Source organism: Hirundo rustica, chromosome 1 (genome assembly GCF_015227805.2).
Source record: "Hirundo rustica isolate bHirRus1 chromosome 1, bHirRus1.pri.v3, whole genome shotgun sequence".
Lineage (NCBI taxonomy): Eukaryota > Metazoa > Chordata > Aves > Passeriformes > Hirundinidae > Hirundo > Hirundo rustica.
In genome coordinates, this window is record NC_053450.1 from 132,391,285 (window position 1) to 132,459,788 (window position 68,504).

Consider the following 68,504-nt stretch of genomic DNA (forward strand, 5'->3'; position numbering starts at 1 on the left):
AGAGCTCAGCTCTGCCTGGATACAGACTTAAGTAACCTCTGCCTTGGCTATCGTCCAGTGCCTGGTGGCTCTTGCTCTGGTGTCATGGTAGAGGACATGTGTCTGGAATAGCTGGAGCTCTAAGCCCTTTTTATCAGGGACTGCCTCCCTCCATTGGGAGAAGGTGGCAGCAGATCCTGTCCAAATGAACAGCAAGTTGCACTATCTTGTGCTATTTTTTTTACACAGACCTGCCCTTGTTTTCTTTCCTTCTTCGCTGGCCTCTCTGCTCTCCTCCATCAGTCAGGCTCATATCTGCAATGGCTCCTGAAAAGCTGCCTCTCTCTGGCAACACACTCAGAAACCAAGCTGATAAAACCCCTTGGGAATGCTGTGGCTGTTTTGCTTCGCCTCACACCTTGTGTCATGCTTGCCACGGTGCATCGTGCAGGTGAGGAGCCAGTGGTCACTGCATGCTGAGATGGTGCCAGATGTGCTGTGAGAACCTCTGGCCCTGCAGAGATCAAAGCTGTGGTCCAGGGAGAACTTTTGCTACAGCAGCCAGGACCCAGGTATGTGCAGATGTAGCCTTACTAATTCCTGTCCAGAATGTGTAAGTCTGGGCTGGCTGCTTTGCTATAGCATCGACATGGACACATGTGCTGCTGTTAAGAATACCCCCTGTTGTTTAATTTCATATTTTGCTCTTGTAACATAAAACCGAGGAGCCCTCTGAGCAACTGTGTACATTCCATTCTGTAAACGGTTTAAAAGTATATCAAAACATTAATCTTCTTCCAAGCCCCCGTATGCCAGGTTTCTGACTGGAACAGGGTTTAATGGATGACTCATTGCAGATACATTGTATAATGGTGTGATATTCTGATAGCCAGTGATTTACAGCTACAATACTTAACACAGTCATGCTTTGGAAAATATTTTTATTGCTTATTTGTGAAACATATGGATACTTGGAATTTAAGAATATTTTCATAGAATAGTGTTCTAAGAGTCATAAAAAATCCACCATTTTTTAAGGCAGAGCAGTAATCAAACTTGAAGCTACTCCTTTAAAATGGTAAGATAAGAATGTTTGAGAATATATTGTATTGCCTTCAAACTGAATTTGAATAAATCATATCTGGCCTTCATGGCAAGCTGTAATCTCTTTGAGGAGGATCCTTTGCTGCCACGCACTGGAGAGGTTTCCCAGAGGTGAAGAGGAACTAGAATAGTAAGGTCAAATATGTTTATTTCTCTTTAAACAAAGCGTACAGCTGGAGTGATGGCTCATATAGCTGGTTAGGTTTAAAATCCGTAACCTGGGCTGACGTGTCCTCAGCAATTTATTTGAAATGTCAGTGGGGAGCATTTCAATGGATAGTGAGCATTGGAGAAGGGATATATCATTATGCATGATGAGGGGCTTTCCCACACTTGTTTTCCATAGGGCAGGCTCTCTGGAGTTGACAAGGACTGATGTAAAACACCTCCCAACCTGCCAACCTGAGTTCCCTTACCCAGGAAAGCACCCCAGGAATGGGCACACATGGAAATCTGTACAACTTTACTGTGCCAAAACACAGTCAAGCCTTTTGCTCTGACTGAATTACTAGGACAACCTCCTCAAACAATTAGCAGGTTTATTTCATATTAAATTTTGTTACTATAATTGAAAGTGGATTCTGTAGTTTATGTAGTTCAAGAGTTTTGTCTTGACTTGCCCTGATGAGTAGTGGTGGTAATTAACAGTGCAGTTTTCTGTCCATAAGCTGTTAACCAATAACCAAGGAGAGCCTTAACAGAGAAATGACAAGCAGATGTGATGAGAGGCTGCTGGATTAGCTGAGGAGAGCACTATGCCAATTACATTATTGTGCAATTGCCGGGTCCTGCATAGGCAGATGGAACTTTGGGATTCCTTTAGCAGAACTGGAACATTAACAGTGTTTATAAATTGCCATTTGTGCCCTGAAAAACTTCAGAGACACCTTTTCTATCTCTTTCTTGTAAAGGGAGAGTAAATTGTTTTATTTCTCCTCTGGGAAATGTTCCAGAATCCTTTTGAAGTGTTTTTGTTGCATACTGCAGCTGTGGTGATTACAAGAGTTCCATAACTCCCTGCAAGATTTGCAAGTGAGAAGAATATGACTGACTCTATACCTATTGACCACTTTTGCCCCTGAGTAATTAGGCCACAATCTGAAGTCACTGAAGGTTGCTTTTATGAGGAAGGAGAATTACCGATAATGGACATTTTCTTTCTTGGCTGCTGTTCTGCAGATCTGTAAAGAACTTTTCTCGGTTTCTGAGCCCATCAATGCAATGCAAACACATGGTCAGCGGCAGCCTCCTTACTCACAGATTGAGTTTCTAGCCATATTTCATTCTGCCAAAAGTGGTTCAGTCTTGGACATCCTTTCAGAAGCACAAAAGGAGCTGCTTTTTTTAAGTGGTTACCTGACTTTGAGGGCTGGTAAGTTTTCCTGATAATTTTTTTACACTTCTCCTTGCCGTAGCCATCAACAGAACAGTGCAGGACAGTGCAGAACAGTGCTGTCTGTTTCCAGGCTATCAAAAAGTAGAGCATTTGTTTGTTCTTTTGTTCAGGAGATAGGCACACCAACCTGAGCAACGGTTATGGGGCTGCAATGGAAAGGACCTGCTATTTTCTCTCAGCCTGTGCTGCTCATGAATTAAAACCCACTAGCTTCAGTCACCTGCACACCTGCAGACTGAAAAACTCATGACTTTTAACTCCCCTTCAGAGTGTCAAGGCGCTGCAATAATCTTTCCTGGATTTAACTGTGTTGCATATTGTACAAGACACGACAGGGACAGAGCTGCTGCCTCAAAGAACTTAAAACTTTTGTGTTTTCAGCAGAAAGTAAACTCCCTACACATGTTTTTTATCTCAAAGTCAACAGTCATAAAATCCTAGAATCATGGAGCTGTTTGGTTGGAAGGACCTTAAAGATCATCTAATTCCAGCAACCCTGCCATGGGCAGAGACGTCTTCCCTTAGACCAGGTTACTCAGAGCCCCACCCAATGTGGTCTTGAACACTTCCAGGTATAAGGAGTCTACAACCTCTCTGGGCAACCTGTTCCAGTGCCTCACCACCCTTATAGTAAAAATATCCATCTTTATAAATTATAGATATCAGTCTTTATAGATTATAGTAAAGATTCATAAATTATAGTAAAGAAAGCAATCAGTTATCAAGCATTGAACAGGTGGAAGATTTGTTTCTGTATCATCTTGCAGTTTTATTTTACTTGTTTCTGTAAGAATAAACACTGTATAAAAGTTATTATTTTTGCAGTTTTCTCAATTAAAATTAATATACACCAAGGTGTTGTTTTCATTTGTCATTTTTTTTATTTTTACCAATCCAACTCTTATCAGTAAAAGGTTCTCTGTTACCCAAAATTTTCTTTTACTTGCTCTGACCAAATAAAAAGTTTCTGTATCGTAGAAAAATATTTCCATTGCATCACATAGCCACAGCTGAAACGCACTGCATTTGTTACCTCATCCAAAGCACACTGATTTTTTTTCCCTTCAAATAATTTAACATCTTATCTCAATGCATTGTTGTGCTTAAACTCCTTATAATAACTTTTTCAGATAAATTCTCAAACTAATGTTACGTATGAAAGTACGAATCATAACAATCCTTAATGCTTTGCCAAGGGTTTTCTTACTCCTCTAACTTATTACATCAGAAGTGATTACATTCCTTAAGAGTCATGTGTTGTCTGCATGTCCGTTGTTCTAAACGGTAAGTAAAAATTTCATTTTTGAAGCCACAAGTCATGGTTCAAATGGACACTACATGAAATAAAGAAATGTTGGGAAATTAAGCAAATGGAGTTTAGCTCTGCAGCTGTCAGAGAATGTTTTTCTATGTGTGCATTTGTTTGAGCTACAGATACGAGTGTCAGCAAAGACTGACTTGGTTCTAGTGGAAGGTACATTCAGTCAGTCTCTGCTCAGAGGGCTGGTGAGCAGCACATACAGCTGGCAAAGGGGAGCTGGCAAAGCAAGGATCCTCCATAGTCACCTTCCTTTCAGGCTGGGCAGTATGAAACAGGGAAAGAATTAAGTCCAAATGACAGATTTGAGAAGTACCATTGATTTTACTGCAGAACTCGTCATCTGTGCTCCTCTCCACCTGCCAAGCTGAAGGCAAAGTTGTTTCTAGAGCCCAGGTGACTGGATGGGATGCTGGGACAACTTGGCCCCGGCAAGAGCAGGACCAGCCTGTGTGCAACATGCAGGCACCCCGACTCGTTCCCACTAAAGCCATGAGGAAAATGATGCCTTGAGCCCTCAGGTGACCCCTCTGACCGGCAGCTCCTCCTTGGAGACCTCTACAAGGGGACACAATGCTGGCCTAGTCCAAACCTCAGACTCAGAAGAGTGCTCTGGTGGCTCAGGAGGTTTGTTTACATTTTAGAGGGTTGGGTGGCTGGCTCATGCCGGGGATGGTGCCACCTGAATCTGTGTGCCAATTAAGGCATGCCTTGCAGGGATGAGTGATCCATAAGGAGAGAAGGGAGAAAGGTTAGCCACCAGCAGGGAGTCTGTGTTGAGTGTGGGCTAGGAAACAAGGCAATAAACTTATTGACCCAGACCTGTGAAAAACAACCCAGGAATGATATACGAGCTTTAATGAACACTTTTGCCCACAGAAAAATGAACAAATACATCTTCCCTTATGATTTGTTTTGGTGGTTGTAGCGGTGGTTGGTTGGGTCGGGTTGGATTCAGTATGCAACCCTTTTTGGACATACTTTTAAGAATTGTTCAACAGTCCGTTCTGTCCTGCATGGTGAGAAGAAAACATGAATTACTAGAAAATAAAAATCAGTTCTATCTTGTCAGAATCCTATATTCTAACCTACCAATAAACCTATATTTTCATGAACACCAACCTGCATTGCCAATATTAAAACAGAATTAAATACACGTTTGGGCAATTGGGAATGTTCTTTCAGCAACAGAAGGTGGTGGACTGGATGACCAAGATTTTCAGATCCAGAGGGGCAGTCCAGACAAATGCAAAATATTCTGTGCCCTACCTGCTGAACTGCAATAATGTCTGTTGAAAGAAACAAGTGAATCCTAATGACATCTTGTACAGCCCAGGTAGTCAGCTTGGAAAACATCTGCAGAAGTTAAGGGAAAGAAGTGTTCTCCTGCGGCCACAGATGGTGACTGTTACTTTGTTATCACGGCTATGTCCTTAGAGTTCCAGGTAGCATGTGGAGCTCCCCAGAAGCAGTGGGTCTCTGTCAGCACAGCAATGCCTGCCCACTCCTGCTGGCCCTCCTGTGTTACGGTGACAGTGACACCCAAGTGGAGGACCTCATTGCCCTCCCTAAGAAAGCAAATGGACATGAGGAAGAGGAGCAGCATTGTCCCTCACCAGCTGGCACTCCAGTAGTAGACATCCTCCACCATCTGCCCACTGCTTCCCAGAAATTTGTAGCTACAATCCCTTGTAAAGTTCTATGTCAGCAACCTCATCTGAATTATGCATGGGAACCACTTCACCAGCTCCATTTATCTCCAGGTGTCAATGTTTTTTTCATCAAAATAGAGCAAAGCCATTACCTCACAAAATGACAAAGTATCCCTGGTACTCTACAAAAGAGAATCCCTGCTGCCACTAAAAATTGCACTTTCCAAAAGAATTCGTTCATAGCTGGGGGCTGTTTAAAGCATAAATAACTCTGCCTTATAAGAGAGACCCGAATAAAAACTTAGAAAAGTTTGATCAAAAGGAAGCCACCCAAATTGGAGCTCAATGTTACTGTCTTTTTCACAACCATCCTTTGACCCCTAGAACAAGTTGTTTGTTTCAGTTCGGCATTACTGAGTTTTGAAGGAAAAATTTTATTTTGTCATACTTTTTGGACTGCTTTTATCATAATCCTGCTTTGTGAGGGCTTTAATTTAATTCATTTTATTCATTTAATTTAATTCATTTAGTTAATCTCATTTATAAAAGTTTAAAATCCCTCTCACTGATAGGTGCTGAAAAAAAAATCCAAAAAACCAGAAAGAGCTGGTGAATTTTTGTTCCTCTTTGCTTTATTATAGCCTTGCAGTAACATTTGTCTTTGCCTACTCAAATGCAAAATGCTGGTCAAGTGTGTGACTTTCTCTCATTTATCTAACAGGTAAGCTGCAAAGTGCTGCAATTCTTTCATCAGTACATGCTGGGCTGCAACTACTTCTGGATGCTTTGCGAAGGCATTTATCTTCACACGCTGATCGTGGTGGCAGTGTTTGCCGAAGAACAGCGTTTGCACTGGTATTACCTCTTGGGCTGGGGTATGTATGGTACCATTTGTAGAAAGATGGTCACTATGTCAAGATTTTTGAATTCTTCTAGCACTTATGTACCACTTATGATCTAGTTCATATCATTAGATCATAGCTTCAGACTGAGTTCTTGGACCCTAAATTTGAGTGCATATAATTACATGGGTTTAGAAACTTACAAAAAACAATGCAAAAAAGTATTTTTTATTTGCTGCATCTTGGGATTTGCAGAAGGAAATGTCTGAGCTCTGTTAAGAAAAGCTATTGGAGAAAATATATTTTTATTCAAGTATATCTCTTTTCCAGAAAAAAAAGTTGTTTAGTTTTTCACATATATGCAAAAACGTGAATGTGCGACAGTACTTATAAAGTATAATTTTCCTGGAATCAAGAGGAAAGATCAGTATCTGAGCCTCACAAAGTGAACAAACACAGCATACAAAAAGAGGAACCAGAATTTCTCTGGAAGTGAATCCAGTATCAGCTATATTTTAGCATATGTTGTTTTAAAGGAAAAAAAAAATGATTTTACCTACTAAATAGATAGTGGGTTTGCTGTCAGGACTGGTTTTGTCAAACAGCATGTGGTCACATGCATGTTCCCCAAAGAACCATGATTAGGTCTGGTTCTTCATCTCCAAATATGCAATCTCTTCTGGTTTTGCTTAGGGTCCCCGTTGCCTTTTTAAGGGGAAGCAGCAGATATTTTTTCTTTGGACTATCTGGTCCAATAAAAGATTGTATAAATACAATCAGTAAATTACAATGAAGTATCTTTTACATTTAAATCACTATTTTAAATCCAGTCCACATCAGTGTTGACAGAAAATCAATATCAAGAGCTTTTTTTCCAATTTGGCAACCGTGAACCTGTGGCCTCATTCCAATTTCTGGTAAGGCAGTTCCCCTGTCTTGAAACCACTGGTGCAGCAAAGCAGCAAACGATGGACCTTTGTCCATTGTCCCACTGCACACAGGGATGGTCCTGCAATCTCTGTCTGAAGCAGATACAAATTATTTTTGTATCTATATTTGCCATCCTCTTTGGTGAAGTTGGACTTTTTCAAGATTATTGCATTTACAGCAGAAAAATTGAAAAATAGCTCTATTGCTTAAACCAGTAAAATTAGGAATTTTTAGATGAAAATAATGGATAATTAGATAACTAGGTAATTAGATCCGAGAAAAATTACCTAGTTCTATATGTTCTGAAGAAATTTAAAGCATTCTCTTCAAACACAAGTTAGACATCCAATATTTGATCCCAAATAAGCAATAACAGCAAAGTTATCCCCTATATGGATTTTCATTTTAAAGTCTGGTCATTTACTTTCCTGTTATGATACAAATCTTAGTGCTCTCAGAATACCTACATGAGATACCAAGAAAATTCACATGATTTTCTAGTTCATATAGTTTGTAGTGCCAGATAGCAGTCTCCAGACAGGGAATAATTTGTCTTTGGTGGGTTTTGTTTGTTTGTTGGGCTTTTCTTAATGAGAACATCAGCATGCACACTTTTTTCTTATGAGAATGGCATCTTTTCTAAGATGAGAGGCACTTGTAATGCTTTTGGAATTAAAAGTATGTGAAACATTATCAGCTCTCAAATGAAGACTACCTTCCCCTGAAGAACCCTAAATCAAGTTAGAGTTTCTGGACTTTGCCAATCCAAATAGCTGAGTCCTCTTGGAGCAAGCAGCTGTGCTATCACAAAAATCTCATAGCTCAGAATATTTGAATATAAAAAGTCTCACAGGGCTGTGAAACAGCAACACATTGTGACAAGTCATTTTAAACATTTGCTTCCAGACAAAGCTTTTTCATGTCTTGCAGAACAAGGCTTCCCAAAATACTGTCATTCCATATCCAATTATGCAAGAGGAATATGATCATGGACATTTTTTTTTTTTCCCCCTGGTGACATTCAATTTAGGCAGTGCAATGTAATGCACCTGTGACATCCAGCCTGCAATGAAAGCCAGCTGTAGTAGAGCTGAGAATGATACCAGCAGCATGGTGAGGAATTCAGTGAAGTTACCTGATAAGATACACATCAGTATCTGCAGAGCTGCGCAAAAAATAAAGAGGGTAGTGGCTGTGGTAATAGGGCACTGATATCTTGAGAAGGAAAAAGTTATTAAAAATGAACATAAGTCTTGATAAGTCTTGACAATGTGTCTGCAGCTTTTTATTATGAAACTAGATTAATACTTCCACATTAAAAAAAATTAAAAAAAGTAATGATTAGTACCTCCTAACTAAAGTAGAATTATTATTCATAGCAAAATTGTCTGATTACGACAAACTGGTGACCTCTTAAGTTTCCATGAATCATTGTAATTCCACTGATTCTGGAAGGAGTAGTAACACAGCCTAACTTTAAATGTCCATCTATGTTAATCAATGGACAGAAATACGTTCCTCCAAAGGGCAATACAGAGGAACCAGAGCAGGCTGTGCTCTGAATTACAATTCAAGAGATCAAGGCAAATGTCTAAGAAGAAGTTACTCATTATTCATTGCTATTGTTAATCCCTATGCAAGGAGATCTGGCCTACTTTATTTGGAAAAACCACTAATGACATTTTTTAAATAACTTTTTAAGAAAAATAAAAATCTGAGCAAATATAAAAGCATCTACAAAAGGGTTTGAGGTGATTGAATGGAATCTGACATGGGCAGATGTATTTCAAGGCTGATGCCATCAGTTGACCCCTTCTCTGGAACCTGCTGCTGGGGATGTCACTTCTTATTTGTTATTGTTTCACTGGGTCAGGAAATCACCATTAGGCAGGACAGGAAAACGGTATTGACTCTGTGCAACAGTACAGTTCACTCTGGCTGCTTCAGACAGCTTCCCCCACATAAAAGTGAAAAGGGAATCTTTTATTTGTACAGTGCTGAAACTGAATGCCTTCCAAATTGTACTGGGAGTACTGACCTAATTGCCAGTTTGTGCTGTAAAGGACCTGGCATGATCTAAAGGGATATGTCCTATCTGTCCCTGGGATGGCTGGGGACCTTCTCTACATTATTCACTGCTTACCACGTGTCAGTGGGACTCTGTAGTGATACCTGTAACCACGACCCCACAGTCTTTGATGCTCCACTTCTCCATAACTCTCTGCTTTTTGGCACTTTACAAGAGCAACATTTAGCCCTAGAAGAGCCCATCCAGCCTGCAGCTGGAAATCTGAGCTTAAGAGAGTCATGAGCTTCTTAGCCTGTGGCCAGCTAATGTAGACTTTCCACTGCATTCTTTAGATTTGCTTTTGAGTTTGTTGAGCTAAATATCCTAGGCTAATGCATTTCGCAGAAGAAAAAAGCTCTTTTTACATCACGTGGCATGTTTTACTTGCAATACTCCAGGTCACAGTTTTCAGCTGAAGAAGTTTTGCTGTTATAGAAAAGCCCCTTAAAAACTGCATTTCAAACTGTCAACAAAACTGGCCCAGACTTGCTCCATTTCCCAATCAAAACTATTTTCTCAAGCTGTCAATCCCATGAGTTCACCCTGAGGTCATAAGCTCCTTTCTTTTTATTCTGAGATTTTTATTGTTTTGCTGTGCATCATCACCTAAAAAGGGAATCCTGCAGCCAGAGGCCAAGGCATCACTTTCTAAAAACATAAAGGAGAAGGCAATCCAGTTTGTTCTCCCACAGCTACGTTGTCCTCCCAAGGTAAATTGCAATAAGAACTCTCTCTTTTTTTGGCAATAGAGTAATTAACTATTGCTTAAAGATACCTGTAAACATAAGAGTGTCCTATATTTGGACAGGTATCTTTGGACCTTATTCTCACTCCATACAATATGGCTAAGGATCCTCCATATCTTCTAAATACTTTTATGAAACCACTAACGTGAAACAAACAGGGGCTGTGTTCTTTTAATCTCCCTTTGATTAATCACGGTATTGATAGGATATTTTCACACATTTTCATATATAATTAAAGAATATCCAAAGCTCGGAAGAAAGGTCTGTGTTTCACGTAGAACAGGCAGCAGCAGCACCAAAGGTGTGCACCAAGCTCTCTGCACAGGACAGACAAGGCAGCAGATCATGTCCAGCTGTCTCTATGTGTCTGTATGTACAAACTGGGGTCAGCACTGTGCTGCAGGCTCCCCAGTTCCAGCTTTCTAGCCCATCAGAGAGGGATATGACATTTAAGCAAGCTGAAGAGAAAGGAAAAGGAGTGGACCACACTGTTACTCTCAGCATCAGGCTGGAAATATGAACCTGAGCTTTCCGCTTTGTTAAGCGTGGCATGTTGCCAAGCCTAGTGCAAATCTGCTCCCATCAGCTCCCCGTCAAAGCTTCCTCTGAGGTGTCACAAATAAGTCAGGATATTTGGATTTATGGTATTCGCAGCTCTTCTCCCTGTTGAGATAAAGCTGCATGGAGTGGGCTTGGCTGCAGAGACGCTGAGAACCTACAGAAGATATCACAAATTCCCATCCCCCAAAAGCCTCCTGGCTCCAAACACTTTCTCATGTCATTGGCTCCAAAAGAGAAACTCTGCACTCTGTGTCTTATTGCTCCATAATCTGGCATGCAAGTCATTGTGCCTCTCTCTTGCTCAACAGTTATTTACATGATTTTAACAAGTGTCCCTGGTTTCCTAAGGGAGACTCCTCTGAGAACAGAATGATCCCTACATCCTTCCCACACTGCCTGCTCACACCCTTCCCTGCAAAAGCCGTGGCAGTGCAGGGGACCCTGGCAGCAGCTTTGAGACACCCCAGGAGAGCATAGTCTTCAGGTTTTGCATCTCCTTTTGGCCTGCCTTGAATGTAAATCCCTTTTGCATCTCATCATTGAGGTGTTGCCAGGATCTGGGTGTGATGGAATAAGTTCTTTCCTGAAAGATGTGATTTCACATCCACATGTTTTGTGAACAAGAGACTTACTAGTGTGGGACACACGTGAAATTCAATCTAAAAAATACCAAGACTGATCTATAACTTTAATCATTTCAGGTTTCCCTTTAGTGCCAGCATCCATTCATGCAGTTGCAAGGGCCAGATACTTCAATGACAAGTGAGTAGCATGTCTGTTTTTGAAGAAACTTTGCATTATTTAACTGCAGCAAATTTTATTCAAGTTAATAACAAATGTCAATGCTGTATTTCTCCTCCAGCTGTTGGATGAGTGTTGACACACACTTGCTTTATATTGTTCATGGACCTGTAATGGCAGCTTTATTGGTAAGAATATTGTTTGCTACCAACAATATATCAGTATAATAATAATTTTAGAAATGCTGTTAACCTAAACAAAATAGAAGCCTCTGTACTATAAATATTTTGGTTAAAATATTTAAGTAACTAGAGGTTTTCTCTACTCAGTGCAACAAAGAAAAGGCTCAAAACACTTCTTTTCCTGTGGGACAAATACACTGCATTTATGTGACATCAATTATTTAATTGTGCCTTAGCTGGGGTGAGCTGGTTGCTCAGCATGGGTTTTGCTGGTCACTGAGCTGGTATAGTCCAAATGTAGGGAGCTGAAAGAGTTCCAGGGGAAGAACTGGACTGGGCTGTCGGAGTAGGAGGACAAGATCCAAAGTGCAGCTTGGCAATGTGCATACATACAACATCTGGTATGCCAGTCGTGCAGTTGGGCATGGTAACCCTGACCTTCCTGACAGGTGCAGAAAGGGTTTCATTCAACCCAAGCCCCAAGCTCATCTCATTGTGCCACCCAAGATGCACTTTCATCTTTTTATCTGCCTCCTACAAGGTGCCTTGCAAACACCTTCGTGGACGTATCTGCAATAATTGCTTCAAACAATAGTGCAGTGAGTATTGGGAACACCTCTAAATAAACAACTTTTCATGTAAGAGCTGAAAAAAAACCCAAAAAAACCTTCTACTCTTTCTGGAGAAGCAGTCTTTAACATCAGCTGTGTGAAATAGCCCATCCTTCCCTGCCTTACAGGAAGCCTTCTTGTCCCAAAGAATCACATTTATTGTGAGTTTATTGGTTCAATCTTGACTTTATCTCCTATTGTAATACCAATTGCCATCTGAGAGAGGTCATTTAACCTTTATTTTTGTCATTGTGATCCCAGTCTGTGTATTTTGGCCACAAAGAAAAAAGAAACAACTATTATGAAAAAAGAGAAATCTTCCACTGTTTTCAAAATAAGACGTTATAATTTCTGTATTGTGCTTATGTCATTTCCAGTCTTATTTTTCTTATGAAGATGTCAATGTCTACAGTATGTTCTACTTGATTTGCGACAAAAAAAATCCCATAGTGGCAGAATAATTCAGAAGAGTTGAGGATTTTTAACTGTAAAGTCTTTCTTTGACTTTTCACAGTTTCTTTCAGAAAATCTAGGAGTGAAGGTTAAGCAGGGTGAGTGAAGTCAGAATAGGATGGAGTGGAGAATAAGGTTTAGATTTAATGTTGAATGGGACCTCAGAAGTAATTTATTATTCCTCTTTTCTAGTAAAGCACAAATGTAGAACAGTTGAAAGGTCTTCCAGTGTAGTTTAGAAGAGATGAAATGTTCTATCAGAGCTTGCTGATTCACTGTTCTTGGGGAAAAAAAAAAAAAAAAAAAAAAAAAAAAAAAAAAAAAAAAAAAAAAAAAAAAAACACCACAAACCAACCTGAAATTTCTGGTATATAGATGTGATTTGAGCTCCTGAAATATTTATGGAAATTATACAACTTACATACTAATTTCAAAAAATCATCAGGAAAAAGAAAGTTTATTAAAGTTCCAAAGTGTCAGTGCCTGATTTTACTGTAGCAGAGTACAAAAGAGTGATCTGGGTACCCTGGAGACCAAGACCCTGTGATGCCAGGGATGTCCACAGGGTAACCACTGAGCTCATTATCAGCCTGAGTCTGCCCTCCCTCCTCCTGCAGGCTCTCAGCACACCCCACAAGGAGCTCTCTGTGAAGCCAGAGTCAAGGGCAGGTCACTCTGTGCTGAAATCAGGTTTCCAGAAATAACTGAGGAGAGGAGATGCTGAACTACTTGGTATCATTGATCATAAGAGTCAGGGGCAAAATTTTCTGGTGTCTGGCATTTCTGCCTGAGACAGCAACTGTTACCTGTTCCCTGTGGGTAGGGTACCACAGGGTCCCTTGCAGTCTGGTGGAGGCAAGGGGTGGCCAAGGTTTTCCTCAAGAGCAGCCTTACACCCCTGCTCACAGTCAAGCCTGAAGCATTAGGCCATGGAGCATATTCCTTATGGAAATTGTGTGCTCCCATAGGTTCCATGTGCCCAGGGACATGCTGGAGTTTGTCTCACCTGGCAAGATAGCTTGGCAACTGTCAGACTCAGGACAGAGACATGGTTATTTCTAGGGGACAATTTTTCCATCCCATTTAAACTTCCGAAAAATAATATTTAGTGTTCCCTGGAAACCCTGAATTTGCTTACATCAGTGTCGAAACATCCAGTGTATCCTAGAACTGACTGCTGCCTGCCTGAAGCATGCATTCAGGCTCCGAAGTATACAGAGCTGCTTAACAGACCTTTCCTGAAAAAATTCAAGATACTTTCCAAGACCTGACTGGCAAGGAGCTGCCCATTATGAGATACAATAAAGCTAGAAAGCTACACTTTATTGCCATTTAAATGCTTTCTATTTTTATTTTGAATGTCTGTTTAAATTGAATGTTTTCACCTACAATAACTTTGTTTTTGCAGGTCAATTTTTTCTTTTTGCTTAACATTGTCCGAGTTTTGGTGACAAAGCTGAGAGATACCCACCGTGCTGAATCCAACATGTATATGAAAGCTGTCAGAGCCACTTTAATCCTGGTGCCCTTACTAGGAATTCAGTTTGTTATTATTCCCTGGAGACCAGAAAACCGACTTGCTGGCGAAATATATGATTACATCATGCATATACTAATGCATTACCAGGTATGTAGCACCTTCAGTGTAGTTGAATTTTTTGGAGTTAAACTAATTTACTCAAAGATACTGTTGCCAGGGGGTTTGCCCTGAAGCTGAAAATAACTGGGTTTTCAGTTCTTTTCCAACCATTTCATCAGTATTGGATTATCTGCATTTACACAAGCAGCCCCACTGTGTAAAGAACAGAGACAAGATAAGGGAAACAATGTAATAAGTCACCAAAATTAGCAGTTTACACTATTTCAAAACTATGGAGAGAAAACTAAGTTCACAGAGGGCTTTTATGTTGCAGCACAACTTCTGCTGAAGCGCTCAAATTGGCTGAAACTAGTGCTGTGACCGTAGTATTAAAATAAGCAGTGTTTGCAAAATGTTGTTCAGAGGGAATGCCAATACACAAAAGAAAAACCAGATACAACTAAGCTTCATTTGGGAGTTAGAATCGTATTATTAGGCAGTTTAAATTATCAGACTGACATTTTGATTTCAAAAATACTTTGAGAATTCAACATTGTTTAGTTTAGTAAGTCTAGTTTATTTTCTTTTGAAAACAAAACAAGCCAAACCAAAATGAATTTAAATGCTGGGTTATCTGTTGACTGGCAGGAATATAACCAGTCCTATATTGAATAGGAAATTCTGTTTTTCAATGCATTTTGTGAGTAGTGGTCAACATGAGTGAATATGGTGATCTACTTCTTGCTTCCATTCACGTGGAATGTAAACGAAGAAATTATTTTAATGTTTTAATAAGAAAACAGCTTAAAAATCAATAGTGCTTTTTCCTTGAATGATATGATAAATGAGACTACCAAAATCTATGCATCCTGTCAGATTATATATACTGCTTATCGTCCCTATCCCTTCAAAACTGTGCTCCTGCTGCTGCATGGATAGAATAACTGAAGTTATAGGTCTGCTTTTGAAGTGTTTGACAACTTATATTACAGTTCTGCTTAAAAGGAATGACAGCCTTGTTTCTTCTATTGTTGCCTGGATTGTTACTTTTTCATTTACAAGAGCTATAAAGGAATATCTCCAAGTTAGTTTTTTGGTGACAAATTAATTGATTACAATTCTAACAAGTTGGGATAAGACAGTGTTACAATAATCACTTTACTCTTAAAATATGTTTTAAATCCTGTGCAGTTGTTGGAGAATTGCAAAACCAATTATAATTGTCTTAATTAAAAATTCTAGTTGTGATCCTTATGCAATGGAAAGTCACCAAACTGAGGTTAAAATGGAGGTTGCACTGATGAAGGGGGTTGGGTGAGGGAGGGATCCAAGGCAGGAAAGTTTCATCCCTGATGGGTTCCTTCTGCTCACACAGAAGAACTCTTGCCACCACTGCTGTACAATTTCAATGTGCTTCCTGCTAGCATTTACCCTTTTGGAAGGACTGTGCTGTTGTCCTGCTGGCTGCAGCTGACTGCAATCTTCCCTTTTCCGTTTAGACTGGACTTTTAATTGTAACCTGAAATAAACATTCTTAATCCTTTCCCTAACATTTCTTGTATGCACATTTAAGATCGATCGCCAGCTGTATAATCACTCCTCTGGTGCTCATTTTCTTCTAGGGCTGGTTCTGTAACTAGCAGATACTCTATTAGTTTGTGTAATGGCTGTGTTTCCCTGCTAGCTATTGCCCTCCCATGACCCACAGCACAGCCAGCCTGTGCAGACACCAGCAAGGGTTTGTGGGGTTTTGCACCTCATGGCATGTCAGTCAAATACAAACGGGCATCCTGGGAAATATCACCAATCTTATTTTGGTGCAAAATGTTATGCATTCTTCATTTCTGCACCGATTAAATGAGAAAATTTTCAAGAACGAAAAGAGAGACAGATTTTCACAGTATATGACTTCCTAAGGTGAACATGATGGATTGATGTGTTAGCTATGTAATTCCTGTACATAGAAATGGTGCAAACAAGCACTGCAGTCTATTGTAAAACTCAGAGGACTGAAGATAAGAAATAATTTGTTCACAAAACCCCCATGTAATGCTATTTCTTTCAGAGAATGGTTTTCCTGGTTGAAAAACAATACACTAGTATTTTATTTTATTTTATTTTATTTTATTTTATTTTAATTTTATTTTATTTATCAACAAGGTAGGTTTCCTCTGCCGAAGTCACTTCTTAATAGCAGCAGAGGTCTGGTTTTGGTCTATCCCACTCATTTTGTGGTGGTATCATCAATGCTCACCATTTTAAGCAGAAGTGGTTTTTCAAATATGGCTCTATGAACAATTCACAAACACTGAATGTCTACTGCATGTGTCTTTCACACAATAGACCAGATTCTTCTTAACAGATCTGAAGAACAGACACACAAATGATAAAAAGATGGAAGGCTGGCTTTCATGTTGAAAATGGGAATGCACATACTTTTCCAGACCAGCTAGCCAACTACCCTTTAATCCTCTAAATGTAGAGGTTCATATCTCTTCTTGCCATCACCAATATGAGCTCTTTAGTCTCCAGAATGCTGAAATGAAAAGTACACCAGGCAAGAGAAAGATATTTCACCCGTTTTGTTGTGGTTTAACCCCAGACAGCGACTCAGCCCCACAGAGCCCCTCACTCGGTCCCTGCACTGCCATGGAGGAGAGAATTAGAAGGGTAGAAGTGAAAACAGGGAAAACTCACGGGTTGAAATAAAGATGGTTCAGTAGATAAAGCAAAAGCCACATATGCAAGCAAAGCAAAATACAAAATTGATTCTCACCTCACTGCCAGGGAGTTGTTGAGCCATCCTCAGGGAAATAGACCTCCATCACACATAAAAATTACCTGGAACAAAAAGAACCCAGCATTCCAAACATCCCCCTTTTTCTTTTTCTCCCACTTTATATGCTGATCATGATGCCATATGATCTGGAATATTCCTTGGATCAGCAGGGTTCAGCTGTGTCTGCTCCCAGCTCCTTGTGCACTCCCAGCCCACTCAAGGTGGTGTGAGATAAAAAGCAAAAAGGGCCTTGACTTTTGGAGGCCCTGCTCAGCCACAGCTAAAACTTTCCTGCATTATCAACACTGTATCCAGCCCACATCCACAGCAGAGCCCCACACTAGCTACTACGAAGAAAATTAACTCTATCCTACACAAAACCAGCACACCTCAATTGGAATGACGAGCATGGGTTGGGATGCTGTAGATGCATTGATGAACACACACAGCTATCTTATTTCACAGAGCTTCTAAATTAGGCACCACAAAGAAAACACTTGCACTCCACAAGAGCCAGTGAGTAGCAGATCTACCTTAAAGGACCTGATTTTCAAAACTTGGTAGCTGATGCTGAAAGCGCATGAAAGATGCAAACTTCCTCAGGCTGTAAAGCATTAGGGTACTGGATATGCCAGGGCCTTGCACACCTCTGGCATGAAAACACATCTGTCAAAAGCCTGGAAACCCCATCATGCTGCCCAGGGAAGACAAAATAGTACACCAGGGCAAAGGGAATGCCTCCTGTGAAGGAGTGGAGCAGCAACTGCCCTCGGTCCTGCATGTATTCTGTATCCTGCCTTCAGGTCTCATTCCGAGACAGAGTAAGAGAGATGTGCCTTGTGCCTGACGACCTGGCAGGGCCTCCTGCATCTCTGCTGGTGCTGGGGCTGAAGCTGATGCTTCCTTCATCTTTGGAACCACTGAAAATCTTTTGAGAATCCCAAGCTGTAAAGAGATTGGGGAGCTGTGCTTCTGTCAGTTCCTGCTACTGAGGATCACTACCCCAGCTTCTGATTTCTGACATTGCTCCATAGCAAATGCCTCACAAGAAAAAAGGAAGAGTAGAAAATTAACTGCATGATGCATCAGCTACTCCCACATTTAGACACAGTCCTCCCAGAGCTCCCAAACCAGCCCAGGGATGAACAAGCCTCAGCTTTCAAGTTCCCTACACCAATGGTCCTATTCTATCTCTAGCACGTTCAAGCCAGGTTTTAGAGGCTGTCAGGTTACATAAAATGGCACTGTCACTGGGCCAAAGAAGAGAGAGCTGTGGAGGTCTGTGAGGGAGGGGTGGAGGAAGAGCCTCTGAATCAACAGCAACACACAAGCAGCTAAAGCTCCACTTCTCAATACCTTGGTGACTGAGGCTCTAATTGTGTAAGTCTGGCCCTAGTGAGAAATTAAAATGCTATTCAGCATAAGGGCCTTGGTTTTTATTGGCAAATGAAAAAGATTTTTTCTGCTGAACAGAGAATAATCACTGTCTTTTTCTCCACAAATGATATCCCTTGTGTGCCACTCAGCATCTTCTGAGCAGCAGCCTCAGGACTGCAGCACCCACCCTGCCAGGCAGGAGGGTGCAGCTCCGAGGTGTCTGGTCTGCTACAAGGATATTTTGAATCTTTTAGGCCTAAGTTTGGATTGCATATATATCCACACTGCCTCCAAGTTTTAAATTCAGCTTTCTATGAAGCCTTATCCAGAACAAAATGAACCCATTTAAAAGTAGCCTGTTAAAAATAGTGAGAAATTTCAGTGTATTTTAGAAGGAGTTCATTCCATCTGTTTCTCAGTTTAAAAGGAAATAAATATCCTCTGTAATGCCAAACCAGGCAGAAATATTTTCTCCTTCTGTTCGAACTTAAGGTTATAGGACTGCTTTTGACAGTGTAAGCATTTTTTCTTTCTTTTCTGGGTTTTTTCTATTTGAATTTTTAGTAGTTTAAAAACTTTAGTATTTTAAACCAATTAAGGTTAGGGAAAATACATTTTTGTTAGCTGGATATAATAAAGTGGCACTTATCTATGAAAATTTCATGCAAAAAATGACAGTAACGAAACCCCCATAGAGAGCATGAGCATGAGCTTTGGCGGATGGGATGTCTCTATCATTTTGCAGCAGGTGGGCTGCTGTCTTCAGACCTCTCATGACAATCTCCCCACCTCAGTGGCAGCAGAAACTGCACAGACATGTTCTGTGCTTTCCTTATTTTTTTCATGTAACGTAAATTAACAATTCAGAATCCAGTCACTTACTTCAGAGGTGCTGTATGAGTGTTCTGTGGATGAAGGTGGTGGGAAATGCACTGCTGTTTTTCTCAGAGCTTTTTAAAATGAGAGGTGGGAACAGGATGTACTTCTATGAACAACCTCAGCCATGCTTTTCTTTTTTTTTTTTTTTTTTTCCCTCTCCATTCAGCTCCAGAAGTGAGAAGTGAATGGACATGGAACAACATCTGCACAGAGAATAAAAACCTGATTTTTATATTATGACCACCTGTACATTATCTTCTACCATCAATAATGAATATATAACCCCACTAAAATCTTAACAGCAACACAGTGTATAGTGGATTAGGGCAAAAACTAGGGCCCTGGACATGGTCAGGAACAGCAGGAATAAGTGTATCTACATATGATTTCTTGGTTTAATGGAGACATAAGCTGAAATGAAAAAATAAATAGAGGTATGAGAAACCTACATAAATTTGCATAGGTATTTTTTTATTTGTTTCTTTTTAACCTGAACAAATTACTGAAACTTCTCTTCAAGATACTCATGTCTTCTAGAAGAGTGAGATACAAATTAAATACCTGTCAAGCAAAGAATTTACTTAGGCCAGTATAGTCACTTAAACACTGGAAAAAAACTTACTACAGTGTCAATAAGGTATGTGAAGATCTGAGAGCTGCTGTCTCTGGACAATCCCTATGGCATGATTCACCTGAAAGCCACATTTATTTGTTCTCACATAGTTTCAGAAATAAAGAATTTCAAAAGAAGTCATTAAAGGCCTTCATCTTAAAATACATATATTCTTCATTTCTCCTTTCAACACCACAGCCAACCTTGTCTTGCTGGCAGCAGACAATAGATCCCATGTTAGTTTAACAACTCCACACAGTGGCAGAGAGGTATAATTGACTTAGACATCTTGTCCTCAGCAAGAATTATATCCTGAGCAAAAACCAGTAGCAGTCAGAATTTGGAAGATAGGTGTCAAAGAGATATGAGAAATAACTCATGGGGTTTAAATTAAAAAATTAATCTACATGTAGTCTGTCACGTTTTAATAGATCCACTGTAGAATTGCAGTCAACCCAAGCGCTCCTGGCTCTAGACAGACAAAGCTGGTGTCTGCTACTGACATGTCTGTAGTTTTACAGCTGAAGATAACAATAATCCTCTGAACTATGGGCAAAACTTTATGTATAAAAAGAAGAAATGGAAAAACAAATAGAAATAGGAATAGAAATAGAAATAATAGAAAGATAGGTGAAGAGCCCGGAGGGCCATGGCAGGTGGAAGAAAAGCAATGGGATATACATGGAACAGACTAGAGAAAATAATTTCTTCAGCCAGAATATGTACAACATGCATGGTCTCAAAATAACAAGAAGCCAGGTGTGCTTTCAGCCCACTCTAAACTAGAAGAAAAACTGAAAGGAATATGAGGCATCACTCCACCTTTCTCTTTAGCTTTTCTGTCAGAAGTTGACAGGAGAAAACATTAGTTAAGGGAACTGCACTCTAGAATAAAGTGGAGCAATTGCAGGATCTAACAGAAGAATTCCAAAACCATACAGGAACTGAGATGGAAAATGGCTTCACTTCAATAGCTCAGGTTCAATTCTGTCCTTAAGTGAACTGAGGTTCCCACATTCCCCCTAAACACTCTCACTGAAAAACAAACTTGAAAAAATTCCTTTGCTTCTTTCTCTCCCCCTGCTGTCTTCTGAATTTCCATGCCTCATGCAGACTGTCCGTTGAGCATCCCAGCTCCCAGAGGAGATCCACATCCATCTGGTTTGCCATTATGGCTGACTGCTCTTAGTGAAACCACGTTTAGCACAATAGCAGACCCTGCTGCAAAGGAGCACAGTGCAGTGCAAGAGCAAAGGTTTTGCGCAACTGTGCCCATTTCTCCAGTGTGCACAGCACAAACAGCATTGATACAGGCTGTGAGGACTTGGCCCCTTTTCCTTGCAAAAATTTTGATTTAAGAGTGTCTGGTCTGGCAAAGTCCTGTTTTAGAGTTGTAAGGTTTTATTGGAATTTGGGAGCTTCTAGGCCCAAAACTTATGGACAAGCTACTGTATTGCTTACTGCATGCTGGGATTTAAGTTTTTTGAGAATACTCATTTCTTTGCCAAAATATGAAGAGAAATGTTTTTTCTCACTATGTCTATCCTTCATCCTCCTCCTACATGCTGTTTCAGGTTGATATTTGAATTTATATCAAATTACAAATTCTGCATCAGAGAAAAATATATTAGAGAAGAATATTTGTCAATATTGAAGTGGTCAACGCTTGTCCAAAACAGCCTGTGTATCTCTATATAAGCATTTAGTTAAAAAAGTTATTGCTTATCCTGTGCTTATCCTATATTGCTTATCATGCAAAATATACATCTGAGAGTCCAAGATATTTTGCAAAGCATTATCTACAATTCAACTGGTAATCATTTAAATAAAGGTTTTATAGAAAAGATACAGCTGTAAGCCTCTTCAAAGCAGCCCTTGGGAACAAAAGCTGTGTTGCAGTTTTCCCCTCAATTTCACAAACTGCCATACATTTCGTTCATAATAACTGCTTTAAGTAATTTATAATGAAGGCATTTGGCTCCCAGTGATGTTATGTAATGCTATTTTAATAAGAGCAAGTGCCGTTATAACATGGACCAATGTAACTACATAATCCTGAATGGCAGGTTCTCTGTGCAAGAATTTCCTCTCTTATTGATTTCACACTTTCCCATCTCATATTCCTTCTATTTAATATTTAATCTTACAGCAATGGTTAAATGCTATCTGAACAACTTTGGTGATGATGAAATTAACTTAAAGCCACCTACAACCAAGCTATGACGTGCAGTGTCTTTTTTTCTTCCTCCCTACCTTCTAACTCATGTGCTGTGGTGGGATTTTTTCCTTTTTCTGGCTTCTTCTTGTATTCTTTTCATCCATTGTGATGCCCAGCATAGCAGTTCACTTATCCTGCCATAGAGTTCAATTTATGCCTTCCTGGGACATCTGGATTCTCTGTGTCTGACACTTTTGACTGGATAGCTACACTCTGATGAATGAGTAGCAACATATAGGACAAAACCTCTTCAGCAAAATCAGTGGCAGTGTGGTTCACCTCTGCAAGCAAAATATATACCTACCTTTTATTTTCCTTCTCTACATCTCTTATATATAAATAACTTCATAGCCAAAATCTAGTCATATAAGGGGAGGAAATGGTAAAACATCATGAAAAGACAAAAAAAATCCATTTATTAGCATACCTGTGAAAGATGGGGAGTGTCTGTTATGCAGAGGAAGTGGATTAATGTTTTTATATTGTATCCATCAGGTCCAAATTTCCAAAATATTATTAAGTCTATATATTCTGATCCCTAAACCTTTTAACTCTTTTCTTTTCCTTCTCTTAGGGCTTACTTGTGGCTACCATATTCTGCTTCTTCAATGGCGAGGTAAGTAATGCAGAAAATAAGCAGTACTTGTAAAATAGCCACCCTGCTGTTCATTAATGCAGATGTAAAATATGTCTCGCTATAAACTTTGAAGCTGCACCAAGTTGCTTTTACTCTCTACACACAAAGAGTGGTGCGCATTTCTGACAGCTCTGTGCAGAGTGTGACTGGAATATCTCTGAGCAGGTTAATCAGGTGTGTTACCACTACAAAGCAGATAGCACCTAATGAGGTGCAGCATGACACTTGCCCTACTATCTGCAGCTTTGAGATGGAAGTCTGAGTAAAGGAGAAAAGTGCTTTTTACTCCCCTTCCTGCCCCAGAACAGCAGGAAGGACCACAATACTCGATAAGAAGCAGAGAAGACATTCAGGGATCTGTCTGAGGAATGCAGTGGAGAGCTCAGGCCAGAGCCGTGGCAAATCCATCCCTGGTAGCACTGTCAGAGGTGGAGAAGTGCCATTATTTGCACTCCCTTGAGGATTAGCACTGGCCTTTTCACAGTCAACGCTTCTTGTGTAGCAATTGAGAAATGAAAAGCGTTGAGGCAAAGATCTCTCCCATTCTCTTACAGCTGGATCATAAATATGTATATACACCTCCTGTGGATTTTAGATCCATTTTACTACGTTTTAGGTTTTTTGATGTTGTTGGTTTTTGGTTTTTTCTTATTTGGTTTTTTTTTTACAAAAAAAGCAGGTTAAAATATGTCAAGAACCATTTAAATTCCTGCAGCAAGCCATTTTCCCAAGATGGTTGGCAGAAAAAAACTTTTTCAACACATCAAGAGCATTCAACTGTCACAAAATAAAACACCATATATCTTAGCAAAACTAGGAAGTCCATTAAAAAGTTCATTTTCAATCCAGAGCAGATGAATTAGATACTGAACAAACTCTGTGATTTACTAACACTCAGTAAATCAACCTAGAGAGATATTTGTGCTCCTGTTTATCCCTGTATATTACTAGAAACCAGCAATTGCATGTAAAGACGTGACCACACTGATGTTTATATAGAGAATGGAAGCAAGTTATCTTATTGATAAGGTGTTACTGGCTGATTTGATAACATTCAGGATAGCAGAGAGTATTAAATTCTGCCACCAATTGTCAACATCTCTGTACATTTGCCTTTGGCTGGCTCCCTGTGTAAATGTACAGAGAAACTGAAGAATTAAAAAGATGAGAGGCCTCAGCTGCAGTTCTGTAGCATGGCTCCTCAGGAGGCATGAAAGAGAATGGCAAAGTGTGAGCAGCTAATCACACCAGAACCTAACATGAAATGAGAGCGGTAAAGATCATGCTACAGAAGTTCTTAGTTTTATGAATCCAACAAAACAAAGTTGAAGACATTTGCAATTCTTTTCCTAACACATTTCTGTTCCCAGTATCTGCAGGCTACTATCATCTTTCTCCTTCTGCCTCACTGTCATCACTCTGACACAGCTGGAAAGGGCTCTGGCATGCCCTAGAAACAAAGAAAAACTTCTGATACTTCCTACTGAGGGAAAGTACAGACCAGTCAGGCAGTTTTTGAAGCATCCTCTGCCTATAAGAGTGACTGCATAACTGTCTACAGGCAGTACTCCAGTGTCTCCTCACTGGCCTCCAAACAATGTGTTACTCCAAAATCCTGGTTTGATTTGGGTATTGCCTTCTTCACTCTCCCCAGTGTGACCTCCATTTTTTTCAGATTAGCTGTTGCTAAACAAATTCCCTTAATGTTTTATAGCTTTCGTGCAAAAGGTTGATTCTCCATCTCTAATGAGAACACCCAGATATCTAGATTAAAGGTTGTATTAATGTTAAAAATTAGGAAAGGCCACAATAAAGTGCACTGAAAACGTAAAATATCTTAAAGTATATTAGTTTCTTAGTTTCATCAACTAGCTCTAATTCCAAAGTACTTTTGACAATGATACAATGTCAGAAGGGCATGCCCACCTTTAACAGCCCCAGAAATACAATTCTCAGGGTATGCACTAAGGAATATATCTGGCACTAATGAATATGTCTGAAGCATCTTCTTGACAATATGCATGGCTGATGACTCCTTGGTGGAGCAACTGATCAGAAACATGGATCGATGTCAGGCAGTAAAAACCAATGACTGTGAGGATGCAGGTCACTCAGACGTCTTGGAAGTGATTTTATCAGTGCTGGGGTGCTTTTCACCATTACACTAATTTTCAAAATCATTGCATCTCCTTCAGATTTGCAGACTGCCAATGGCAGGAGTAGTGAAAACACTCTCATTATTTTCTTGTAGGAAATTTTACTATCTTTTTTTTTAGAGCTTCCCATTAAGGTGAGCAGTGTCAAAGATGACACCTCTCTAATACAGACTTGAGACTATTTGGTGCTACTTGCATCAGCACATTACCCATAAACACACAGCAAAGTTTACGCACTGGAGTAGCTGGGCTGGGCCAGGAGAGGTTGAAAGGATTGTGACCCCTTCCTCCCATTTATTTCTGCAGTTACACAATCTGTAGATAGATAAGGCACAAAACCTAAAAAAAACACAGCAAAAGACTAATGCTAAGGTGGTATTAGGGCCTTCCAAAGGGAGCACTAACCTGAGTTTGACCAAGGAAATTGAGCTAACTTCCCCCAGTCCTGGTGTATGCAGAAGTACACAGACCAAAGACACAGTCTGGTCTTCAGCCATGATGTAAGATTGTCTCCAAGTTGCTGCATGCATCTGCTGCCATAGAGGCTAAAATTATTTCTCAAGAGAAAATTCAGTGTGGGGCAAGGAGATTAATTTTAGTACTGCAGAAGCTTGGCTAATCTGGGATTTACCTTTTCCTACTGGAAAATTTAACTTCAAGAGTGAAATACATGAAGCTTAGCCAGGACAAACAATGTTAAACTCAGAACCACTTCACTGTGTTTTATAGTACATTCATCACTACTTACTCACTAACCTCACTTTAGTACCATAAGCCCATCTATAGAAAAAAAAAATCTAAAAATAATAATAAAAATCTGTACAAATGTCTATTCATCTGGAAGAATGCATAAACAATGTTGGGGTTTTTTTTTACTTTTCAAATGAAAAATCTTCTTGTACATTTTCATATAAAATGTTGGTGTCCAGCAGCACTGTAGTTTCTCTGTCCAACAGCAACAGTTTTGTACAGATGATACAAGGTCTCTGCAATAGTCTGCTCACCAGACCACATTTTCAAGCTGAGAATTTCTTCTATACTGCAAGAATGGACAACAGAATGGAAAGTCAATTTGGGGAAAAAACAGCCATGTATCTTATGTACCAATGAGGTACGAATGGCTAATAGAGAACAGAAAAACCTTTAAAGTCTTGAAGACCAGAGTAAATAATCTTGGGCTTTTCATTGGTTCAGTCTTTGCTTTCTTTTATCTGCCATCACAGTGAAAAGCATGGCAGTCATTACCCTCTGCCTCCTGGTCCCCAGGTGCTTCTTCCATCATTAATACATTGTGGCTGTACATGTGATTTTCAGTAAGGCTGTTTACATATTTAAAATCCATGTCTGAATGGTTTTAGTTGGCACTGAGTTATGATCATCTGAGATTCTTGGAATCATGGCAGAAAACTAGATTAGCAATTTTTACTTAAATGCAGCAACTTGTACAATCTATTGTCCATTTCTGGCCGGATCCTTGTACAAGTAAGCAGTTCAGCCAAGAACAACAACAAAAAAAAGATACTTTGACCTTGTGCTCTCACTGCTCTGTGGAGCCTTTTAGACCTGTATAATGGCAGTTCTGATCATAGGCTGAACTGGAAAGGTTCAATGTAACCATCATTCCCGTTGAAGAAGAAAAGTATAAGCTCCTCATGACAGGCCCTGTAAGACTCAGGGACATTGTTCTTCCATCTCCAGTTAACCACGCTATCATCTCCAGACCTATGGTTGCCCTGGTAGACTGTAAGACTCCAGTTCAGCTGAGAGCATCTGGGGAGCTTGTCAGGAACTTCTTACCTGCACAGCAGCTCTTCTCCCCATGCAAGAGCAATCAAAGCCTTGGGGTCTGTGCAAGGGGCAGGGGAAGGAGAGGCTAGGAGAGGAACAGAAAGACTCTAAGAGCAGGCTCTAGCTGCCTTCACTAAAGACGCTGACATGAATCTGAATGAATGAAGTGCTGTGAAATGCAAGCAGCTTGGGGCAGAGGTGAGGGCCAGAAGTGCACAATGGCTGGTGGCCGTGGTGCAGTGGGGGAGAGGTGGCTGTAGGCAGGCAGAGCCGCTGTGCACACACAAGGTTTCTGCATTACCCTCCTCATCTGCCCGAGATGCCACCACCCCACTGAGTTATGGGGAAAGTCTCTGTCCTCGTACTTCTGCAGATTTCTTCTTCCAGTCCCTCCCCATAACTTCTGGGGTGACAAAGCTACAATATCCATACTGTAACATCAAAAGACAATTTTAAAATGACTAAAACCTTTACAAAGTTTAACTCGTGTAATATTTCTATATCAAGTGCTGCTGCTGCATTACTCTTTGACCCAGTAATTCTTTCTCAGTAATAAACTTGGGTGATAGAATAATAAAACTTCCCTGCATGTAGCTATTTCATTTTAATTCTCAATATTGGCATAGTAAGGCTTGCTCACAGCCCAAGTAATTAAAGTTCCATTGTGACCATATGCCTTTCCTGTGCTCGATATCTAATTAATCTCCACATAGACATTTGTTTTGGATTTTTTTTTCTTTATGTGTGACTAGCAATACATTCTCCAAAAGGCAAACCGTGCCCACTTCCATAAGAGCACAGAAACATGTAGAGTCCTGTCATCACAGTGCTTCAGTTGTACCTGCCTTTCTCTGGAGGAGAGGGTCATTTACACCAGATTATTGTGTTGAACTGCTGCTATTCTTGCTTCGTGATATTCATGATCACTGATTTAAACAAAAAGAGCCAGGATTTGCCCACTTTCTGCTCATGTCACAACACTATCAAGAGCTGCCATGCACGGACATGCAGCTGGAGAAGTTCTTATTCATTGGCAGGACTCAATAGTTTAAATAATTTCCTAGTACCATGTATAACATCACTCCTAATATAAATGTTGAATAAAATATCTTATTCTTGGCAGATGACTGTTCAAAGGTTGAAATCCTCTGCCATGCAGAGCCCTATGACCATTCTATATTTTGTGAGCACAGAACTTGTTTTAAATTACCAGAAAAAAAAATCCCTGTTTAGCTGTCCTGATCCTCTACCTCTTCCTACAAGATTAGCCCTGGCAAGGTCATGAAGTGTACTTACACTTTGCCATCCAAGGCAAAGGCTCATTACTCAAGGCTGAGCTTCTTCAGGTATCAAAATGCATTAGATGTTTCAGGGGCAAGAATCCATCTGCAGCATCACCCTTTCCTTTCCTTTCCTTTCCTTTCCTTTCCTTTCCTTTCCTTTCCTTTCCTTTCCTTTCCTTTCCTTTCCTTTCTTTCCTTTCCTTTTCCTTTCCTTTCCTTTCCTTTCCTTTCCTTTCCTTTCCTTTCCTTTCCTTTCCTTTCCTTTCCTTTCCTTTCCTTTCCTTTCCTTTCCTTTCCTTTCCTTTCCATCCCATCACAGGTGTTCATACTGTTTATCACAGTTTACACACTGCCTGTGTGTTTCTCTGGCAGGTGCAAGGAGCTCTGAAGAGGCAGTGGACGCAGTACAAAACCCAGTGGGGCCAAAGGCGCCGAGAGCACTGTTCCACACGATCTACCTCCTACACTGCCACGTCAATCACAGAGGTCCCTGTTTACCTGTACCATCATGACCCCAACAATGAACAGTTGAATGGAAGATATGTAGAAGACTCTGAACTCGTTGCACTAAAATCTGGAGAGACATCTGCCTAGCTCAGCACCAGCCACTGCAACCACATCATTTCATGTTCTGCTTGTGAAAAAAAATGGGGAGAAGGGTGGGAGTGTGGAAACGCAAGATGCTGTGTCAGTGCAGGCCTAGGCAGAAGGGCACATCCTATTCAAACCACATCAACTTCTTACAGTGATGTAGAGGGAGTGTGATGCAGACCTGGAATAGGATTTCTTCCTGTGCACTGCAGCAGGGAGTGAACATGGCTGCGTACCCACCAGGCTGCGTAACCCCCACATCTCCTGATACCAGCTGTATGAAGTGACCATCTGACATTTGTAGCAACCCCAGGTAGCCAATAGCAAATAGGAAGGAAGGAACCAGTATGTGGCAATTGGAAACTTTCAGCACTTTTTGCTTTTGGTACTTTTCTTTAACATTAGATTTTAAACCATCAACTTTCACAAAGCGTAACTGACTTGGAGTCCTTTATTACTCCCCTTTAATGAGCTTGATAACTGCTTAAAAAATTTTGCACATCGCAAGACAAATCAAACATATAAACAGCAGAAAGTCATTCTGCAGTATTGAAATCTTGATACTTTCCAAAGAATGCCACAAAATATTACCATCCCCAAAGGATACCCCAAAATATAATCATCCCATTAGCAGGGGCATAAAGCAAATTAAGGTGAAATAGTCATTGCATGCCAAGATCTCAAACACCCTCAGAGAAACAGATCAATTCTTCAGGTTTAATGACACCAGTCCTGAAGGCATCTCAAAATGGATTTCGTTGAACAATACTGGTAGTTCAATATTTATTTATAGGAAAAATTGTCACCCTATTACTCTGCCCAGAAACTCATCATTAAGCCACAATTCTCTCACTCTGAATAAACCGTGAAATTTGTTTGGGAACTGTGGTTTTATTTAATAGGCATTCTGAGTTGAGTGCTAGATGAATGCTTGTCTCTGTTATAAATTTGTGATAATGGCAGTAAATGTTCCCATGAAAGAAGTCAGAAACCAATATCTTCGCACAGGAAGCATCTACTTTTAGAATCTGGTTGCTCTCCTGAGTTCCTAATCATTAGATAGTTTTGCCAAAAACCTTTATAATCTATTTCAGCTTCTATTAAAATTAACCCTGTTAACTTGGGTGAGCAATGAACATCTTCAGTGCTCAGAAATTAGTTACACAATACAGTTCATTGTAGACTTCAAAAACATGAGGCCATTTCCTCCACAGTGGTTTGAAACCAATTTTAAATATTGTATCCAGCCAGGCTGATTTTCCTTCCCTGACACAACCAGACCCTAAGATTTACCATCAACTTGTAGATATTAAATGGAGGAAAAATATACGCGTCTAGCTACCTGAGTCATCATCTCACTGGAAAAGTCCCTTGCAGGAATGGGTTCATGAGGAAGGGCTGTGAAGCCAGCACTATGAGAAGGCACCAGATTCGCCCTATTCATGCATGAGGCAATGCCTTGCAGGGAGGGGGCTGCTCTGTTTTCACCACCAGCACACACACCAGCTGTGCACCACAACCCCTTGTTCCCAGAGCGAGGAGGAAGCTGCTGGCTCTGCCATCGTAGAACAAAAGAGGAGCTGGGGAACAAGAAGGAATTGTCTGCTGGCGGTGCAGATCATCACGTGGTCAATCCAGCAGAACACTTACAAGAAAATACCATTGTGTGCGTTTGTTCAAGCCACATATCTATTTTTCAGACTTCAAGGGATACAAAGACGGTTATTTTTTTTTTTGAAACAACAGTATTTCTCACATTGCTATTTCTTCTTTCACCATTGAACAATAGGAAATGGAGGAGTCAGTTGTTAAAGACAATAAAGTGGCTCTACTATGAATCTGTAATATTCTGAATAGCTTTGGGGCACACTGCACTTCCCAGGAGGGCAGCAGAAGGCATTCCTGCTTTCTAAAGACATAAACGAGCTGATTGTAAAAGAAATGTGCATAATATAGAGAGTTTAATAATGAACATGTTGGTTTTAATAATGCACACATTTTAAACATGTAAGTGCAAGTTGTTTCACAGCCAGTTATGTTCATGTAGATGTACAAAATGGAAATGCTTTCCCATTATATTGATTGTTTTCTTTCTTCACTAATAATATTTTCTTGCTCTGTTTAGTAGTGTGCTCTGAAAAGCCAGATCCAGGATCTGAGGTTTAGGATATTGTTTGCATCTTTGGTGTGCTTGTGTCAGTCTTTATGGAAGCTTTGGTTTCAGCCAAGTGATGATGATTTCCAGCCACAAAAAAAATTAGTATAACATACACACTGAGTTTAGGGCTGTCATCACACTTGGGTTTTGTAGGAAAGGCTGAGTTTTAAAGGTACTTACTGAGTAATTTCTAATCAAAATATTTTCCAATGGGAAATGCTATTTTTCTTCATCTCAAGATGGTTTGAAATGTCATCATTGCACACATAAGGTAAATTTAATTCTCTACTTTATAAATAGCTCCATACACTAGTGACAGTAATATTGAGAATGCTGATACAACCTCAGTAATTCCAATAATGATAGTAGGGTGGTTTGACTCTAATAGATTTCACAAGAACAGCAGAAACATATAATTAATGAATGAGTATCAAAAAGTATGGAAGGAGCTGACACTTGAATCAGTGGATTCAAGGTGTATTTTAAGAGGAAAGCAACCTCACATTTATCACCTCTGCAGTATCTGTTTCCTCTCAAACACCACACCCAACACATGAAAACCCAGTTTAGTGAGCATTTGCTCTGGCAGAAGGTTTTGTGTGGTTGCTCTGAGCAACTAAATCTATCAGAAAGACAGATTTAGATTGATGCAGTTGTTATTCTTTACGAGGTACAGAAACACAAATTAAAGTATTTGTTGCAGCATGGAATGTTGAAAGTAAGACTTGATTTTTATTTACTTAATAAATATATTTTATCTGAAATAAAACAGCATCAAAAAGTAGAACAGACAATTTCCTCTGTATTAAAATTATTAGAAATAATGCTCCCTTAATTAAAACATTACAGAGTGCTCACGCAGCAAAATAACTCTGCTTTGGGATAAGAGCAACCCTGCAAATGTGGTGAATTTTTGTTCTCTCATTCTTTGCCAGCATCAATTAAAAAAAAAAAAAAAAAAAAAAAAAAAAAAAAAAAAAAAAAAAAAAGAGCAGACTTACAAAGATGGAAATCTCAGACACTGAAAATGTGAAGGTACCTACATTTCCACTACCAGGAATTTGTGAAATATTTGTGAAGCTAAAAACTGCTCAAAAATTTGAGGATTTTTAACCTAAAATTTATTTGCATTGAAACAGCACTTGATCCCAAGCTAATGAGAATCTGCAGTGTGAACATGCCCTCTCTGCCCTCTACACAACTTTTTATGCACTTCCAGATGGATCCCAAATCTGTATTTAAGAACCCCTTTACTGAGCATTCGGACCATAATTGAGAAAATAAAGTAAATCCCAGCATCACAAATACAGATCAGTATGTTGCCCTCATCCTAATAAAGGTCAGCTGTTTTAACCAGTGAAATCAAGTGCCGAGTGCACGTTATACTGCTGCAGGAAAAGGAAGCATTGGGGTAAAATGACTCACCAGGTTGTGTGGTATTGTGAGTCTCAGGAAACACAAATCGGCACTCTCAGCACTGGGGATGATTTAGACCTGACTCACCTGCCTTGGCATAGGGACAATTTAGATGACCTGCTGAATCCTTGTCAAAACTTATTTTCCATGATTTCACAGCAGGAAAGATGGGCACTGCGCTTTGCTGGGGCAGGAATGTATTTAATTCTCCTTATATACCATTTAATATTTTCTTCATAATCCAATTTCAGGACATCATAAGCCTATCTTTAAAAGAAACAATTACATTCATCCAATTTTTAAAGGATATCAGCATTTATTTTTAGACTCTGGTCCCTTTTCTCTCACTGCAAGCAAAAACAGCTTTGAGAAGTGATCACACTACAGGAGATTACTTTGTTAATGTGCAATGTGTGCCCACGCATGACCATGCCCAAGTGCTGGTGATGTTGGTTTGCATAATATGGTCAAAGAGATACAGCTCCTTCCCTCATATGCTTTGCATTTCTCTCCCCCTCCACTGTCAGAAGATGTGTTTATTTCCCAATCTGTGCTTTCTACATATTTTCAGGAGAAACATTTTTCCTTTGCAGCTTGCAACTTATGTTGATTTGTTCTTGGTCCAAGATGTACTCACAAAAATCAGACTGGAAAATGTGCATTCTGATCCATATCAGATTACAGAATTCAGGTGCTTGGCCCACACTGTTTTTTAAAAACTACCCAATGGACTTATGAAAATAGTAGGTGCAAATTTAAAACTAAGTCAAGGATAAAAGTCTGAAAATCTGAGCACACAGGCCAAGTATCTTTAGAAGCAGAGTAACATTATCTTTTTTACTTTTGACAGAATACAGTCCTGTTATTTAAAAACAGTTTAAAAGATAGAAAAAATATAACAGATCTTAAGAAGTTGAAAGTTATACAAAAGGCACCAAGAAACCAACCATCTGGAATGCCTAGATAGCATGCACAGATATGAATATATGTACAGTAAATTATTATAAGAGCTGTGTTCAGGTCGAAAGTGACCCATCATCCCAAAATGCACAAAATCTAAGTCATGAGTGGGAGAGACTGCAGGTCAGAGAAGATTTGTAGCCTCCATTAAGTGCTTTTATGCTTTGTGGGGGCTCCATATGGAACACAGACAACGAAGGTCATCCATCATCCCACTCCCATCCAAGATGTGACCAGGACCAGAGACATTGGCTACACTGCATTTCTCAGCTTCAGAAACCAGCACTGAGTTGATGAAAGGAGCTGACTGGGAGGTGAGCAGGAGACATCTCTTTCCCAGCTGCATGGTAATGCTGGATTGTAGAAACGCCTTGGCTTTCAGGGTGAATAGGCCAGCTCAGCATCCCAGCGTTGCCACAGGAGTGGGAAACCGTGCTCCCGCGGCAAAGCCTTAGGACACACGGGACCTGTAGGAGTGGAGGCACACTCCTTGAGCCTTTGGCATCCATGAGGACCAGGACAAAGGATGCAAGGAGACCTTCTTCTCTCGGGTAAATCCACATGTTTATTGTGAATGGGTCCACGAGGGAAGGAAAGGCCCGGAGCACCCATATGCACGGGGTTTTTATGCAGGGGGTGTAACAGGGGTTGATATAAACAATTAACCAATGGGACACAACTGGGGAGGAATAGAGGGGAGGATAGCAGGACTGGGGAAACCAATAGGGTTACTCTGTGGGAGGGATTGTGTTATAGAGTCCAGTGGGGTTTCCAAGGGTACAGAACAGACATAGAACTTTCTGGATAAAAGGGATAGGTTTTACAGTAACTGACAGGGAGTTTAGGCAGGGTTTAGGTGATGGACAAGGAAGGTGCTGGAACAAAGGCTGTGGAATAACTATATAGGGAGCTAAAGGGAGTATACAAAATCTGGGGTAAACCATTAACACATGAAATGTAGGGGAAGCAAGAATAAACCATTCCAACAGAATACAACACTGGATTATCTCCTTAGCCTAAGATCCACTGTTGTGAAGTCTGACCTTAGACCAGGCAGTTCCTTGGTATGGAAAACTGTTTCATTTCACTTTACCCTGGGTAACACAGCAGTAATTCTCACTGACTTCGCAGTGTGGCTAAAGGCAGGACTTCTCCATCTCTGATTTCAGAGGCTGTCTAAATATCAAGCAAATTCTGAAAATGCTATTTTTATATTTGCCTGGGGTTTCCTAGTAAAATGTTTGATCTCTATTAGCACTGTGTTTATATGTGTTACATGTACTCGAAAAACTTCACAGATTACTTGGCCACTAACATATCTTTTACTTGCTACATTTATAGGTTTATTTTACACTTATAGGTACAGTTGCTTAAATGAAAATCTTGGCATATAACAGCTCCCAGAAGATCAAAATAAAAAGAATGCAAAAGGCTTCCCATTCCATGCTGACCATATAGGAAAATCTGAGAGGTGGAAATCCCTTGTATCCTACTCTCCCCTCTATTTACCTAGTTATTTCTTTAGTTTTGAACAAAGAGGGCCAACATACCTCAGCCCAGATGGCAGCACAAGGCTGATCAGCACTAGATTGTATGGACAGGTGTTTCTGGAAGATACACAAGGACATTTACAGATTTTCCCACTGATCTTGGTTAGGACATGAGCTTGTCCCAGTGTGTATGCAGATGCATGCAAGATACCTTTAGGTAAGATACCTTTAGGTAAGATACCTTTAGGTATATGTGCCATCATAATTAAGACCCCTGCTAAGAAGGGGTGGGAAAGAGTTCTGCAGAATTTAAAGTCTTTGAAATAAGATTCATGAGCAAGGAGGCTGCATCTCAGCTTCAGAGACAGCATTGCCAGTATAGATTTCCAAATGGAAGGAATTTACATAAAATAGCTGCCTTTAATGAGGGTCACTACAAATGGCCAGAGCCCGTATTCTGCCCGCTGCAGACTGTGCAGGCAAGCTTAACAAGTTCAGGCCCACAACAAATGAAGAGGAAATAACTTAAGAGAAGGTTCTTCTTCTTATATTATCCTATAGGCTTTTTTCATTCATTGTCTTTTGTCATATAGCAAATATTTAACTCCCAAGGACCCAGACACATGCTGGGTTGCCTCTGGTTGACATGATTGCCTCTCCAGCAGCAGAAAGGAGGTGTCCCTCTGGGAATGCTGCAGCTTTGAACTGGCAGCAGTTTAGAGGCTTCATAAGAATTATGGTGAGAGATTATCTAACACAAAGTAGCCTTCAATTTTGAAAGAAGAGACTACAGAGATTTTTCATTTTAATCCTCTGTCGTAAAATTTCTTCCCTATGGGAGATTCCTCAGGAAGTCAGAGTTAGAAAAGACGTGGAAGGACAAGACCTCACTTCAGATGTGCCATCACATACACAGGTACTGCCACATACACAATGAATAGTTTGCCATGACTTCTCAAGTTTTGGCAAATGCAAAGAATAAAAAAACAAAAACAAAAAGATAGATCATGTTTCTCCTTTCTAGACATAGCCCATGTAGAAGTAACTTAGTATCAACTTTTTTTATATATCAGAATGTCATGAGCAAAGAGCTCTTCTTTTCAGACATTTGTTTTACATTACACAAGTACTAACACTCTCCAGTGCAGAATGGTGCATCAGTTACCAACAGTGCACTTTGGCAAAAGAAGTGAATGCAATCAAGACAAAGAAATAAAGTAAATATATTTGATGCTCCGCATATACAGTTGTCACAAATTATCAATAATATATCTTCAGTAACCAAAACACATACAATAAAATCTGGATATAATTTAAACTGTTCCATGGGCACAAAAGAAATTTTCCCTTTTTTGTTTTTTTTTCCCTGCTCTGTGTCCACATAAAATATTACTGTATGTTCATGGCAGGAAAGTTCTACGCAAATATTTTTTATTGGATGATGCTTGAAATGCATGGTTCAGAAAATCAAAAAGGTTTGAAAATGTAGGAAGACTTCCAATGTTGGCAAATCTGAGGCACATTCATAAGTCATAAATTCATTGTTCATGATTGATGTGGATGAAAAGACAGTTATAATTGAGTTATGCCTTTCTTTATATAGAACTCAAGAAATTCATTGTCTGCTTTAGTATTTGTTACATGACGTGGATTTATGACATAAAAAATACCCTGATAGTTATTTACACCAGGAGATTTATATTTTTGATTTTAAACCAGTTGTTCTGTTGCCTTGTGGGGTGTACATAAGCTGCACTTGGGTCAGTATTTGTTTGTAAGAAGGTTTTCTACATGTGGTGAGTTACAGCAAAGACGTGAGTGAAATCGCAATCGTACTGAAATTAAAAGATCAGCTGATTGAGTTCTGCAGTAACAAGGATTTCATCCTTTACAAATCCTGTTTTCCCTGTGTTAAAGGTTATGGATTGATCAGGGCAGTGGGGCTCGGTACTGCATCTGTAACAGCCGTGTTACCCACAGGGGCTGCAAATACGTGGGGGCTGCTGTCGTCTTTTCAGGTCATTTCCCCAAAGAGCTGTGAAAGGTTGATCAGAGAGCAAGGCTGGAGAGAACAGTGCAGGAGTTAAGCCTTGCTCTGACACTTCCTTTCGCAGTAGATACAGGAAGATGGAGTTCTGGAAAGGGTTTTCAGAGTCTCTGGAAATATTGGTCTGCTCCAGCCCTTGGGTCAGGTGGGATCCAGGTCAAGCTGAGTGCCAGTCAATCGCCCTTTAGTTTATTTTACATGTTGCATAGAAGTGGTTTAGATGCAACTTCCCTGCTATAGAACTGAACCTTTGGGAAATGTTGGCTTTGTGAGAGGCTTCTTTTCACAACTAAAGTCAGACCCATTTTAAAACTGTTGGAATGTGTTCTTCTCCTAAGATATTCTGATATAAATGAATACCAAACAACTAGTTCTTAAGCAGTTGGATAACATTCACTCTCTCAAAAGCTTTCTTAACATCCCTGACAGCTATGAGCTGTAGTAGAATAATAGCATTCAATAAATACCTACTAAAATCAACCAAAAACCTGTGGTTAAAGCACAGGACTGCATGGACTCAGCAGACTTATATTTGGGTCATGTTCCTGCCACAGACTTACTGTGTGGTCCTGAGAAAATAATTGCAAACCAGGTGCCAGACTCACTGAATCCACTGGAAGTTCTACTGACAGATTTAGGGGTGTATACACAAAATAGAGACTTTTCCTCCAAGCATGTTTTCATTGGTGAAAATTCCCTGCCTGTCAGACCATTTTATTGTAGATACATCTAAACTGTCCTAACCAATGTTCCCATAAAGGTCAGTGGGAAAAAGCTGTCCCTCCATCCCTGCAAACAACATATTCCTGACTGATTTGGGTATCTGCTTTCTGACAGGAGTTTTGTACCAAAATCTCCTCCTTTGCAATGGTGCTCATTCATGAGCACTAATTAGTTTCTTCCCTCTGGTTAGTGAATTTTTTGAAATATTTAAAACATTTTAAACAGTTAGAAGGAAATATGTTCAACAGTTTCTTCTGAAAGAGGCCTGTCTTAAGAGAACCCTCTAACATGTCCTGATGAAGAGACCACACACATACATATATTTATACATTCACATACATTGCAAAATACCCACATAGACTCTATACCTGTAGTTCCAGTCATCTGACTGGGATTTAAGTGATAAAATTTCAAGTGTTGCTGGGCAGGGAGGTGATTCAGCTCCTGATGCAGTGCTCCAACAACTCATTTGCTGAAAGATAGCTACTGTTCATTTTCTCCATTTCTACTGTAAAATTGTCTCTTTTTGTTCAACAAGGCAATTTCTCCTGTGCCTACCACTGAGAAACTTAAAATCTCTTTTGTGTCATGATGATGTGATGAAGCCACCTCTGTGTGTGCCAGGGCAAAATGGACATAGCCAAGGCATTCCTGCCCAGTGTGTGAATGCCAGCAGCCCTCAGAAGACAAAACCCAAAAGGCCTTTCCCAGACTGGTTCCCTAATATCAGAAATATCAGCTCTTAAGGGAATTTAATTTGGGCAGAGGTGTTTGTCAGTCTTCCAGAGAGAGCTCCTTCTGAAGCAGTGTTTCATTTTAGATGAAGCAACACCAATTAGCCATATAGTCAAATAACATTAGGCAATTCTACCTGCATGGGACACTGTGGTGTGTCCTAAGAATATTCATGTGTCTTAGGAATATTTTCATTCAGCCAAGGCACAAAACTTTTCAGTAGCACTTCTCAAACATAGTTGCATTTATTGTTTTGCTCAGTGCATTAAAAAGCTGTTCAGGAGAGTCTGGACCATTTCTACCCATCAGGTTCATTGGGCTGGCAAATGTATTTCACAGATGCATGCTTTCTTGACATCTAGCATTTAATGGAACCTTCTGTACCTAAACAACATCTGCAAGGAAATAGGGGGGAAGCTTTTTATTTTCACATTCCTTAGACAAATGACAAGATTAAAGGACTTCCTTTAGCAGTTGCACATTATCTGTCTTAGAAATAGAAAGTCTTCCTCATGTGCAGGACAATGGCCCAGGAGAGACCTGAGTGTCTATCTTGGGAGGCGTTTTAAGGACATTAGACAAAAAAAAGTCATGTCTGATAGACAAGTACCAAACTGTTATCTTTGACAATATTGTGATAAAAGTAATTGCTTGTTAACAATATTCCATTTTCAGTGTGGGAACTCTCCTCCAAATCCTCAGAAACTTACTTTACTTCTGGAGGGGTGCTTATTTCTCCTGGTAGCAAAGCACTCATTGCCCTTCAAAACAGATTTCATCCTCATGGATACTTTTCCATAAGGTTGCTCGTAGTTCGGAGCTGAAATGCAAAATAATGGTGTGTGTCGATGCAACTTAAAAGCAACAGCCAAAAATGATTGCTCCATTTACAAATCAAAAACCACTCTGCTTCACACAGAATTTTGTACATTTCTCTGCTGTTTTCAGGTATTGCTCTGAGGTTCTTCTCTGCTTGACTCTTGAGTGTGAATGGATTTTTTAATGACAAAAATATCCCTACCAAACATTTTTGCCCATGTGAATTTCAAGGACATAGGTGAGGAATGGTTTGTGTTCAGACTGTACGACACTGACATTTAGAATGGACATGAAGTCTTTAGCATGTTGCAGCAACAGAGAAAGCCTAGCTATTCAAAGGTGTTTTAGTACCATGTATTTCTAAAATTTATTTAAGGATGGTCTCAATCTTAGAAAATTTTCCCTCTGCCTCTGGTAGGTCAAATGTCTGTACTCTTGGTTGTTCTGCTAAGTATGACACAATTTCACAAAGCCACGTGGCACAGCTTGAAAAGGTTATCAATGTTATGCCAGAGTAATAATCTCCAAACCAAGACGCTGGTCCTAACAGTGTAGGAGCAAGGCAGTGAATACTTCTGCAAGTCTAAATTAAAGCCCTCAAATAATCTGCCATAGCAAGGTGTATTCATAATAGATCCATACATCTACTGTGACTGCAGCCATTGCCCACTGCCCCCAGAGAGCTGCCTTACTTCTTCTAAAAACCTAAACTATTCCTTTTCATTAAAGCCTTGAAAAATTCTCACTGCTTCATACTGTACACCTCCATCCTTTTGCCATTCTCCAGCCAATTTAACACGAAATGAATGGGACATTCTATCTCTGATGGAAAGTGTGGTTTTGCCCTTCGCTGGCAAGAACCCCCACAGTAAAAGTTTTGGTTAATGTCCATCACCTTTCTTTAGGTTTGGAGTCCATCTCCATTTTTGAGGTGTGAGAGATTCAGAACAGACATGGACTAAGAGAAATTTTCCTGAAATTTTCCATTTTCTCAAAACCAAGGTTTGCTGGATGTACCTTGGAAAACATATCTGAAATCAACAGACTTTTGCTATTTTTGTTGCACTTCAAAAAACACAGCTCATTGGATTCCTCAGGAAACATACCTGACTAAAGCCAAGTTTCAGTGTGGTCAAATTAGAAGCAGCTGAAATATTAAACCTAAATTTCCAAGATGGAAACTACAGTAAGCAAAATGCAATGTTGCAATTGACACTAAGAAGGAACTGGGATTAAAGAGGAGTGACAATGGACTACGGTAGTGTGCATTTTTGCACAGAATTCAAAATGCAAAATTTATACCAGAATCACACTTTGGACATTTTTCTTACAGAATAACTTTTGTTTCTTCATGTCTGTCTTTCAGAAAACTTTCATTCTTGTTCTAATTCTCTACTACAACTGAATCTGTCAAAATGTGGCTTGAAAGTGACAGGATTTCTGGAGGCCTTGTACATGAGCAGGGTCACCTCTCTCCTTGGATTTCTTGCTGAGACCATGTCCTATCAGATTCTTCTTTCTTCTGACAGTAAAAGAAGGTGTTGATAGTAGAGAAAATGTGTCTTCCTGTTGGTTTGGTTTCAGGTTCTCACAGCCCAAAGGGAATGGTTGGGTTGGGATTGTTATTACTTCTTTGCTGGTGATGGTTCTGGTCTTACACAGCTGTAGGGGAAAATGTGAAAGGAAGAGGTTTCCCCCCCCAGACCCAAACAACAGAGGTAAGAGTGGGAGGGGGGGGGGGGGGGGGGGGTGAAAAAAAAAAAAAAAAAGTAAAAATGAAAAAAAAAACTGGGGATATATATGAAATCCCTGCAAGCTACAAGTTTCTCTAAAGGTGGTATTTTGCCCCTTTAATTACAGCACCACAAAACAAGAAGGAAACCCTATTCTATTGCAAACAACTTTGTAGCTTTTCCTGCCCTAATATGTGTGCTGTGGGGCAGCATATTATGTGTTGTGAGGTTACTTTCTTTCTTAGGCTTGGAAGGGTTTCAGAAAAAGAGCATCAGAGCCCAAGCAGAAGTCATAAGTAACCTCCCTACAGCTGTGAAAACCCCACGGAGCCAGATACAGAGGGATTTGGAAGGTTATAATTTTTCTGATATTCCAACTGTAACTGGACATGTAGGAGTTAGCACATTTGAATTCATCTGCCTTTGAAAACACATGGGCTCCAAATGGAGCCTGTTCCCTCTACAAATCCCACTAGTATTACTGCTGTTTAGAGACAATTTGGCTGCATGAAGACAATGTTGACAAAGCTTGTCTTGCTCTGTTTTTCTTTTGTTTGAGTTAGAAATGTCTCTAAAGAATCCAGAAGACACTTCTGTGCGTCCAAAATTTACTAGAGTTATTCAGATTTACTCACAACTTAACTGCTTTGGTTTTGGTCTTTCTACTGATGGCCATTAGGAACAGAAAATTATTACTTTTGCTGTACTCCTCCCAAATATGAGGCTCACAGGCTCCTCCACTGCTCATAGCCATCTTTCAGGTTCTGTCTAAGCTGTGATGGAGACAATCACAGTCTTTATTATGATTATTACTTATTTAAGGGTTTTCATTGCCAAAAGATCCTAGGCAATGGCTAGAAGTGCCATTATCTGGGTACAGCAAGGCAAAGTCAAGAGGAGAGACTGCACTATGAGGAGCTCAGGAGTCTGTCCACAGACACTGTTCTCACAGTAAATGCTGAAATTACACAGAGCAGGTGAGAAAAGGGCTGATGCCCTGACATGGGATACTTCCTACTTCGAGGAATTCAGCCTGCAAAGCGCAGGAGTAATGCAAGACCCAAAACCTGTTGTGGTTTTTCACAAATATATGTGTATTTACTAGTAATTGTGTGTGCCTCTCACCCCAGTCGTAATGGATGCCAGGAACCTGCAGTGTTTGGAGCAGTCAAAGAAAGCAGAAGGAAGTTAGGCTGCTGTGCAGCCAACTATCCTCAGGATGAACAGTTTGTGTTAACTAAAATGATATTTTGAGGTAATGAGGCCTTTTTTGACAATACCTGTGTGTGTGTTTGTTTTTTTTTGGTTTTGATAGGGGCTGTTCTTACTTGCTCTGCACCTTGGGACCAAGGAGCTCGTAGCCCCTGCAGTGGAGGAAGAGCCTTTCTCGCAGACTCCCACCCAGCATGCTGCTTGGTGTTTTTCCACCTGACATCATTTGTCTTACAAAAGTGCCAGCAGGGGTTAACACTTCATTAACATGACCCACATCTTCTTTAAGAGGCATTTTTGTTATTTTCTAAGATCCCTCACTTCCTAATTAATTTCTCTGTCATCTTTTTTTCACTGTGCCTCAGCCAGGGGAGTATAGTCTTTAATGAATAAAACAACATCTTATTTTTATCTTAGGGCTCCACGTACATTGGATGTTTAATTTGGGTTTGTGCTAAACTAGTCCACCTTCCTCTTAGGCAAGATTTCTCATCTAGAAATAATATCATTTGTTAATATGCAGTTTAAAGGCAATTATAAAAGTACCTGATGTCCTTTCTCTCCTTTCCTCTCCTCTCTCTACATGTTAGATAGCCATTTCTACACACCCAGTTTGAATCATAGGAATTTGACTATTTTCTCTAACTATAAATAAACAAATAGATACATTTCACACTCCAAAATTATTTTCCTCTATCTATCTCAGCCATTTGATAGATTTGGTTGAGGACAGTGCAGTGAGGAGATGGTAAAACGCAATGTGGGAAAGGAGAGGGAAATGGAAGACCCTGGCTTCAGCTTTGCTTCCAGAGAAAAAGCAAAATAGGTCCACTTCTTGTGTGTAATTTCCTTTGTACTGAACAATGAACTGGTAAACATCTTTCCTCAGTTAAGGTCAGGAAGAGGAAAATATGCTTCCCAACAATAGACCCAAAGGTAATGGAAGCAAGAGAAGAGCTGATCCCACCTGTGAAAGAGAAGGTGGAGCTGTAAAAGATGAGCATGGAGAAAAATGCACGGTAAATTGAAACCACTGCTTCCATTAAGGCAACATTTTGTTTGGTGTTTAATACTCTAATCCTCAAGCTCAGCTTTTGAAGATATTTCATACCCTAATCATACAGGCTACAAAGAGAAAGGGAGTTTCACAGGCTCTCAGCACTGAAAACCCATGCAGCAAAGAGGAAGGGAACACCTGTTACAACGTCTTCTGGAAGACAGAGTTAGAAATTTAGCACTAAGGACTTGGAAAGAAGTTTTTTCTCCCTGAAAATAAAATGTGTTGCTTTTTCTAAGCCTCTCTTTTAATTTCTTGTCCAGTTGAAAACCCCAGCAAACCACTCATTCTCCATTTTCCACTAGCATGAAGTCTGGATGCTGTCTAGGTTGATTTCTAACATAAATGTTCTACACTTTATGGCAAAAGGCCTCATTCTCCAGTATTTCACTGACTTGAAAACTTTAGCAATTGTTCTATGTAGCCTTCCCCACGAGACTAGATGGCTGCCGAAGGTAAAGGAAGAGTCTTGGCTCTCTGACTTCAGTTTGGGTAGTTAGTTCTGCTTTTATTCTTATGTCCTGCTCAGCTTTGGAGACCTTCCCGATGGAGAGCTGATGCCAGAGAGTGCTGGCCCATCCCCTGCCATGGCTTTTTCCCCCAGGGGGCAGGGTCCATAGGCGAGACCCAGAGGCATTGCCCAGTCAGTGATAAAACAGCATTAGGATACATCTCAGTGAGGGGGGTGGGCACTGCTGGGCAGGGACAGATAGAAAAGAACATTACAAATATAAACCCAATTAATGCATTACAACAGTTCTAACTACAAATCTCTTAGTTATGCCTTCAAGTCTATGGTTCCAAACAATTACAGCCACCAATGTCAGCAAAATAACTCTCAGGGATAAAAACTTTGGTTTCCATAACAGTGATGCACAGGAATTTTACATCTCTGCAACCGACAACTAAAACAGTGAGACTCTATCAGGACTGAAAGGCTGAGACTCAGTCTTACTGACCCTCTCAATTATCTGCTTGATTAATTGGCTGTCTGCAGTTTGCTGCTGTCTCAATTTTCAGGAGCCTGAGTTAACTGAAACACGTCTCCCAGTAACAGCCATGTTATAAATTCACTGAAGATTCAGAACAGACTGGTAGGAGCCAAATCAGTTCAGCTTCCAAGCACTGAAACCAAGGAGATTGTTGGAAGACCTCTAGAAATTATTACTCCCATGTTGCCTACCCCTCCTTCTGCCAGATGTGGCTGCCCCCACAGCTGATACATCAATATATCCTTTTCCTGGTCACCATTAAATCGAACTACTATCAATTTCAGGGCTCAGGCTAAGTTGCAAGAACTGTCTCTGATTTAGGGACTGTACCCTTCAGGCCTGAAAATTATTGTCAACACTCTAAGTGACACATGGGATAAAAGTGTATTCTATAAATTTTCCCTCAAATGAGGTTCAAGAAAACTGAAGCTATGTATAACCGTATTTTTCTTTCAGTCATTTTGCCAGAGGTACAAATAGAACATGTAAATTTTGAAATAAAACTATACATTGTTTAGTATATAGTGTAAGTGAATCATATTCTACGATGGTATTTTTAATCATTTAACCAAACTGGAAAACTCTTAATCCTATGCCAGAAGGCTAATACAATAATTATTTTGGTTATATGCTCCAAATCTCTATAATTTGGAAAATAAATAGTGGCAACTACTCTTATTCAGAAATCTTTCTGAGGAAGCCAATAAACAGTATTTTATCCGTGGTAACAAAATACACAGTATTCACCACAAAAATGTGCTTACCATGAAACTAAACAACAAATGAAAATTCTTGTATGATTGCCTTGTGTAAATAAAGGAAAAATATTTCTGCAGGTCTTAGAAAGGAAGGAGGAGTGTTTTTCCAGAAGTTTTTTGTAACTTTGGATTACTGCAATTAAAATTCCCAGACTGGGATTTTATTTTAAAAGAGCTACGGTTTTCATAGGTCAAATTCTCAACAGAGTCTGGGTTGGGTACATCTGCTCTGAAGGGTGTCACAAGGAAGATAAAATAGAAATAGAAATAGAAATAGAAATAGAAATAGAAATAGAAATAGAAATAGAAATAGAAATAGAAATAGAAATAGAAATAGAAATAGAAATAGAAATTAATACAATATAATTGTATTATAAAATACATATGAATATAGCACTATTATGTATTGTAATAATGTAAATTGCAATGCAGTACAATATGCTATAATTTGGAACAAACATTTTCAAATCCAGTGGAAAAAACCCTCAACAAATTCCAGCAAGAATTTCACTTTAGAGAAGGATGCTAGAACAGAGAGCTAGGGTAAGATAAAGAAGATAAAGATAAAAGCAGAGTAATTCACCAGCCATGCTACCCAGGAAGAGGAACAGCAGCTGCAATTAAAGTGAGGATCACGATTTCCTCCAGAATCACAGAATTATAGAATGGTTGGGGTGGGAAGGGATTTTAAAGATCATCTATCCTACATCGTCTTCCCACCTGCCTTTCACCAGACCAGGTTGCTCAGAGCCCCATCCAGCCTTGCCACATTCCCCCAAGCCTCACTGCCCAAGCAGCTCTCTCAGCAAGCTGGCAACATTCTCAGCAGCTCCCTGCTCAAATCCTGCTTTGCTGCATGTGGGACAAGTGTATCCATGAGCAATTTCTGTGCTGTTTCTGAGTAAGTGAAAATAAGCACCAGCACTTTACTTGGTTGCTGAACCCTGGAGGGTTTTACTGCCTTATGTAAGGCTTCTGGCTACCATTAAGGAAAAGTATCACAAATGAGATTAGGGAGGAAAAAGTCTGTAAAACTGTATTGCAGTTTTTATGGGGAAATGAAGACACACATAAAAATTAGAGTATTTTATTTCACAGGCATGGCCTCAAAGTGTCGAGCCAGTAGAACAGGAAGCAGAAGTGTTGTGAAGTAATCTGGGATAAATTGCTCATAGAAAAGAAATCCACTTCAAACACATGAAGAGGAGTGTTGTGTCCAAGCCACTTTCCCTTTGCCTGTACCCAGCTACACCTTTGGAGATGAGCTCCCTCTCTTGGACTCGCTGTTTTCCAACAACCTGAGAAAGGATAGAGTGTGAATATTCCACATGCTTGAGAGGAGATTGTTAGATTAGGATCCAATATCTACAGCTGCACTTCAATGCATTGAGTTCAGTCAGAGAGGGAAAAAAGAGACTTGGATAGCAGTACTGCACCTGAGATGAAAAACACATCTCACAGGAGCTCAAAGCTTCATTACAACAAAGAAGAGCAAGCAGATTCCTGACTCATTCCAATGTATGTAAGACTAGGGAACACAGCTAGCTGGAGGCTGACTCTGGGCTAGGTATGGAGCTGGAAACACATCCCATCAGGGGACATGGCAAAGCAGCTTGTGTGCAATGCTGCACAACTTTCCAAAACTGTTTTATGGTCACAGGGCACTCCCACCAGCTTGCTGTCATTTACGAACAAGACAGTTCTTCTTTGACTGACAGCACTTGCTCCCATCCCTGCTGAACCACAGCCATTGTGCCAGCTAGTCCATGGCAAAAGTAAGGGCCTCTCAGATCTGGTGGGAAAGAGAGGAAGGGGCAGAAAAAAGAGAGGAAGTTACCTTCCTGAGGCTCAGAGCCCTTACTGCTACAGGAGAGACACACAGTGTCACACAGGCACATAGAAGCAGTAGTGGTATCTTCTGCTTTGGAAACGGGGCTGACAGAAGAGAAAGAAAACAGTTGATTTCTTACCCCGTGGGCTACAAATCGATCCAGAGCAAAGACTCCACCCTGCCCAGGAGCTGGTGAAGACAAGGAGCCTATTGTGCCACCTCAGCAAAGCTGCTTTCATCTTGGGTTTCAGGGAGTAAGTAACAAAAGTGACAATCTCTCTGGAGTCACAATTCTTACTATTTAAAATCTCTCTCTGCTATTGCAGGTCTTTGCAGCTTTATTTAAGTAGAGAAACATATTTCATCAGTTGTCTGAAAGCAGGTAAGAGACATCCTTTCAGTGTAACATCCCCACAGAATCCCAGTGGCTTTCCTCAAAATCTCCAGAAAGCTCTTGGATGCATCTCAAGCAAATATCTCCTCATAAACCCAACAAGGATTCAGGAGCCAGAGACACAGAGGGAGTTTGGTGCAGCAGTGTGAGCAGAAAACCAGGTGGATGAGATGATCAAGCTGTCAATGCAGGTTTCTGTTGCAGACATGACAAGAACACCTACAGGACACTTTTCCCAGCAGAACAGGTTTAAATCTGCTTTTACAATTGTCTGATTTTCTTTTTATCAACGAGAAGTAGAACATCTGCAAAAAAGTCTTCTGAGGCCATTTAACATTACTTCAAGAGCTCAATTATTCTTAAGAAAATCTTACAGTCTTTCTCCACCTTTAAGAGAAACGAACGTTATCCCTCAAGAAAGACAGCATGAAAGCAGATATCTAGGCAGAGAGAAACATACACTTTTGGAGGGTTTTTTGGCCAAACACTAGGAAGGCTGAAGAGTGATGCAAACACAGGAGTATTACCATGCAGAATTAGCTCTGCTCCTTGCAACACACTTGTCTCCAAAAATCCACTACTTTCAGTACCAAATATTAGTGTTCATTCATGTCAGGGAAAAAACAACGATAATAAGCGTTTTCTAAATAGTTCAGTGAAGCTCTTGCTGTGCCAACTCATTCCCAAAACAGTGACTGTAACTGGAACACTAGACACACAAGCAGTCCCTACTACAGCTGCTTCTGCAGTTTCCTTCTGACCTGTGATCTCCTTGAAGGTAACATGGCCAAATTTACCCTCATCTGTAGTCAGGACCACAGGTTCCCTTAAAACAAAGGGGTGCAGGAACACAGGCACCAGAGTGGAGTGGGATAAAGCACCAAGTGGGAATGATACCAGTGAAAAGGGTAAAAAATCCTATTTTACATCAGTTTTATATGCAATTTCCCATTTTATTGTTTTTATTTTATTCCTTACATGAGGGGATAATATATCTTCTGGTGCTTATGTAAAAAGCACATCACACCAGGAAAAACAGCCTTAATAACTATTCCATAACCAGCACGATAAATGAAAACAGAAGGGCATTTTAAGGACAAGTTATGGCTTTCCCTGAAACTTTGCAAATTTGATATGCTTCACAAAAGTTATAGGGGAAGTTTACTGTCTTTGGATCATTTCTAGGTAAACTCAATGGCAAGGTGTAGGAAAAATGTTTCAGTTTCCTGACTCTACAATCAGCCAAGTGTACAGACCCTTAGGACTGAAACACTCTGCAAGTGCAGAAATGCATTGCTTTTGGATCTAATATATCCTGAGGCCTAAATCAGTTTTCCATTTTTCCATTGCCTTCAAAGAACATCTTAACAGGCAGAATGCAACAATATTAATTAATGGAGTGAAGAGAAAGAGCTGTTGATTTTGTCCCCAAGAAATTGTCTCTAATGGCTCAGTTCAGAATATTATTTCAGACAGTGGTACAAAGGCATGGCATATTTGCCAACTCTGATAAAGATTGATGGCTCTAGCAACAAACAGCACAAGGGGACAGATTCCAGCTTCCAGCGCTGTTAAACCCTTGCAAGGCTGTTCTCTTGGTGCAGCAAGACTGTAAGGAAAAATTATAGACCTACAATCCTTAAATTAATTAATACTTATTTACCTAAAAAAATAGGTAGTTTATGAAAAAGTTTTCAATAATCTGAATTGTTCCTTTGGACACTGACCCTGTGTGGTTCTTCATTTGAAGCCACAGGTTTGAAAACTGAACCTGCCATTCAAAGAAGGTGCTCATTTAATAGTTTGGTTCAGATTTAAAATGTAGTGGCCATTAAACACTCTTTTTTTTTAATGTTTAAAACTTAGCTAAGCACTTTCCCTTCAGGTGCTTCAATGACGTGAGGTCCTAATTAATATATTTCAAAATACTGCTGATGTTCTGTAAAATGTGCTAGAGGCTAGTGAAAGAAATTGCTGTTATTCATACCACAAAGTCTTTACTTAGTTCAAAGAGGGCCTAAGACCTCCTTGACTTCAGCAGAGGCCTTTTGTGGCCTTTGAGCATGGGGTACAGCCCATATTGCTCACAAAAAATGTTCCCAAAATTAACAGAAAAAAATATATAAACAGGCAGAGTAATCACCTCTAAAATTGTCCAAAGACTCATCTGGGAAATCTACAGGGACTTCAGTAAAACAATGGAGTTTTTTGCAATGATATTACTCCTGTGAATTGTTTTCTTCATCATCTTATTGTCACAAGATATTTGCTGAAAGGAGAGAAAATTTCACTTCATCTATCTAATATCTGCAGAGGAGAAATGCTATATAAAAATTAGGAAATATAAATCATGCAACTGTCTTCCAGAACTGCTTACCCTAGCAAATATTCTTGCTATAAAAGTAGGTTGAAAGGTAGAAATTTGATGTGAAAAGCAATATTTACTAATTTCATTTTTTCACCACATGTTGAAAGGCTTGGGAGGAATAATTAATTTTAAATGGAGGGGAAAAGAAATCTCGGGTACTTCTAGCTTCTTAAGAGAAATCTTTTACCATTCCTTCTATCTCGGGGACAAATGATGCATTTTCTGATTTTCCATTAAATCTGCCTTCCTCACATTGGTTCCATTACTTAAACTGGGAATATCCTAAAATTTATAATTATTTGCTTATAATTCTTTCCTCCCGAGGGCTGCCATTCAACAGGAGAGCCATTCTAGTTTGGACTTCTCTAATGCAATGAGTCCATTTCTGGCATTCCTCTGTGCCCAGAGGAAAATAAGGAGCTGCCTAAACTCTTCCCTGCCTCTCAGAGGGTAGGCTGATAGAGCCTTACAACATGACTGCCTCAAACACAGAATTAAATTTGGTGCCCTTATTCACAGTAGCCATGCCTGACCCAGCAGCACTCCCATTTGCAAGGCAGCAACAGTTTGGGACCGAGGTATGAATCCACCTCGTCATACAGGTGCTGCATCCTCCTTGCCAACAGGTCTGGCATTTATTTGGTCACCTTCCTCTGTATAATCAGCACATCACAGGGCACAGGCTGCTGAGCATACAACTGTAAAACCTGGGAAACCAATGTACTTTCCTCTCAGAAATAAATTGTACCAATTGTGAGTGACTCCTGTGTGCAAAAGTGGTTGTTGGTGTCGCACAGAATTATGTCCTTGCAATGGCCACATGACTGGACATTTATCAGTATTTTAATGCATATTCAAATAAAAATGTTTACTTGAAAATTCCCCAAAGCCAGACTCTGCTTTCACCAACATGCAACCCAGAGATGACTTTCCTGGCAGAAGAAGTGGCAGTCAGGGTGTGTCTCTGGCCCACCTCAGTCAGTCCCCCATGGCTGCTATCGAGCACATCACTCCCTTCTCTGGAGGTGAATTTACCACAGCTGTCAGAGCATCACACACAGCATACAGACAGTGGCAAGTTGTTGCCTTACTTTGTCATGTTGCAGTGTATGCAGTCTGATGGCCACCAACTCTTTAAAATTGACTTTCATAAGCATATTTTCGCAAATGTTGAAGACAGCCTTAGGATGTACTGTCATAACTCAGTTTTCCCTCCCCTCAGGAACAAACTAAGTGTGGCAATGCAGAGCAGGCAGTGCCAAGTCTGATAGACTTCATCAGATATATATTTACCTTGCAAACACAACAGTGAAACTTGAAAAGAAAAAAAAATATTCAAGTTATGCTTATCCATCAATCCTCGCTAGAGAGAATAAAACTACTCCACTCAGAGGATCTTGCTGATTTACATCATCCTTTCAGACACGCAAGAGGCACATGTGAGATCTATCCTCACGTCACATTAGCTCTCTGTTCACTTTATTTTATATCTAATTTAAATTAACCACCTAGCTTTCATTCATAGTAAATGAAGAGGGATTTCTAGAGGTTACTAGAGGTTACTCATGGCCCCTAACTTCACATGGCTAAAATTAGAGGACATTGCCTTCACTCTTTCTTTTCCTTATATTACCAGGAGAACAGAATTCATTCCCTCACTCCCTTTAGAAAGTACCAGCCTCAGCTTGTGTGGTTTAGGAAGAATTTCTACTCATTCTCATAAAGCAAAGTGACTGACTGTGCACCTACCCCTTTTATCAGGGATATGGCAAGGTAGATCCTTTCTCCCTAATTCTATGTCTCCTTCAGCAACACCTTATCACAAAAGGTTAGTCACTTATCTCTCTGAGTCTTCTATCTGCTTCCAGGTTGCCATCAATGCATCTGCTCAGTATGTCTTCTTGTCCTTTCTCTCCTTATTCTGCCACTTCTGTGCACACTGATACAAACAGACTAAAAATCCTGAAACATAAATTGCCTTTATATTCTGTGTCAGGGTGCTACAGGAAACTATTCAATCAGCTGCCTAAGCCCTTGCCTAAACCTGCATGAAGCTCTACTTCCCATTATTACAGCTATTGATATAACCAGGCATTTAATAATCTTATGATTTGTTCTGGAAGTCATTTATCACATTGAGCAGCTTCAGTGAAGTGGTTTAAATAATTACCCAATAGTAAAATAGTATTAAAAAGAAAAAACAAACTAGGGGGATATAGAAGGATTCAAAAAGTGACAGAAAACCTTTTTTAATTGGGCATACAAACACAGGAAGCTATGTTCAGTATCATACACATTTTGTTCAGCTAAAAATCGTTAAACTGCATTTTAATGATTGGTGCATGAAAACAGTGTTCATCAAAGACAACAACACTGTACAGATCTTGGTGGATTGAAAACCTTACTACTAAGGCAATTTCACAGAAAGCTTTGGAGTTTTTCTGTAAAACCTCCTATTTGCTTAAAACTCAAAACTGAGGTCCAGCAAAAAGAAAGCAAGTCTATTGTTCATTGCACGAGTCATACCTAGATACTAAGCTGGTATGCTGGGGTCAAGGGGCTGCCCCTCCAAAAAGGCACGGGTTTTCCGTAGATTTCATGTCCCCTCCACCACACCCTGTCAGACATCTCAGTTTTGCTGGGGTACCACAAATCTCTCTGATGATGCATTTCATTCATGCTTTTTCATTGTTACGGTTTTTCCCTTTTCATCTGCAATTTCCTTTTTACAGATTGAACCCAGCCTTCAACTGCATTGTCCCCATGGTGAAGGGACCACAGGGGTGAGCTTATAGCAGGGTCTGCCTAGCAAAGGACTTCCACAGGGTGCTCAAGTGTGAGATTTACAGTCAGAAATGGTGACTAAGCTGTAGCAAAAGGATAGTATGCAAAGAGGGAACTTCCTCAACAAGGTTCCCAACATTCTTAAGAACCTGCCTTCTCCAGAAAAATCTGGGTAGCGACAGTAGTCCCAGCAAAATACAAACCTTTAATCTACATCACACAGTCATCCTTTCATAAGTATTCCCAAATTATGTTTGTCCTCTGCTCTGTACTATTTACTTGCTATTTAATCAAGCCAAACAGCTAAGCTCTTCCATTTTTTTCCCTTTAACTTCCGCAATAGATGTTTTTATCTTAACTGTTCTTCCATTATTTTATAATGTTGTTGTGAATTACTAGCTTTTGCAATTGTTATTGTTCCTGTGTTGTTGTGTTTTGTATGTGTCACAAGAATTCACTCTTCTCAACACTATAGAAAGGTGAATACAGACAGACGAGTTCAGGAAACCAGGGAAATATTGCTGGACACCATCATGGGCACTATTCTTGGCATATAAAGAACTTTGTACATTTCTTATGTTTTGAAAATGTCAAAGCAAAGGAAAGAATTTTAAGAAGTGATTTGCAGAAGAGCAGCATGGTCAGCAGGAGGGTGTTAATGGTAAGTCATTTTTCCCCCGAGATGAGGCACAGAACAGGAGAAAGCACAATGACTGTCGTTTGAAATTCAGTCAATATGAGTAGGAGAGCGGGCATTGTGGCCAGGGTGAGCTTCTTGGGCTCAAAGTGAAGACAGACAATTCAGATTTGATGTTTTAGAGGACTGGGGGATGGCAAAGGATGGAGAGAGGGAGAAGTTGCCCACTCACTGCAGATCCTCCTTGCACACCTTTGCATATGTAAATGCTGGAACCACAGGCAAGGTCTAGGACAGAGCTGTGGGGGTCTCATTTTGCACATACCCATACAGCTACACTGACTGAACTCTGAAGCGAGGATACTGCTGAAAGGTTGAAGGGATTTCGCTAAAAAAAAGCATGGTTACAAACTGCTTTGGCAGTGCCACAGAAGGCTGCATGTAGTGATAAATTCTCTCTTAGACATTTCTGCATGCACCAGTTCTCACACAAGGCTGGTGCTCACTGCTGAGATGTTTTACTGTCAGAGAAACAGTGATGACCTATGGAAACACCATGTGAAACCAGGGTGAACTCAGCACTGTGGTGGGTAAACTGAAGAGCCATGAAATAACCCAGTGCCTGAGAGCCAGCAGTCCCTGCCAGCTCTCATACCACAGTGATTTATGGAGAAGTTTTCTAGAAGTGGTTTTTTCCCTATATTTAATCATAAAGTAGCCAGGAGGTTTCAAAAGCATTCAAAACTCCTGGAAACAGCACTTACCCTTTTTGGTTATTTTTCACTTAGAGCAGCTAAATACTTACCTATCAGACTTTCAAATTTATTGCCCTCAAGGCCAATTTTGTGAGAGTTGTGGGTAATTGGAAATTCTTAAGCTGGTAATAAGCTTAATATGCAAGAGTCTAGATATGCTTTAGCTCATGAAACAGCAACTTAGTTAATTTTGTTAACTTAATGTCTAGTCACTTCCGGTCTCACTAGTTTAATAACAATAAAGCATACAAATGTATTTGAACTAGAAAATAGTCCATTTTTGAGCTGGGGGAGGTTTGCTTTCAACCCAGACTGTCTCTTACCAGCTTACTTTTCTGCACACAGTCCTATAAATAGAGAGATCATAAAATATCAAAATTACAAATATTAGATCTGTCACCGAAGTTACAAGTCTGGCATGAAATTTTCATTTGACTGCCAAGGTAGCATAGAGAAGTTCTCCACACTTTCTTTGAGCTGGTACTTCTAATCTATCAGTGGACTCTCTGTGCATCCCAAAAATGATGGTCACTGTAAAATATCAGAGATCTGGCATTTAATGTTAAGTCTTTTCAAATTAAAAATAAATCTGTGAATATTACTTCACATTTACATTGAGAAACTTCTCTTCTTCCATGAGAGGATGTGGCACTCACACCTCTCAGAAACAGAGTATATGTGAATTTTACTCTACGAGTCTGGATGAGTACCTTTAATTCCCCATCATGAAAACATTGCCTGTATTTCCATTTCACTTCAAGCACTGTGACATTTTTTCTTGATTTGAAGATGTTTTTTCTTCTGAAAACTTTTTGGCATGTAAAGCGACTCTGAGGTTTTCCTGGAAGTGTTCCAGAAAACAGCAGACACCTTCAGCAGGTTCACCCAGAGGTCTCCTCAGTTGTCTCCTTCATTCTCAGCTCCATGACAAGAAAAATGTGACGGTGTTCTCAAAGAGCTTTTACCAGTCATTTGATTCAAAATTCAGCTAAATTGTCAAGATGCTTCTTCCAGCCTTCACTAGTTCATGTTTCAGATTCATAGCACAAAAACACACAAACCTGAAAACACAATGCAAACCTCTGGGCAGCTTTTATCCCCAGGGAATTCTCAGTTCCAACAGCAAAAGCCCTTAGATTTCTAATTTTGTTAATCAGTTGCTAACAGCTTCAGGTCTGAGCCAAACTAATTTACGTCCACAGAGAATGGCCCCACAACAACAGTAGCAGTGTTTGGAGCAGCAGTACTGCAATGTGGCCAATATTTGTAAAACTTTTTCAGAACAGAGCAGACAGAAACAGTGGATCCATAAAAGGCTGTGTTTCTAGTCAAGGCAGAAATTAAATCCAGTAAAAGTTATGAATTTTATCACCCATGCAGTTTCTTCATTCCATTTTTTCATTAACCTTTGTAGCAATTATGAATGTTATGACTCATAAAAATTTTTGATTATTTTTATTGCAGTAGGTTTAAAATTTAATGGGTTTGATACAATGACAGAAGTATTTATATTTACAATATGAATCTCAGGATGTGCAAAACTGTGCAGTGTAGCATTCTACATAAACACATCCTGTAATTCTTTGAATGACAATGAATTAGCATTTCTTCAGGCACAATAAAATATGAAATAACTAAGGAATCTATTATTATCACTGTTAGTAACAAAGGAAAGCATCAGTTATAAAACTTGCTACAGTTCTTTAACTCCACTTTAGCATCTAAGCTCAAAGTGCAGAACCTGAAAACCCACCTGGTCCTGAAGATTTGTCATGACTACATGCTGAATTTTTGGCAGTAAATGACTTTAAAGGCTTAAAATTCTTCAAGTATTTATGTGCACAGTAACCCAGGAGCCAGAACAGCAAACCTTTCCAACATTTCAGGGCTGTGAGTTAAACAAAGCAGAAGAACTGCTAAAAGCTAAAGGCTGTGGTCATGATCTTTACAACCTCATTTTCCATCTGCTTCTGGATATTTTACTCCAAATTAAATTGCAAGAGTTTGTGTTTAATTTTTGAACACGATTTTTGCCACCAGTTTCTGAGTCAATAAGAAGGGTTTCTTGTGCAGATCTTGTGCAGATATGGTCCATATCAATTCACTTTCACTAATTTCTGAACATGGCTTGTGGGCTAACTGTGTCTGACTCTTTGGACAAGTTCACTTCAGTGAGTCTGTGTTAGTACTTCAGAACTTGATGGATTTTACTGTTATTTAGATGGTTCAGAGTCATTTATATCATTTACTGGCAGTTATATAATAAATTTAGTTAAAGTCTCTTTATTTTGGTCATTAACAGCTGCTATTGAGCAAAACTGAATGAAAAACACTCACCTTGGTCTTAGAGACACCAACTAATCAGCATTTTAAAATCTCCTTGAAAATAAAGAGATGAAATGCACCATGCAGCAAACCAAACCCTGGTTACATGACAGGAGCTTCATTTTTGAAATTATGATCCATATCGTCAGAGAAAAGCAGTGCCTGTTTACGGAAGGCATGTGCAGGTTTTTTGTTTGCAGGGCTAATATCACCCATAATTACTCTTCAAGACCCCAGGGCCTCATTTCTCCTGTTGACTGATAAAATAGATGAGGATAGTTTTAAGACACGCACAACTTCCACAACATGAAATGAAAACATTTTAACAGCGTCTGTGTATGACAACAGACAACATTAGGGGAAGGATGCACTGGATATGCAGGATGAGTTGAAAAATGGCCATGTTTTGCAGAAATTATCTCTCTAACTCCTAGCAAAATTTCTATATCTCAGAAATGACCTTAGAAAATTGTTATCAAAATGCAGCATGTAAGTCCATCCCCCATGGTAAACATTCCAATGACAGCTACTATTAGAGGACTCTGGTGCTACCTGCTCTCATTGTGTTTCATAAGCTCTATCTACACCCAGTTTTCATCCACGATTACTTCAGCCAGGCCTTTCCCTGTATGTTATCTGCTACAACTGCATCAGAAATCCTGCCTGACTGCAGGTGCCAGCAGCAGCACCTTCAAGTCCTTGGCTTGAAGCAGGCTGAGCAGGGACCTGCTCTCACCTGAATGGGGAGCTGCTCTCTGCTCTGCAGGGGTGCTCTCTGATAAATTACTGTAGGATTTGTATCCAATGCATATTAATATTTGAGCCCTTTAATGCAATACACTCTGCATTTGTCCATCATAAATGGAAAAATTTGGATTAGGTGCATGACAACCAGGAGAGGAGTACAGCAATAAGAAAAAGAGGACAGCAAAGACTGGCCCCAGGGCTCACCATCCGAGTCCAGCCCTCTTCCAGGACACATTACTCCTGCCTGGCTTAGTCCTGTGAGGCTTAAGGCATCCTGCATGCATGCAGCATTCTACAGATAAAACTCATAGTAGAGGACTAGAAGTTGCTCTGCCCAACAGTGCCTAAGACCTGGGCTGCTGCCACTGCCCTCACTCAGTTTAGCCTCCTGATTCACCCTAGGTCACTGGTTACCTGTGTTTAATATAGCAGTGTTTTATATTGCCTACATGTTTTGTAACAAAGTGTTCTGAAGATCAATCATTGTAACATTTCCTCGTTCAGACTATACTCCGATTCGGCAAAGTATCTAAAGAAACATTTAATTGTTTGAATGATCCCATCTCTTTCAGCACAAAGTCAGAAAATTTTGGAACATACACTGAAGTACTTCGTGGCTACATGCAAATGAACAGCAAAAGCCCCTTTTCTGCTGGTGGCCATCAGAGCTACTCCTTCTTTCCATAAATTGGAAACAGAGACAAAATGTACTCCTATAATGAGGAAAATAGTAGCGTGTGAAATATTCAAATGTTATACAAATGTATGTACTTGAAGAACTTTTGCACAAAGCATCAAAAAACAATTTGGAATGAATTTATACTTCTGAATTTTTGTCATAAAAGGAACCATATTTTATTTGAGAAATAAGTAGTACTTTGACTTTAACATAAGGAAGGTTTCTGGGAAGGGTTTTTCCCACAAATCTGCTGCTTTGTGATTTGGGGGTTTTTGCTTGATGCCTTTGCCTGAGCTCCCAGGGTTAGTTTCCCTCTCTCTGAGGCTCCCCAGGAAGTTCCAGTCTGAAACCCAACAACAGCTGCATTGCTAGCAGAAACACAGAACATCTTATGGTCTGTCTGCTCCCAGCTTGTTTACCCTCAGTAAACACATAAAACACCCAAACACCTTGCCAGGGAAATGGACCAAGATGTGTAAGCATCCCTTTGCTGAAGGAAGTTATTCAATCTATCTGCTTCAACTGCAGCAATTGGGATTGCAGAGAGGGAAATAAGAATCAGCTGTAGACAGCAGTGTTCACAAGGGCTTGCTCTGGGTGTACTGCTCTTCCTTCATATGAACTCTCTGTATTACTTCCCTAAGTGAGAGTGCAAAGAATCTGACTTCTACAGGCAAAGGCAAAGACTTTGAGGAGCTAAGATTTGATATCCATTGACACCATTTTGGATTAACCCCAGCAGTGATTACCTAAAATACAATCAACACAAAGAATTAATGGTGTTATGTGCTCAAGGGACTGTTTCAACAGTTACCATTCAGCTTGCGCACTTAAATAACCATCTTAGGAAGAAATGCAACAGTAGCCTATAGAACGACGCAATCCATTATGCATATAAAAATTTCCCCTCAAATTTCAGACTGACTTGGTCTGACCCACGAGAATGGGAACTGCCAACCTGTGCCTGGAAGAGATAAAATATCCATACATGAAACAAGCAAATATCAGCCCAGTGCAGAAGTCACATTATACTGAAGATCACTCCTACAAAATTGCTTCATACCAACCTTCTCCAGACCTGAATGACCCCAGCTGCCAGAAGCTAAACAGACCCCTAATGAATTTGATAAGGCAATGTCCCAGTTTCCAGGGACACTAGCACCAAATTCTTGCAACAATTTTCTCCTTTTCTGTATTCCTTCAGTTCCATCTTTGACTGGATGTCCAGGTCTAGAGAGTGGTGGTGAATGGTGCTACATCCAGTTGGCATCTGGTCACAAGTGGTATTCCCCAGGGATCAGTGCTGGGCCCAGAACTACGCAATATTTTCATCAATTATGTGAATGAGGGTACGGAGTTTACAACACCAAGCTGGGTGGAACTGTTGATCTGACAGGGGATAGGAAGGCTCTGCAGGGGGACCTGGACAGGCTGGATCAATGGGCCAAGGCCAGTTGTGTGAGATTCAACAAGGCCAAGTGCCACGTCCTGCCTTTGGGTCACAGCAACCCCAGGCAGTGCTACAGGCTGGGGGAAGAGTGGCTGGAAAGTGGCCCAGTGGAAAAGAACCAGGGTATGCTGTCAACAGCAGCTGAACACAAGCCAGCGTGTGCTGTGCTCAGGTGGCCAAGAAGGCCAGTGGCATCCTGGCCTGGATGAGCAATAGTGTGGCCAGCAGGACCAGGGCAGGGATTCTCCCTGTACTTGGGACTGGTGAAGTAACTTGAGTCCTGTCTCCAGTTCTGGACCCCTCACTTCAAGGACACCATTGTGCTGGAGCGTGTCTGGAGAAGGGCAGTGAAGATGGTAAAGGGGCTGGAGAACAAGTCCTGTAAGGAGCAGCTGCAGGAGCTGGGGGTGTTTAGCCTGGAGAAGAGGAAGCTCAGGGGAGACCTTATCACTCTCTACAACTGCATTAAAGGAGGGTGTAAACAGGCGATGGTTGGCCACTTCTCCCAGATAACCAGTGAGAGGAGAGAGGACACACTCTTAAGCTGTGCCAGGGGAAGTTTAACTTGGACATCACAAAGAATTTATTCACAGAAAGGCTTCGGAATGAGCTGCCCAGGGATGAGACAGAGTCAAAGTCCCTGGAGGTGTTAAAGGAAAGCCTGGATGTAGCACTGAGTGCCATGATCTAATTGGCATTGTGGTGCTCAACCATATGTTGGATGCAATGATCTCAGAGGTCTTTTCCAATCTGATTGATTCTGTGGTTTCCAACAATGCTGAGGAATCAACAAAGATGTGAGAACCAGGACATTTCAAGACTCCTTTCTTCACTCAGCCCTAGTGACCGGAACATTCAGAGCCCATATTCTATTAGAAATTGCTGTTGTTGTGAGAAGAATGGCTGAAATACAAAAGAACTAACTGTTTTTCTCTGGTAAAAGAGAATGCTTGCCATGTGTGTTGTGTGAGTATGGGGGTGTTGCACAGGATTCAAGAGCATGCCATTCTCATCCATCTGACAACTAATTATCCTGCACAATATATCATGCACAATAAAAACCCCCTCAAACATCAGTAAAAACTAGTCAGCCTATTTATGACGCCTGCCTGAAAAGCCACAGTTGGATCTGTCTAAGCCTTCCAATGCAGCTTCTAACAAAGTCAAGGTATTATGCTAAGACTGAACAAGAATACAGGTAACATAGGGCATTAAATGAGATTTTTGCCATTTTGACCTACAGTCTCCATATTGGCCTGAAATAGCATAACCTGAAGCCCTGACTTGGATTGGCCTGAAATTAGCTGTTTAACTGTAATAGACCAATGTCTGGTTCTTGTTTCCTAAGCTTGTTTTGGTTGACTTATAGTTTATATTTTAATGAATACCTATGTTGTGTGGACCAAAGTGCCTCTGAACTGCCTGGAAGGAAATTGGTGTGGAAGATGGTAGGTGCAGCATCATACTGGAGGTCACAGATCATAAAACAAACCATGCTGATAAAGTCAGCAGTCCCTACAGGAATACAACCTTGCATTGCTCTGGAAAAACAGTTCTAGCAGTAAGAAAAAGAATAGAAGAACTAAGTAAGTGGAAGCAGTGAACAGCACAGAAACAAACTGCTACAAAAAGCAAATTAAATAAACCCAAGTGGAACCCAAAAGAATGGTGTAGGAAAACTTACCACTACATTTGTCCTGGCCAAGAGGAAGGAGACAGGACACCTTTCTCTTCCCTAGAGAATGCTGCAGGGTACTGACAGCTCTTCCTAACCCACCCACAGATACACACACTGAAACTCATTGCCTGTCAGCTGGAGAAGCATTGCAAGTGTGAACATAAGAAACATACTAGGAAGGAAATTTTATTTTTTCATGTTTTAACTTTATGATCAAGGATTTCCTGTATTAATTTGAATTAGATATATGGAGCATCAATATATAATATTGTAACAATACTAATAATGTTATTATGATTAGACTCTAGAAACTTGACATTAAAGCAACAACAAACTCTTATTTTCTCACATAGATACGTTATTTTTGTTTATAAAATGAATTTGAGTGTAAGAGAAAAATTGTTCTAAATATTTCCATCCTGGCCACCAAGTTGCTTCCCTAGCTAATCTCCCATCCAGACAAATTATACAGCATGTCTTACGAATAGTAATCTGTTATTAGATTGTTATTGGATCAATTTTGTGTTGTCTCAGACTCTCAAATGCCACTGTATTGCAGAGAATGACTCATTTGCACTGCACAGGAAATGTGTCTGAAAAAGCCAAAGGTGCTTGCTGTCAGCTGCTGGGTGAGTGAAGCTTTTGTCACACTGCAATCAAAGTCAAAGTTAAGAATTACTCACTGCGCACACAGGACCTGAGTGCAATCGGCCATTTCAGGAGTCTTATTCCTGGTAAACAAAGTGGAGAGAAAAGCAGAAAGATAAGAGGAGCAGGAGCGTGCAAGTAGAATCCGGAAAAGAGGGTAGGATCAAAACAACAGAGAAATAAACTGTAGAGCAGCTTGAAGAATTACCCTGGATAGCATGTCGTGGGTAGAGGGCAGTACAACTGACTCGTTCTTGTATTGTATATTCACCTACATTCTTCATGAATATGACAAGCATAAGCCTGTCACCAAGCAACTGGAAACTGTAATATGAATTAATATTAATAAAAATGCAAAAAGTCTACCATAAAACTTAGGGGTTCTAACTGTAAACAGGAAGCAAAGAAATATGCATAAATAAAGTGATTTAGGCTTTTTTTTCAAAAGTGCAGCTTGTTTTAAAGTATTGATGGACTATTTTTATTCAGAACTGTTTTAAAAATTTTTGACTGAGACAACATGCTACAGTTCCTAATGTAAGTCTGGAATTACATAAGCTGTAATTCCATTTTGTAAGCAGAAATCCTTCCTGTGCCAGGTAGAAAGACACTGGCGATTCTAAGAAAGATACATTTCTTTCAAGGTAGATCCATTCCATACCGCTAACATAAATTCATTTAGAAACCAACATTCTTGATCATCCAAAAGCTTTGCTGACAGTTTCAAGGTGTGTGTATGCAAACTGGCAGGTCTGAGCCAGCTTTCTTTCACAGCCATGGAAGAGTCAGTGAAGGTTAACAGGTAGTTTAGCTCACAGGGAGTCACTTTGATTTGCACAGCGTTGTCAAAGAAAGCCCCCGTGCAGACATGTATGTATTAGAAATCTTGTGCATGCTAAATCCAGCGCCTTCTAGAAGCTTAGCATCCTCAGCTGTGGCAGTCTCTCTCTCGGAGCCCTGTCTGGCTCGAGAGACAAACCACAGTTGGAAGGATTTCTCCTCAGGGCCCCAAAGACCCCAGGAGCAGCTGTGAACCTTTTCCTTTAGAGAGAGCAGGTACCCGCTGATGGCAAAGGAAAGTCTGCCCTTGATCTGGGGGGAATCAGGGCTTTATTCAGTCTTTCTCCTGTGGTCCTGCCCCCGGTCCCTGTCCTCCAACCAAGAGGGATTTCACATCCTTTTCCTGGCTTTTCTCCAGGGGAAGGGGCTAGAGGCGGGGACAAGCCACTACCCAATCAGGGATAATGTGGGTGTGGAAAAGAGTTGGATTACATTCCAGTGTGGGAGAATGGGTGTGGAAAAGGAGCCGGGGCAAACCTCAGGGTGATACATTTTCTGGGGGAACAGGGAGTACAGAAGGAACCATTACAAAAACCATTATAAAAATGAAATACAGTATAAACCCAAATAATGTACAACAATACTCAACTCCCACTTGGTGTGGTCAATTCACCCCACCTTTCTAGACATAATATATTTTAATTCCTATGATACTGTTCTGTGAATGAGCTATATTTTACTAAATTGAATGCAGGTAAAATTTCAAAATGAATATATGGATTTTATCTATTTTGAAAGAGCTTTGTGGTTTTAGTATTTTCCCAAATTTTTTTGTTTTCAATTTTTAAGATTAAACACCTGGGCTTTTAAAATATCTGATAAGAGAATGAGTAAAATCAGGTGGGCATCATTCTTCTTGCACTAGCAGAAGAATCCATTCCAGAGCAGCTCTTTGGGGTCTGCGTAGGGTCTATGTTTGACTGTGCTCAGGACCTGTGCAGAGAAGCTCCTCATGGTGTTAGACATTCATGCAACTGAGCTGAGAGGTTAGAAACTCACTGGATGGGTCTCCTGAAGGTAATAAATAGAGCTCCTGCCTAATCAAAGGATTGTGTAGTTTCCCATAATACTCAGAAATTCTTCTATCTGCACTACTTAAAGTACTGCTAAGTATGGCTGAACAAAGGCAGAACAGTCAGGTCAACCTCATTAAGCCTCTCCTAGAGCAAACTTAGCCATGGCCCAGATCTTCCAAATCTGCCTAATAGCCTCACAGCAGAGGATGTCTTGGTAATTTATAAAAGAAAACACACATCCTATTCTTCTGAGCCTTCAATTAAATTTTTTTAAAAATCTGAAGGTAAAAGTGAAATATAACACCTAACAATATGGAAATAACTTCAAAATAATAAAAAGTAAAATCATAAAACTAAAGAAACAAAAGCAGGGATTTGTTTTGATAGATGCTGAACTCTTGACCCTTCTGTGTCTCCCAAAAAACCCAAAACAGACTCAACCAAGAAAAGGGCTGGAGCTAATTCCTGCCCTTCACACAACACCCCACCTGAGGTGAATAAAATTCAAAGGCTCCTAATTACGTGTTGAATGTTCGATAAATCATTGCATTAAGAGTGTTAAAGATTCATGGTTGTGCCCTATTAGTTATATTAAGAGTGTTGAATGTGCTGATATCCCAAATAGTCTGTACCCCATCTGTACCCCAAACCCCAGTTCCTTACTTCCTGAGTTGTATGTTACATGTTCCTTCCCCCCCAAAAAACCTAAAATCACTTACCTTCCCTCCTGTTAAGCCTCTGCTGCTCCCCTGCCTGCTCTCCACCTGCTCCTCTTCCTATTTCCTGCTGACGTCCCGCCTGCACCCGTCAAGCTGCCGCCACCACCCTTATGGAAAGTGCCAAAACTCCCATAAAACCTTGTTGTAAGCAGAAGCATAATCAACACCAAACATCCCTAGCCAAAACGAGCCAGCACAGGATCCAGACATATAAAGGACAGCACTGAATCAGCAAAGCTGTCAGGTATCTGCAGACAGTTTCCCGTATTCTCACTATAATTTAGAGGGCACCCAGAGAGAGAGACACCCCTGGACCAAGACACGCCCTATGAATTCCTGAGAGCACCTGTGAGGCAGGAATCCTGACTCTGCAGCGTGAGCAGCCATTCGATTTGCACCTCCTTCTCAGCGGTGTCCAGAGGGAGCAGTGGTGGCGTAGGCGATCCCTTGAGCCTTCCCCTTTTTTAATAAAGGCATTTAAGGAGTTAATCAATCTCCTGCCCTGTTTATTTATAACACCACCAGGCGAAGTAGAGGATGGAGACTAAAACTAACGGTATAGAAACATCTTCAGCAGCTCTAAGGCCAAGGATAATGGTAGTCTGAGCCCTGATATTGGTGCATTAATAAAAGATCTGTTTAAGGCTAAGGATCCAAGGCTCTCCACAGACCTTTACTTAAGTTAAAAAAAGAAAAAGCAAGGAAAAAAAAAATAAATAGAACTGATAGTGTATTTAAAATTAATGACCTAAGGTTAATTGGTACTTCACTGACTCAATTTGCAAATGGATTATGATGGAGAAAAGTGTTTTTCTGACAGAGTTCACATATAGCAATGGCCCTGAGCACATACGTGTCTCTATGGAATAAAAAGTACATTTGATTTTCTATGGAAGAAACCATTTCCTTCTCACTTTACTAAGAGATTTCATCTCAAAAGCTTATTTCAGAGTTTTTTGCATCCAATTGGAATTCAGTGTATTTACTATCTCAAAGCATATTTTTATGGAAGGTTCGATCTCAGCATAATATTCAGGGTGTTTTTTGCCAATCCTTCCTCGCACTCTCAGTTTTTTCCTCACCGTCTTTTTGGGGACAGAAGTCAGGCTCTGCTACATTCCTGCTCCTTCTGTGATCCATTGGTGTTAGGGAGAAACATTTCTGGGCTTCCACTGCTCCAGTCCTCTTCGCTTTATGTCAGTCATGACAGCGTCCTCTGTATTTTGCAATTTATTCCTTCCTGCCTTTGAGAAACTGTGAAAGCTTCAGTCATATTCCTTTCTAGCCTAAAGCAGCACTGTGACACTGACGCTATATTGTTTCACAGCAGATGGTTAACTGTGGAAAAGGTAAGTTCTGAAGAAAACCTAATGACCTTGTTTGCAGGATTGCAGGAAGCAGGAGCCCTCACCATTTCTTCTGATCTCCTCCACATTTGTCGGTCATCCTATCCCTTGGGAATGGAAACTTATCTTCCAAGCTGGCTGACAGAATTATTTAGCTTCTGTCTGGCATTGTGCATTTCTATATTGGACTAAATGCCCCAATGTTCCAAAAATGTGCAGTTTTCAGACACTTTATACCTTGCTCACACACTTTATACTGTTGCTGTGCATTGTTTGGTTTCATATTGTATTTCATTTTATTTCATATTTGGGTTTTATAATGGTTTGTTCTGAACCTCCCTGTTCCCCTGGAAAATGTAATATCCTGAAGTTTGTCCCTGCCCTTCCCCCAGCCCATTTTCCCACATTCTTCCCAGACCCCTTCCTTGCACGTAATCCAACCCTGTTCCACTCCCACCTTATCCCTGATTGGTATTGGCTTGTCCCCCCCCAGAGCTCCTTCCCTGGATATAAGCTGAAGCCACATGTGGTCTGGTCTCTTGATTTGGGGGTCTGGATTTGGGGTTCCTGACCTGGGCTGGGGCAGGACCACAGAAGAAAGACTGAATAAAGCCCTGGTTTCACCCTCGGATCAAGTGCAGACCTCCTTTCTTTGCCGTTGAAGGGGTCTCGCTCTCTCGTGCTAAGGGAAACGTTCTGAGCCACCTCCTGGGTTTAGGGATCCTGAGGAAACTCCTTCTGTCTGCGGTTTGTCTCTCGAGCTAGCCGGGGAAAGAATGGAGCCACGTTATACCTGGCTCAGGTTCCTTCCTCAGCTCCTCCAGTTAAGCACACATGATTGAACCATGAGGGAACACTGACAGTGGCCTGAAGGCTGCTGGCTGCAAGGGCAACACCACCTACTTGATCCCAGATCTCCTTCTTACACATAGAACTGTTTGGGACCTTTAAATTTTACAGGGAAAATACACGCCATGGTGCTTCAGGTAAACCTTAAGGCCACGTTTAGGAAGATGGTGGGATGCATAAATGTACAACCAAATTGGCATTTGGGTAAAATGAAGGTTGGGGGAGGATGGCTGAGTCAAGAGAGAGAACAATCTGACACAATGCATTAAAAAAGTGGTCTGTCTTTTGTCTGTGAGCCATTGTGAGAAGCAAAAATAAAGGTACTTTTTCAGAGTACTCCCTTTCCTTTTCAGATTGTCTTACTCTTAGAGACTGCAATGGGAGGAAGGAAACTCTAAGTATTCTTCCAAAGCACATTCATTTGTGCTCGCAAATATTCCTCTTCATTACACCCAATTATTTGGAGCAGCTTAATTTTCACAAAATAGGCATTCTAAACAGACAATACACATACACCAATTCTAAACAACACTCTAAACAACAGACAATACACATACACCAATTCTGCAAATGACTTTTCACTGATAACCCAGGCAGGTATTTAACACACAATGAAGAATGACTGCTTATATAAGTACAATGTTTTCCTTACCTTCTAGAAGAAACTGTTCAATATATTCCTCACTTTCATTCAATCAGTTTGGATACAAAACAACAATTAGAGATGAACATGAAAAGTTAGATGTTAGGCTGACTTAAAAGATCAGAGGGGAGGAACTAGAAGGGTTATTGTTCCCACTCCATGGGAGGTGACAGAGGGGCCACTTTGCTCAGTTGTCCTCCTACTCTTCTCCATATATTGGGGTAGATAATGGGAGATTCTGTCAAACATGCAGTGCATTTTGCATTTCTCTGGTCCCTCATTGCCTTAGTCCTGAATGTGATCACCACAAAACCTATATAAAAATTATCCATTTTATAGCGGGATTTTTATCATTTGTTCCTCTCATCAGCCCAGGAACATATTGGAAATATAGTCTCTGCAAGGTGGTGACTCTGTTCAGCCTGCAGCCTGGCTACTCTTCTCAGTCTACATCCTAGACTCTGTGGGTACCCTCGCTCAGCCTTCCTCCAGGGCTGGTATGGAAATGCTTCTGTAGCCAGAGCCCAAGATCCAGCATGCGCTGACAGGCAAGTCCCTGTTGCTTCCTTGGAGCATTCCATTAAAACCAAGATTAGATGAATCAGATCAGATTAATTCCTCCTTTGGTAGTGACAGATGAGGAGATGCAAGTACAATCAAAGAAAGGTTGGTGTTTCAGAGTGATAGCCTAATTCAAAGTCCACTAACACAAGGGGCAGGCAGCAGAGACTGGCTGGTGATTTCATCAGGAGGAATGTCCTTCCTGGGCACTGACAGAGAAGCTTGTGACCCCATGAGAGAGAGAGGCTGTGTGGTCTCCCAGCCCACTCCCCTGCTTCAACAGCATGTGGAAGGCAGTAAAACAAACCAGAAAATTACTTTCTCATGGCAGTCAGGTCTCCACTGTCACCAGCCCCTGGATCCTTGTCATCCAGCCTGGGATTTTTGCTCAATTTCTCCCAGGCTTTCTTTGGCTGGCTGCCCCCACCACTTCCAGGTCTCTCCTTGGAAGATCTACACAGCCAGGATGGGTGACACAATGCAGGTCACAGAGGTTCCATGAAGGCATGGCTCAACACCTCAACAACTGCAGGGCTGGATTCTGCTTTCCACTCCAAAGGCTGATGTCTCCAGCCTCGCTGACGTCAGTGCTAAGCTAGCCATCTCGACAGAAAGTGCTCTCAGGGTTAGGCTCTGGGGAGAGGGAGGGAGGCATCTACACTGGGTGACTTGGCACCTCTTTAGGAGGAGCGATGAGGGGGATTCTGTGCTGTGGGTATACACAAGACAACAGAGATTAGCCAAACTTGGCTGAAACCTATGTTATTCTTAGATTCAAGCCCTACTGAGGCAACAGAAATCATTAATTCTGTATTTTAACTGAAACCCCAGCAGGGTGATGATGTGGCCCATGACTGGAGCTCCCCAGTTGGCAAGACGCATGAGTTGGAAGCAATGCGCATGTAAAGAGCTTCCCCCCCAGACTGCCACTGCGCATTACTATGCTCTTTTTGGTCTTGCAGTGCACAGTAGTATGCAAAAGAAAAAAAGAAAAAAAAAAAAATTATCCTCAGTTATGTGCAAAAAGAAGCTAATGCTTTAATCCTATTCTCCTCCACACTGTATAAGTAAAGCAAGGTAAATATAATAATAAAATATTTAAAGAAGCCCAGTGTTCTGCATTTTTTGTAATTTTCTTTTCCTAAGAAATCAATTTTTATAAAACAGCAAATATGAACACTATCCCATTTTCAGGAAAACTTGTGAGAGTACAGAGAAGAAGAGCTCAGTCTGAAAATCCTTCACTGACTGTCGCTATTGTATTAGGGACGACAATTATAACAACACAAGACTCTCCAGTTTAGAAGCAAATGAGAGTGATTTTTACTCTTCAAAGCCTTATTTTATAGACAGGTACAAGAGAATAAAATTTCATTGGACAGCAAACCAACACATCACCATCATTGGACAGTTAGGAACAAAACCCCTCAACTGTTTCTTGCAAGTGAACAACAGGGAGACAAACAACACCTGCAAAAGTTGTTTTCCTTCTCCAAGGACTGTTTGAATTCCTCCTCACAATGTCTTAGGCCACAGTTTCTCAGGCCAGTGTGAGAAAGTTATGTGACTTAGTTTCACAAAGACACCGCGCTGCTGCTGCCTGATCTCTTACATTCAGCATCCACAACTGACGTCATGAAATAGTGAGAGC

At 40.4% G+C, this 68,504-nt stretch overlaps 1 protein-coding gene across 1 annotated transcript; it reads left to right on the forward strand.

The window, feature by feature from the left end:
- Positions 1 to 367: 367 nt before the first annotated feature.
- CALCR (calcitonin receptor) lies at positions 368 to 31,343 on the forward strand. Its single transcript, XM_040069540.2, has 7 exons — positions 368 to 430; positions 6,171 to 6,324; positions 11,298 to 11,358; positions 11,459 to 11,525; positions 13,992 to 14,210; positions 22,603 to 22,644; positions 28,265 to 31,343. Exons 1-7 carry the CDS (start codon positions 368 to 370, stop codon positions 28,484 to 28,486), a joined length of 828 nt encoding a protein of 275 aa, XP_039925474.1. The 3' UTR covers positions 28,487 to 31,343.
- Positions 31,344 to 68,504: the final 37,161 nt, after the last annotated feature.

Bases quoted from the DNA above. Each gene is read 5' to 3' on its own strand.
- CALCR (XM_040069540.2), top strand. From the start codon at position 368: ATGCTGTGGCTGTTTTGCTTCGCCTCACACCTTGTGTCATGCTTGCCA. The intron at 431-6,170 runs GTGAGGAGCCAG...TTTATCTAACAG, and splicing joins TGCCACGGTGCATCGTGCAG to GTAAGCTGCAAAGTGCTGCA. The intron at 14,211-22,602 runs GTATGTAGCACC...TCCTTCTCTTAG, and splicing joins ATATACTAATGCATTACCAG to GGCTTACTTGTGGCTACCAT.